This window comes from Clupea harengus, chromosome 20 (genome assembly GCF_900700415.2).
Source record: "Clupea harengus chromosome 20, Ch_v2.0.2, whole genome shotgun sequence".
Taxonomy (NCBI): Eukaryota; Metazoa; Chordata; class Actinopteri; order Clupeiformes; family Clupeidae; genus Clupea; species Clupea harengus.
Window position 1 is genome coordinate 24,449,856 of NC_045171.1, and position 70,606 is coordinate 24,520,461.

The 70,606-nt window shown below is 41.6% G+C and overlaps 5 protein-coding genes and 4 long non-coding RNA genes across 9 annotated transcripts; 3 read left to right on the top strand and 6 right to left on the bottom strand.

The window, feature by feature from the left end:
- Positions 1-3,806: 3,806 nt before the first annotated feature.
- Positions 3,807-14,275, bottom strand: LOC116217956. The gene is made up of 5 exons (XM_042702762.1): positions 13,309-14,275; positions 12,911-12,982; positions 4,516-4,587; positions 4,275-4,382; positions 3,807-4,044 (listed from the first exon to the last, which is right to left on the bottom strand). Exons 1-5 carry the CDS (start codon positions 13,538-13,540, stop codon positions 3,896-3,898), a joined length of 633 nt encoding a protein of 210 aa, XP_042558696.1. The 5' UTR covers positions 13,541-14,275; the 3' UTR covers positions 3,807-3,895.
- LOC122128555 lies at positions 10,511-12,674 on the bottom strand. Its single transcript, XR_006151436.1, has 3 exons — positions 12,162-12,674; positions 11,941-12,048; positions 10,511-11,658 (listed from the first exon to the last, which is right to left on the bottom strand). It is a non-coding gene; the product is annotated as an uncharacterized LOC122128555 (long non-coding RNA).
- A 4,193-nt stretch (positions 14,276-18,468) lies between the features above and the next one.
- LOC116225248 lies at positions 18,469-20,996 on the bottom strand. Its single transcript, XM_031587454.2, has 5 exons — positions 20,643-20,996; positions 19,895-20,254; positions 19,548-19,619; positions 19,339-19,434; positions 18,469-19,077 (listed from the first exon to the last, which is right to left on the bottom strand). The coding sequence occupies exons 1-5, from the start codon at positions 20,707-20,709 to the stop codon at positions 18,956-18,958; spliced, it is 717 nt and encodes a 238-aa protein (XP_031443314.1). The 5' UTR covers positions 20,710-20,996; the 3' UTR covers positions 18,469-18,955.
- A 4,885-nt stretch (positions 20,997-25,881) lies between these two features.
- LOC122128573 lies at positions 25,882-26,205 on the bottom strand. Its single transcript, XR_006151447.1, has 2 exons — positions 26,104-26,205; positions 25,882-25,959 (listed from the first exon to the last, which is right to left on the bottom strand). It is a non-coding gene; the product is annotated as an uncharacterized LOC122128573 (long non-coding RNA).
- A 5,904-nt stretch (positions 26,206-32,109) lies between these two features.
- Positions 32,110-36,152, top strand: LOC122128552. The gene is made up of 3 exons (XM_042702750.1): positions 32,110-32,192; positions 33,005-34,209; positions 34,566-36,152. The coding sequence occupies exons 1-3, from the start codon at positions 32,111-32,113 to the stop codon at positions 35,499-35,501; spliced, it is 2,223 nt and encodes a 740-aa protein (XP_042558684.1). The 5' UTR covers position 32,110; the 3' UTR covers positions 35,502-36,152.
- A 482-nt stretch (positions 36,153-36,634) lies between these two features.
- cryba1l1 (crystallin, beta A1, like 1) lies at positions 36,635-40,295 on the bottom strand. The gene is made up of 6 exons (XM_012817666.3): positions 40,175-40,295; positions 39,490-39,572; positions 39,272-39,390; positions 38,328-38,469; positions 37,792-37,934; positions 36,635-37,476 (listed from the first exon to the last, which is right to left on the bottom strand). Exons 2-6 carry the CDS (start codon positions 39,562-39,564, stop codon positions 37,329-37,331), a joined length of 627 nt encoding a protein of 208 aa, XP_012673120.1. The 5' UTR covers positions 39,565-39,572; positions 40,175-40,295; the 3' UTR covers positions 36,635-37,328.
- On the top strand, positions 39,865-43,361 carry crybb1l1 (crystallin, beta B1, like 1). Its single transcript, XM_012817665.3, has 7 exons — positions 39,865-40,413; positions 40,804-40,949; positions 41,290-41,384; positions 41,602-41,720; positions 41,838-41,970; positions 42,213-42,355; positions 42,614-43,361. The coding sequence occupies exons 3-7, from the start codon at positions 41,295-41,297 to the stop codon at positions 42,786-42,788; spliced, it is 660 nt and encodes a 219-aa protein (XP_012673119.1). The 5' UTR covers positions 39,865-40,413; positions 40,804-40,949; positions 41,290-41,294; the 3' UTR covers positions 42,789-43,361.
- Positions 43,362-47,250: 3,889 nt separating this feature from the next.
- Positions 47,251-50,178, bottom strand: LOC116225243. The gene is made up of 2 exons (XR_004165997.1): positions 49,810-50,178; positions 47,251-47,614 (listed from the first exon to the last, which is right to left on the bottom strand). It is a non-coding gene; the product is annotated as an uncharacterized LOC116225243 (long non-coding RNA).
- A 14,424-nt stretch (positions 50,179-64,602) lies between these two features.
- LOC116217916 lies at positions 64,603-68,552 on the top strand. Its single transcript, XR_004165996.2, has 3 exons — positions 64,603-64,934; positions 65,417-65,692; positions 65,976-68,552. It is a non-coding gene; the product is annotated as an uncharacterized LOC116217916 (long non-coding RNA).
- The last annotated feature ends 2,054 nt before the right edge of the window (positions 68,553-70,606 follow it).

Here is a 70,606-nt window from a genome sequence, read left to right on the forward strand (position 1 = left end):
CGAAGGAGTTACAAACTTCAGCAGCTGAGATGGGAGAGAGAACAACTTTTGCTTGGGTTCTTCACCAATCAAAGCTTTACGGAAGAGAGCTACTGTTGAAAAAAAGCTCCACTTTGGTCTCATCAGATCACAGAACCTTCTTCCACTTGACCATGGAGTCTCCCATATGCCTTTTGGCGAACTCTAGTCGATATTTGGTCCATATTTTGATTGTTGAAGAACCCGGGCAAAAGTTGTTGTATGCAGAGTCTCTCCCATCCAAGATGCATTCAAACTGAGGCTTCACTACTTAAAGTAACACGATGTAACAATTCTACCTTAAAAAAAGCTTGAGAATTGTGCCGCTACAATTACTTTTAATATGGAGAATGGCCTCTCCGCCATTGCCATCGGGGGTCTGTAGGGAAATTACTGCGCTCTGTAGGATTTCTGGAGCCGCCCAGTCCTTTGTGTTTGAGCATGCGCGACTAGGATCGGGTAGCGACTAGGATCGGGTAGTGACAGTCACTATCGGAACAGCTTTTACTCGTTGGCGAGAGCTGATAGACACATGTGGATACAAGTTCGATTCAGAGCTAGCCATCTTTCTGCTGGATTAGTAAGTAGTTTATTTGCTGTCCTGATTTTTCTTGTTTTGTACTTGCTTGATGTTTGACTTTGTTAGCAAAGTTGTCGACTCGCTAGTTTGTCTTAAACGAGGAAAGCAAATTTCAACAGGTTTTGCCGCTAGGGGGAGCTCCAAGCCAAAAACTCTGTTGCGCTGCTTTAAACATCACTGGCCAATGATAGGCCCAAATAGTGACATTAATGTGTAAACGTTATGTCAATCAATCCCAAAAATGCTTATGCTACCATAATACAAAATAGGACTTAAGTATAAGGTTGAATTTAGTGTTACCAAACAACAGGCTAACTAAATATTAACTTAAAATCCTGCCTGCAAACCATGTCACAACTCACAGTGGTTATTCAAACACATTTCACTCAAGTGCATTGCACAACGCTAGGTGTCAAGTCAATACACCACGATTAAACAGTCCAATAAGTTCGATTAGCTCATTTTCAATTTCCAAAGTCAGTCAACAGTGTCCATTTCACTCATCGTAAACCCAATAGGGAAGATGCTTAACTGTACGGTGGAAGTAGCTAACTTGCAGTTCGTGGGGGATTCCTTAAGCCCAGTGCTATCGTGGATGAAGTCAAGTGGCAGGGAATACTCATGGGAGGAGACACGAGGGGAGGGAGAGGGAGAGAGTGGAGGGAAGGGGGGAACAAAACACTCAAACTTAACAAACTGATTCAACGTCCACCATCGACTCCGACGCGTCTTCTCACTAAGCCGTCCTCCAGTTCGTACTGACTTGCAGCTTTACCGTTCGTTCGGGAAACTTGAACTTTCCAAACAAACTCACAGGCTCCCTGTTACATACACTGTTCTGTATGTCTTGTATGTGTACATGTTTTAGGCCTACATGTATTGTGTTCTGTTTTGTGTTGTTGGTTGGTGTTGTTGTTTTGTCTCCCCCTCCTGTTTTCATTCTCCTACTTCACAGATGTGCACACCTGGTTCCAATCATCCAATCACCACACCTGTTCCAGATCTCCCATCAACCATTTCCCTTCAAATAGTCCTGTGTTTGTTAATAGTTTGTTGTTGCTTTTGGGTTGAGCTGTGGCAGAGCTCTGGTTGAGCTCGCTTGGCTTGTGTTTGCTATTGCTTTGTTTGTTGCTGGTTTATTGATGCTTTTGGATTTGTCTTTAGTTATTACACCTTTGTTAAACTTTATTACTTTAGTTATTAGTAGTGATGGCGAAATGAAGCTTCATGAACCTTTGAAGCTTTTCAGCCAGATGTGTTGAAAAAAGGTTCACTACTCGAAGCGTCGTTCGCTCTCTAGTGACACCTGCTGTTCATTAAAAATACGTTGTAAGAAAGATTTTCTCGGGACAGTGAATTTGTTAAATTTGTTGTGGTGCGCACGGCCTGCTAAAATAACATGCACACAAACGTATGGTGAAGAAAACGTACCTCCATTAATTCAAATTTCATTGTAGGCGAAAACAACGACAATAAAGGCTTTCCTTTGCTATTCTTTGTTCTAATAATAGTCTGACCGATGGAATGCAGGGTTGTATGGTGGCACAACGGTTAGCGACGTCACCTACAGGAGTTTACTACACAGTTTCGAAGCCTTGTCAAAGCGATTTTAACCCGATGTTTTGGATAAAAACGCCTGCTAATTATCTTTACTCTATTCTGTAGCCTATGTTGTTGGAACAGAGTTAAAGTGCTTTTTGGAATACAGGTCAGTACTTTTGTAAAACCAAGGGTAGTGAGAGTGCTTTTGGCCAACTGGTCAGTGAAAGTGCAGGGCACTGAAAAGGGGGCGAAAGTGCTTTGTGCAACTGGATCAAGGAGCTTTCTCTTCCTAACTGGCTCCATAACTCTATCTCAAATAATCTATACTACTAACAACACCAAACAATCTAAATCTCCAACTCCCGCTAAATCTCCAACTATCGCTAAATCTCCAACCACTGACAACAACAACCACGAATACGAGATGGGAATTTGGACATCGTATAGTCGAAGCGTCCCGCCAAAAGGCAACGAACGAACCACTTGGTGAAGCACTTGATTCAAATGAGGCTTTAGACGTCACAAGTGACGTCATTTCGGCAAAACGATACAAGCCTCGATACGCGCTCCATCTGGAAGTGCTTCATTTTCGCGACACAAGCTCCGAAGCCTCGGGTTCATTTGTAACATCACTAGTTATTAGCTGTCTACTTTTGTTTTGTCTCTGTCTTTGTTACTTCTTTTTGTTGTGCGCACAGGGTCAATAAGGATAGGTAAGATACTCCGGGGTTTACAAATTACATGCACGTAGGTTTACTTGTTGTTAATACCCTAGGTTAGAGTGAGCACCACCCACTGTATTTTTTTGGGTGCAAAGCACCTGTCCATGGGGGGTGGGTTTTGTTATGTTCTTTTCTTTGGTGCCACTGACAGTCCTTGTTGATCCCTGTGTTGCTTTTTTTGTAAATAAATACTTTCTTGTCACTTTCGTGTCCTGGCTTTGTGTGACTGCACCCTCACTTGCCCAAACCTGTTGCCCTTATGTTGCGTCCCACTCCGAGCCACCAGGGGGCGTAACACTCCCACAAATTTTATTGGCACACACGACACACGTGCATATATGGAGGCGACACAGAACACACAAACAGGCCTGAGGTCGCTGTGAATTTATTCTCTGTGTTTTCCCATCCTGGACCGTCCTTCCTCCAGGACCCCCAAGTGAAGTGAACCGTCCATCTTGGTCAGGGACGGACAGGAAAGTGTTCTGTTCTTTTGCATGTTTTTCTGTTTGGGTTCTTAGTGGAAGAAACCCCTTGTGAACACAGGGAGAACATGCAAACTCCACACAGAAAGGCCCGGGACCTGCCCCCAAGAGCCAACAGCACCCCAATGCGGGAATCGAACCCATGACCTTCTGGCTGTGAGGCAGCAGTGCAAGCACCTGAGCAAAATAATTATAAACGTGATTGGAGAGATGTAGCCTATGCTGTGTCCTGAGCATTTAGAAATCTACTGAAAGATGGAAGCGACCTTCAGAGAGTAAATAATGTGTCTAGAGTCATCTGAAGTTTATTGAGCTACGTAAAGACATGTTCCAACCTCCGTACACACTTTATTTTATTCAGTTTATTTTTTTGATTACTTGTGGAATTTTTTTTTAATTTAAAACAATAAGCAGAGTGCAAAGTGCAACCTACATAAACAAACAGAGACAATGCAGACAATAACCGTGTTAAATAAATGTTAATTTAAGTTCGGCAACAAACAACATGATATCGGTATTATATATATAGCGGCCATCGGCCACCCTGTTCTCTAATCGGCTTCGGCATCGGCCTTGGCCACTGAAAAACTCATATGGGTCGAATATACACTGCCCTCCTCCTCCTTCATTCTCTGTTCCGGCTGCTTGTTCTCTCTTTTCAGCACGGTGATCTCAGCATACACCACTTCAACAGACTCAGCTAAAGAGGAAGAGAGAGATAGAGGAAGGAAAGTAACACAGAAAAATAAAGAAAATTCATCAAAATCAATTCATCAAAATGTATCACTACCAAAGACAAATGTTTGACTTTTACATCTGACAGTTAAGAAATTGTATTACTGGAATTGTGTTTCTTTGTACTTTCAGTTCTATCCCCGTGTTCACACCTTCCCAGGTCAAATCATGTCTCTTTGTAATCTATTGTCTGACCTGGTTTGGGTGTGTGTGTCCTCCTCTGGCAGACATAGTATACTCCCCCATACACAGTCACACACAGCAGGACCACGCCAAGTGAAGCTGCTATTAAACTGACCATGTCTACATCATTTTAAAGAAAATATCAAGTATCACTAGACTGTACAGACTATCACTTTACAGACATAATGAAATTAAATACATGAATGAATGGATACATTAAGCACTTAACCAATTGAGCACAAGACATACTCACAAACACGTGTTCCCATCTTGCTGGGGTTGTTGGTCCTGTCAGTCAAAATGGATCTCACAGTACTGTGGGTACCTGAGAAAAATGCATTATTAGTGGATAAATATTGACATTTTGACAACGTGTAAAAACTGTGGTGCAAGTGTAAACATTTGCCTAAATTAACAGTATAGATTATGGGTTCATTTGTGCTGTATACATATGATGTTGTATTGTCATTTTTTTCTCAGTTGAAAGGAATATTCTCTTGAAAAAATGCAATCAAACTGACTTGATTTATAATTCAAGAAGTCATCAACTGTGCTTCTTTTTTGCCTTTGTGTAAGTTTTTAATAAAAAGTGTTATAAATATTGGACCTGGACAGAAATGCTATTAGTTTATGTTATGCCAGTTATCGTGACTCAGTTGCCTAAAAAAAAACATTACTTTTTTTTACTACAAAATTTGAGCAGTGAAAAAATAAATAATTATTTCCCCAAAACAATCAGCTGTATTGTGGTATTTGCCACAGTTTCCCCTGTTTCATCATTGTTGATCTCTAGTCTGTATGTTCCTGAGTCTCTTTTTGTTGCTGGGTTGATAATTATAGTCCCGTTTGTAGCAACAAAGTGCCATCAGTACTGTATGTGAGGTGAAGGACTCATTGAAGAATACAATCTGGTTCGTTTTAAATCTAAAAACCCTGTATAACCATTCACAGTAATGTTCTAGAAAATGAATACACATCAGGACCACTCCAAGTGAAGGTGCTACTAAACAGACTACATAATGTCTAAATAATTATTAAGAAAATATAAAGTATCATTATACTGACATAATGAAATTAAATACATGAATGAATGGTTACATTAAGCACTTAACCAATTGAGCACAAGACATACTCACAAACACGTGTTTCCATCTTGTTGGGGTTGTCGGTCCTGTCAGTCAAAATGGATCTCACAGTACTGTGTGTACCTGAGAAAAATGCATTATGAGTGTGTGATGCCGCGATTCTTAAGCGCGTCCTCACTGTGTCCTAATGGCGGACACAACAGACTTTCAGTATTCTTTTAAACGTCAACGGACATATCTACCATGCTTAATGTACATCCCTTTCATCTTTGCGGGCGTGTGTGAAAGCATAAGGGTGCACACCTACCACTGTCACCACGCCAAACATTTCACTACACACACAAGTTACCGATGTTTAAAATCTCCGTGATATTGTCTAAATATAGCTCCGTCAAATCACTGTCATTCCGTTGTCATTGCATATATACTAAATGATGTAAAACAGTGTACCTACGTTACATGTTCACCAAACGAGCTGGGGTGAGTTCTGGTCGCCATTACATTTGTTTCCTGTATTAGGAAGTGCGCTCCCGTCCTGGGACGCATTTATGGTTTGGGCAGGTTCGCGAGGAACATAGTTTCTCCCTCGCGAAATCAATGACTTACGTTATAAGTTTTACAGTTGTGAATGTGATGTATAACTGCCATCATCATTATTGTGAAGGACTGATTGAGTTCAAATGATTATTGGTAGCATTTTAACTCTGTTTAAAGGGTATTGCATTTCACATGAATTTACCCCTGTGGTTTGAGCCTATGGTAGTATGGGCCAATTATGGGTAGTTCAGCTAAACGTTAAAAGGGTTGGCAAAGTAGTAGAGTGGGGCTTCTGTGGTGAGAACGTCGTTGTATAAGAGTTTGTTAGTGAGCTAGTTGATGCTCTTCTGTATGGATTTCAGAAGCGTGAGGCTGATGTTTGCGCACAGCCTCAGTATAGAGAATGGGTATACCACTTTGTACTAGTGATTGTAGATATACCATTTGTAAATATCTTTTTCTTTTCCTTTATACCAGTATTTTTGTTTACATATTTTTCATTGTGGATTATGCACATGGAGGAGGTAAAATAAATTTACCAACTACAGAGCCTGGTCTCCCTGCTGTCTTTGTGCCTTCACTAAAGACCCTCGACATGGATACCCTTTGACAGAGTGGATAAATATTGACATTTTGACAACGTGTAAAAGCTGTTCATAATACACTGCTGTGGTGCCAGACTGTAAATATTGGCCTAAATGAACACTGTAGATTCAGAGTTAATTTGTGCTGTAAGCATATGCTATTGTATTTTCATTCTATTCTCAGTTGAAAGGAAAAAATGCAATTAAACCTATTTGACTTATACTTCAAGTCAACAACTGTACTTCTTTTTTGTGTAAGTTTTTAACATAAAGTGTTATTACTAATGCACCTGGACAGCAATGTTCTCAGTTTATGTTGTGTCAAGTGAAAAATAAATAATGTACCCAAAACAATCAGCTGTATTGTGGTATTTGCCACAAATGTCCCTGTTTCTTCATTGTGGATCTCTACTCTGTATGTTCCTGAGTCTCTCTTTGTTGCTGGGTTGATAATTATAGTCCCGTTTCTAGGAACAAAGTGCCATCGGTCCTGTATAGACGAGGTGAAGGACTCATTGAAGAACACAATCTGGTTCTTTTTTAATCTAAAAACCCCTGTATAACCATTCTGCGTTCTTTTCTTGCAATGTAATTGATGTCCAATGGCATTTGGCTGCAACTGTAAATATATAGGTTCTCCCAGGGTCCCATGACATGGAACAAACGGCCTCACATTACAGACAGTCTTGGCTTCTGTAGAAAAAAACAGGTCAATTTTAGACTAGAGCCTCAGGATATTCTTTAAACTATCATAAGCTATCTATTTAGCCATTAACTCAATATATCCCTCAAATACAAAATGCTGATGACATGACTATTTAGCAAATTGAACAGTAATGCCACCACATTTTTTGTTGCTCCCAAAATTATTTGCTTTTACCTAATATAATTTACATCAGCAGCTGCATAAACGTTCCCCTTTTTAAAATAGGTTTACTTTGGTACAGCAATATGTATTGGACTATGAAGCATATGTATAAATCGGCATATATGAACACACATATCTTTGTTGATTTTGTTTGAGTGTATTACTCATACAGTGCCTCAGACAATTTTCTTAAAACATATAATACCAAATAAATTGTATTGTATAAGATTAATGACATCTTACCATGAGAAACTCCTGCAAACACCAGCACGAGAGGAATAAGCAGCATTTCTGTTTGCAACACGACCATTAATGGCCATCAGAAGTGTGAGGTGTCCTTAAAGTAAGTACCTCTAGAAGCCTTATCTGTACATTGTGGTCAAATGCTCTCATCGTGCAACTGCACATCTCCTTTCTACAGTTTGAAGATAGGTCGCATATTTTTTTCTGACCGAGTGATTCTGGTGGAAAGTTCTTGTGTTGCTATATTGAGTTAGATAGTCAACATTTCATGTGATGCGCTGTGGTCACCGAACAGTGGATAGAACTGTTGAGCTATCTAAAGGAATACCTCAAGGTGTTATTTTAGACCCCTTGTTTTTTTTACCTGTTTGACAAACTCAGATAAAAGGTGAAATCATTGTGCCTGTAGCAGCTCCCATCAACGAAAAGACACAGTGAAATATCTTCATCTTTGCTTCTGTTTGCAGCCTGAAAAGTGTTTGTAAAAAGTGCTGTGACGCTAATGACACCTATTTGACCCATTCAAAGGAGGGAAGCATTTAGGTATCCACTACTTTGTCGTCTCGGCACAGTCTGGGTTTGACCCCTACCCTGGTTCCTGTCTGACTACGGAGGTGACCAATCACCAGTGCCTCTTCCTGTACACCTGCCATCACTTGTCAGATAAGCCAGGAATGTGGGATTCTATTGATTTATGTCCACTATACTGGAGCCCTGGAGACAGAAGATAAAGCCATTATATGTCAATGATACTTTAATGCCAATAAATCGCTACTATGATGATCTACAATGTTCATGAGTACCTTCTGATCTAAAAGACGAGACTACAAGGAAGTATATTTTGAACACTTTTATTTATTTGTACCACACACATTTGGGGAAATGCATGAAGGGGAATTGTATTTGTGTACCTTTCCCCATTTCATTGTGAAGAATAGTTTGCAGCATTACATAGTGATGTCTAACAACATACAAAGTCCACATTTTGGAAGTGTACTGAATAAGAACAGAAATAGTGATGTGAAATAAGATCTTTTCTGTGCTGCCACTGGCTCATCATAACCAAGCCTGCAGAAAGTGTAGCCTCCTGTTTGGTGTCTTTATTCTCACCTCAGAACTCGTCATCGCCCACAACCACACAATCATACATTAAATCAGTAGGACTTTAAAGTAGAAAGTATTTTAAATAAGAAGTAGAAACACACACCGTGCTGAACAAGACACATTTCACATCAAGATGGTTAGCAAAAAAGTTGGAAACATGGTAATGGTAATAAAGCTAAAACTTTTAAAGCGCAATTTGAGCAGTTGAGGCTTTGATAGCATATATCTTCACACAACACAATTTTGGAGTAACATTTTGAATCACTTGCATCACTTTTGTTAGTCTCACACTCAGACCCAGACTCAGAAACAACAGGAAATAGAAGAAGAAATGCAGACTTTGTGTTTGTGCCTCTTTCACACATCTGGTGTAATCTTAGATTCTTATACGGTTGCACTTCCCCCTGTGTTAATACAGTCTCACATTCACCAGTGTCCAACAGAGAGCGATATACATGGCCCCACTGCCTACAAGGCGTATCAGACTATCACAGTTGAATATCAATTATTCATGGTGATCCTACTATAATGAGTATGATGATGGTTGGGGAAAGGAAATGTATTTGTGAGTGATGAAGCTTCTTGAGATTACTGACACACTTGCAGTAGGCAACCAAACACAGACTGATGGTAGATAAACTAATAAGGCTCCATGATTTTAAGACAGAGAAAGTACATTCTGACATAAATCATTTACATCGGAAATTTAAATCTGCATTCATTATTATGTTTCTCAGAAGATGAATACATTTATTTAATAATGTATTGAGCTATTTACAATAACATGTAGCTTTCCTGTCGTGTCCTATGCAACATAAACACTAGCAGTGAGACAAAGTTCGAGCTAAGCAGAACTTGCATGTGAAAAAAGTTTCTCTCATTTTCTTCATCTGACAGACATTGTGCTGTACTTCCAACAGATGGCAAAGAGCACCAGATTGATCACATACAGTGAATTACAGACTGACCCCTCTGGTTTCCAGACTGTATCTCAGCATACACTGTCAAGGAAAACCCTCCTCCTGTTCCACAGGTGGGGGACATTTCGATAGGTTGACCTCCCCGTACTCCAGCGTCTCCTTCAGCTCTGACCACTTCTTCTGTCTTTTTAGTATGGACACACATTTTTGTTCAGGGGTTTCATTACTTGAAATCACCAAATATTCTTTTCAGATATACTGTATCTGTATGTGTTTTTAAATACACTTCCAAATATATTGGTATTTCTATGTAATCATATAAAGCACCAACTTCACAACCGCGTGTGGAGTATTTTCAATGCTTAAAAATTTGCCATAAGGCAAACACCAATTTGTTCTGAGATGTATTTAAATGTTAAAATGTAGATGTACAATATTCCTACTGACACAGTCAAATAAAGAAGGCTGCAGAAGATCCTGATACTGCCATGGGTTAGAAAAAAACTAAAGAAAACAGAAAAGAAAAACAGGATTGTGCAAATGCACCAACGGTGTGCCTATAGATAATGGTTAACAGTTACAGACCAGCGGTCGATTTAATATTTTCTTTATGTTACACTGCCCCCTAGTAGATGAAATATGAATGTGCCGACATCTTTGATGTGTAGACTATTAATCAGAACTCAGACATACATTTATACTTGTGTTTGTATTATCATTAGACATTGCAGTTAGTAAAAATCCTTAAGTCAATCTAATGAAAACTCAATCAAAAGTGGATTTCCTGTATTTGAGAAGGATATAATTAGCCATAGGGCTAAACTTGTAAATGATTAATAATGTGGCAAGTCGAGAGTGGTGTCCTACAATGACTTGACATGTCTATGTATTTCTGAAGAAGCAATGCTATTGTGCCATCCCTCTTAAGGTATGTCAGTGTTGTTAACTCCATTTGCCTTTTATCATTCACCTGCCTTATGAAAAACTTTGCTCTGTTTGGAAAAAAATAAAAGGAAGTTACAGCTATTGTTGTTATTGTTATTATTATGTTTTTGCATTGTATTATTCTTCAAGATGAGGCATCAAAATATTCAACCACTCATTCATTTCATAAGCATTATGACCACAGTTTAATCGGGCTGATATCCAGCATTTTGAGTTAATCGACACCAGCCGATGCCTGCGCTCACAAGACGATTATCAAAAAAATGTCTGCAGACACATCTGCAAGTGTAACTGTGAAACCTTGTATTGTTGGTGAGCATGTGGTCTGGCGCTGTTAAGCATGTTACATAACATAAACATATTTTCTGCATAGATGGAGCTCATATACATGCGCACGCCATTGCAAAGCTTGCCACCAGTAGAGTAACATTAATAGCCAGCTAGCAGAACTATTCTCAAGGGGGAAAAGCCAGCAGCACCTGCAGTCAGCTGAGGCAGAGAATGAAGACTGGTTGATGAACCCCTCCTCTCATCTCGAGTCAACAATCTGCTATCGTAAGCGATTCATTTGATAGTTATAAGAAACCCAACGTTAGTTACAAACGGTTGTGTAACCAGTGAGAAAGCACCCGTTAAGAATATTAAAGGACTAGTCTAGTAATCTTATATTGTATCTAGAGGGCAACTGAGATATGGGTCAGGTTTTTTTCTACAGAGTTTAGTTTTTTGATTACTTGTGGACATTTTTTTTTAATTTAAAATAATAAGCAGAGTGCAAAGTGCAGACCTACATAAGCAAACAGAGACAATGCAGACAATAACAGTATTAAATACATTTAAGTTCAGCAATTTTGTAATTTTTTGATTAAATTGTCAGTATGTTCTCAGATGCAATCCCCCCCACACACACACAAATGTTGCGTACATGATATATATCGGCCATCGGCCACCCTTCTCTCTAAATATCGGCATCAGCATGGGCCTCGGCCACTGAAAAACTCGTATGGGTCGAATATTCTCCGCCCTCCTCCTCCCTCATTCTCTGTTCTGGCTGCTTGTTCTTTTTTTTCAGCACGTTGATCTCAGCATACACCACTTCAACACACTCAGCTAAAGAGGAAGAGAGAGATAGAGATAGAGGAAGGAAAGTAACACAGAAAATTAAAGAAAGAAAGAAAGACATTATAGTGTAGCCAAATCAATTCATCAAACTGTATCACCACCAAAGACAAATGTTTGACTTTTACATCTGACAGTTAGGAAATTGTATTACTGGAATTGTGTTTCTTTGTACTTTCAGTTCTATCCCCTTATTTGTAACTCGATTTACTTGCCAAATTTCTTCACACCTTCCCAGGTCAAATCATGTCTCTTTGTAATCTATAGTCTGACCTGGTTTGGGTGTGTGTGTCCTCCTCTGGCAGACGTAGTATACTCCCCCATACACAGTCACACACAGCAGGACCACGCCAAGTGAAGCTGCTATTAAACTGACCATGTCTACATCATTTTAAAGAAAATATCAAGTATCACTAGACTGACTTAATGAAATTGAATACATGAATGAATGGATACTTTTAGCACTTAACCAATTCAGCATTAGACATACTCACAAACACGTGTTTCCGTCATGTTGGGGTTGTCGGTCCTGTCAGTCAAAATGGATCTCACAGTACTGTGTGTACCTGAGAAAAATGCATTATTAGTGGATAAATATTGACATTTTGACAACGTGTGAAAACCGTATAGATTATGGGTTGATTTGTGCTGTATTTATATGATGTTGTATTGTCATTGTTTTCTCAGTTGAAAGGAATATTCTCTTGAAAAAAAAAGTTTTTAATAAAAAGTGTTATAACTATTGGACCTGGACAGAAATGCTATTAGTTTATGTTATGCCAATTATCGTGACTCAGTTGAGTAGTGAAAAAATAAATAATTATTTCCCCAAAAACAATCAGCTGTATTGTGGTATTTGCCACAGTTTCCCCTGTTTCATCATTGTTGATCTCTAGTCTGTATGTTCCTGAGTCTCTCTTTGTTACTGGGTTGATAATTATAGTCCCGTTTGTAGCAACCAAGTGCCATCTGTACTGTATATGTGAGATGAAGGACTCATTGAAGAAAACAATCTGGTTCGTTTTAAATCTAAAAACCCTGTATAACCATTCAGAGTAATTTTCTTGAAAATGAACACACATCAGGACCACTCCAAGTGAAGGTGATGCTAAACAGACTAAATAATGTCTAAATAATTATAAAGAAAATCTCAAATATCACTTAATATTGACATGATGAAATGAAATACATGAATGAATGGATACATTACGCACTTAACCAATTGAGCACAAGACATACTCACAAACACGTGTTTCCATCTTGCTGGGGTTGTCGGTCCTGTCAGTCAAAATGGATCTCACAGTACTGTGTGTACCTGAGAAAAATGCATTATCAGTGGATAAATATTGACATTTTTACCACGTGTAAAAACTGTTCATAATACACTGCTGTGGTGCCAGACTGTAAATATTGGCCTAAATGAACACTTTAGATTCAGAGTTAATTTGTGGTGTAATAACATATGATATTGTATTTTCACTCTTTTCTCAGTTGAAAGGAAAAAATGCAATTAAACCTATTTGACTTATACTTTAAGTCAACAACTGTACTTCTTTTTTGTGTAAGTTTTTGTGTAACTAATTCACCTGGACAGCAATGTTCTAAGTTTATGTTATGCCAAGTGAAAAATAAATAATTTACCCAAAATAATCAGCTGTATTGTGGTATTTGCCACAAGCGCCCCTGTTTCTTCATTGTGGATCTCTACTCTGTATGTTCCTGAGTCTCTCTTTGTTGCTGGGTTGATCATTATTGTACCGTTTGCAGCAACAAAGTGCCATCGGTCCTGTATAGGTGAGGTGAAGGACTCATTGAAGAACACAGTCTGGTTCTTTTTTAATCTAAAAACCCCTGTAAGACCATTCTGAGTCATTTTCTTGCAAAGTAATTGATGTCCAACGGCACTTGGCAGCAACTGTAAATATGTAGGTTCTCCCAGGGTCCCATGACATGTAGCAAACTGGGTCGCATCACAGACAGTCTTGGTTTCTGTAGATAAAACTGAATAAAACAGGTCAGTTTTAGACTAGAGCCTCAGGATATTCTTTCAACTACCATAAGCTATCTATTGAGCCATTAACTCAATATTACCCTAAAATACAAATGCTGATGACATGACTATTTAGGTAATTTAACAGTAATGCCAAAAAAAATAGTTTTTCCCAAAGTTATTTGCTTTTACCTGATATAATTTACATCAGCAGCTGCATAAATGTGACAAAATATTAATTATTTTGAGGTTCAGTAAAATTCTAACAGGAACACAATCTTTGATTAAGTACAGCCTCTCATATTTGGATTTCCAAAGAGATACCCATGTTATCCTTTTTTAAATAGGTTTACATTGGTATAGTAATATGTATTGGACTATGAAGCATATACTGTATATAAATCAGCATATATGAACACACTTACTTTTGTTTATATTAGTTGAGTGTATTACTCATACAGTGCCTCAGACTATTTTCTTAAAACATATAATACCAAATAAATTGTATTTACTCATAAGATTCATGGCATCTTACCATGAGAAACTCCTGCAAACACCAGCACGAGAGGAATAAGCAGCATTTCTGTTTGCAACAGGACCATTAATGGCCATCAGAAATGTGAGATGTCCTTGAGATGTGCTTTCTCATCATGCAACTGCACGTCTCCTCTCTACAGTTTGAAGACAGGTCGCATATTTTTTTCTGACCGAGTGATTCTGGTGGAAAGTTCTTGTGTTGCTATATTGAGTCAGATAGTCAACGACATTTCATGTGATGCACTGTGGTCACCGAGCAGTGGATAGAACTGTGGAGCTATCTAAAGGCATACCACGAGGAGCTATTTTAGAGCCCTTGGTTTGTTTTACCTGTTTGTCAAACTCAGATGAAAGGTGAAATAATTGTGCTTGTAGCTAGCCTGGATACCAGACCGAACTTAGCCCCGCCCACACATTTTTTGGTTGGGAAGTTCGGCCTGGCATTACTCCATTGAGGAGAAATTATCTGCGGCTCGATATCGGCCGTACCAATCAAATTGTTAAGGCGGGCTTTATACGATGATGGACAGATGATCAACAGTAACGTAACCAACCACGTCACCAACACACGAGTTGAATTCGTTTTCAACAAACATGGCTGCCGCTGGAGAGCTGAAATGTATAGATTCGAGTCCATTTAGACATTGACGGTGCATTCATTTTGAAAGAGGAACAGAGAAACGCGATTAAGGCATTTGTCAATCGAAAAGATGTTTTTGCCTTCCTTCCTACGGGATCCGGTAAAAGTGTAATGTATCAGCTGCCCCTGGTCACATACTACGTTGTTCTGATTGGTTGTAGGTAACCAATTGAGCGAAGAGGCATTTTTTCTCCTGGTTCGGTTGAAACACGCCCTATAATCACAGCCCAAAGGAGTGATATCAGACTCATATTCTGACTAGAATTATGAGTATGACATCGTCAGGCTAGCTTGTAGCAGCTCCCATCAACAAATGAAAAGATACAGTGAAGTTATACTAATTGTAATAATCCATCACACTTACATCACACTTACATCGCACTTTTCAAAGTTCTCAAAGACGCTTTACATCAGGGGCCTCAAACTCAAATTACCTGGGGGCCCGATGAGTGTCCAGTCTGGTCAGTGGGGGGATTTTTGATCTGTTGGCTTGCCTATCACAATACTGTAGATACCACTTTTGAGTGTGGCAAATTTACCATGTGTGAACAGTGGTACAATGGTTAGTGTTGTTGAATAACAAGTAGTGAGTGAGTGAGTGAGTTTCAGTTCCTGGGCAAGGCAAGGCACTTCCATGACAGACCTGCATGCTCAATTGCGTCACACAGTTGCTCAAATACATCCTTAGCTGTGCTATGGCCTTGCATTGTTCTTACACAAAGTAATTCCTCTGTCACTTCGAACTAGTTGTTAACACGGCGGAAAAAAATACACAGAATACACACTGAAACTCTTGCCTTTGACACACAGCTAGATTTATTTTCCGATAATGACCCCAGACTTTACATTAACCCGCGTACTATTCAGTTACTTGTCAAAGCGATAGAAGACATTCATCCAAAATAACTATTTTAAATGATTTTGTTGCCATTTCGTGACTTCCGCTAAGAAAAAATAGTTCTTCACGCAAATAGAACTTTAAAGTTTCAGGTGTTGCGTAGCAACCCATTACTTGCTCACTTTAATTAAGTTTCCATCACGTTAAATGACTGGACTACTTGAGGAATGATATGAAAGATGTGAATTATAAGCACACAACCCGTTGCCAATGGCAGCGGTAAACGTTGGGGTGGCCCATCCAAATCAATGGAACTTTTTGCAACATTCTGGGGAGCCTACGGGCCAGATTGAATCGCTTGGCGGGCCTGGCGTTTGAGACCACTGCTTTACATACTGTGGGATAAAAGAAAACAAACAATAAACTCTGTAATAAAGATATAACATGAAAAAAGAAAAGAATAAAAACATGGGGTGTGTGTGTGTGTGTGTGGGGGGGGGGGGGTAGTTGGGAAAGGCAAGGCTGAAGAGGTGGGTTTTGAGGGCCTTTAAAAATTATGACTGTGCGGGGGCATTTCTTATGTGGTGGCGACCGAAAACGCCCTGTCAGCCCAGGTTCGGCACTTGGTCCTCTGCATTTGGAGGAGGTTGGCATCAGCAGACCTAAGGCATCAGGAGGGGGCATGTTGGGGGAGGTCGGAGAGGTAGGGGGGAACCAGGTTGTTGAGGGCCTTGGTGGTGAGGAGAATCTTCAAATGTATCCTGTGGTTAACCGAGAGCCAGTTTAGGTCATGGAGGACAGGGGTGATGTGGTCACTTGAGAGGGTACTGGTAAGTAGGTGGCCGGCAGAGTTCTGTATGTACTGGAGTTTATTAAAGACTTTGTTTGTGGTACCATAGAGGATACTGTTGCAGTAGTAGCAGGATGTTATAAATGCATGAATGAGTGTTTCTGCAGCAGTGGGTGACAGTGAGGGTCGGAGGAGGGCAATGTTACGGAGGTGGAAGAAGGCTGATTTGATGATGTGGTTGACATGGAGCAGGAATGAGTGGGTGGGGTCAAAGGTGACGCCCAGGTTTCAGATTTGGGTGGAGGGATTGATAATGGAGCCATCAATATTGAGTGTGAAATCCTGAGTGGGGCAGGTAAGGGAGTCGGGGCCAATGATTAAGATTTCAGATTTATCGCAGTAGAGTTTAGAAAGTTTCTTTGCATCCATGTTTTAATGTCCATTAGGTAAGTGGTGAGGGTAGAGTGGGTGGCAGCAGTGATGGTCTTGGAGGAGAGGTAGAGCTGAGTATCGTCGGCATAACAGTGAATCTGGAGGCCATGGCGGCGGAAGATGTATCCAAATTGGAACATGTAGAGGATGAAGAGAAGGGGACCAAGCACCGAACCCTGGGGGATGCCATGGGTGACAGGAACTATGGTCGATTTGCAGTTGTTGATTGAAATGAATTGATGTCTGTCAGTGAGGTAGGACTGGAACCAGAAAAGGGCAGTATCAATATCTTCATCTTCACTTCTGTTTGCAGCCTGATAGTGTTTGTGAAAAGTGCTTTGACACTGAAATCACCGATTTGACCCAGTCAAAGGAGGAAAGCATTTAGGTAGCCACTACTTTGTCGTCTTGGCACAGTCTGGGTTTGACCCCTACCCTGGTTCCTGTCTGACTACGGAGGTGACCAATCACCAGTGCCTCTTCCTGCACACCTGCTACCTTTCACCTCATCAGCAAAAGGCTTTTAAGCCATGCCAGGACCATAACTTTTCGCCGTATCATTGCTAAGTCAGTCTGTTAGTATTTCTGCTGTTTTGACCTAAGCCCGTATCCTGGATCTGTGATTTCTGTCTCGCCCTTTGTAACCATGCCGGGATATCTTGCCTTTTGATAACGACACAAGCCCATTTTTGCCACGAGAGTTTTCAGTCAAGCCCCTGGTTACCTTTGCCTGTTATCTGTGCCTCGCTGTGCCTCGCCTCTCTGCCTGCTTTTTGACAGCTGGATATTGCCTGAGCCTTGCCTGGATCTTTGCTGAGACTTTTGCTGTTTAAGATTCCTGCTGACTGGTTTTTTTGCCTTTTGTTTTTGGCTGTCTAATTTCCATGACTACTTCAACATCTATTTTTATTAAAAACCCACAGTCACACTTTTTGTAAATCGAGTCTGCTCTTGCATTCTTAATCCCTAACTAGGCCTTACAGGCCCGGACACTTCTGTGCTGTTCTATGATATTTAGGCAGCAACTTCTTTCTCTTGTGTGGGGTTTTAGGATATTCGGCCAATTCCTTTGTGTATATCCAAAGTAAAAATTGCAGATTTGATTAGCCCCATTCAGTTCATGTAACTCCACCCGTGATGTCTCCTTTAAATACATGGTCAACATAAATGCATAAATCTACTTGGCAGACCAATTTAAATGGTCAGTCAGATAAGCCAGGAATTTGGGATTGTATTGATTAATTTCCACTATACTGGAGCCCTGGAGACAGAAGATAAAGCCATAATATGTCAATAATACTTTAATGCCAATAAATCTCTACTGATGATGATCTACAATGTTCATGAGCACCTTCTCATCTAAAAGACAAGACTACAAGGAAGGATATTTTGAACACTTTTATTTAATTCAACTTTTTTTTTTTAACCACAGACAGTTTGGGAAATGCATGAGAGGGAATTGTATTTGTTTACCTTTCCCCATTGCATTGTGAAGAATAGTTTGCAGCATTACATAGTGATGTCTAACAACATACCAAGTATTTACACATGGTAGCTTCTTTTTCATCCAAAAGTAGGAAGAGTATAACAGATTTATACAGATCTATACAAAGATAAGATTCTTATTTGACACATTTTGGAATGTTATTGTGCTTTTGCTATTGTGCCATCCCTCTTAAGGTATGACGGTGTTGTTAACTCTATTTGCCTTTCATCATTCACTTGCCTTATGAAGAACTTTGTTTCCTCATCTTGGAAAGTCAGAAAAGGAACTTTCTATAACAGCTATTGTTACTATTGTTGTTATTGTATTGTTGCACTGTATTACACTTTAAGATGAGGCATCAAAATATGCAACCACTCATTCATTTAATTAGCATTATGACCACAGTTTAACATAACAGTGAGGAAAAATGAATATCCGGAATATAGCATCAAACAAAAGAGACTGGGGTAGGCTAATGGAGTGGAAATGAAGCTATGCAGTTTTCACATTGAGAACATCTAAGACAAATCTGAGCCATGACATTGAATGATGTAAGGAGAATACCCAGTCTCCTCTCACTGTCCACGTTGAACATTAGCATACACACAGCACTCCACCTCCCTCATTCTCTCCTCCGGCTGGTTGTTCTCTCTTTCCAGCACGGTGATCTCAGCATACTGCAGTCCAACAGACTCAGCTAAAGAGGACAGGAGAGATAGAGGAAAAAGTAACACAAAAGAAAATCTCAAAAAAAGGAAGTGTAATCAAGTCATCAAGATGTATCACTTCTAAACACAAATGTTTGACTTTCACATCTGACAGTTAAGAAATTGTATTACTGGAATTGTGTTTCTTTGTACTTTCAGTTCTATCCCCGTATTTGTCACTCGATTTCCTTGCCAAATGTGTTCACACCTTCCCAGGTCAATTCATGTCTCTTTGTACTCTATTGTCTGACCTGGTTTGTGTGTCCTCCTCTGGCAGACGTAGTATACTCCCCCAGCCACACACAGCAGGACCACGCCAAGTGAAGCTGATAATAAACTGACCATGTCTACATCATTTTAAAGAAAATATCAAATATCACTTTACAGACATAATGAAATTAAATACATGAATGAATGGATAAATTAAGCACTTAACCAATTGAGCATTAGACACACTCACAAACATGTGTTTCCATCTTGCTGGGGTTGTCGGTCCTGTCAGTCAAAATGGATCTCACAGTACTGTGTGTACCTGAGAAAAATGCATTATTAGTGGATAAATACTGACATTTTGACGTGTAAAAAACTGTTCATAATAAACTGCTGTGTTGCAAATATTTGCCTGAATTATCAATATAGATTCAGGGTTAATTTGTGCTGTATGCATATGATCATTGTTTTGTCAGTTGAAAGGAAAAAATGCAATGAAACTGATTTGACTTTTTAACAAAAAGTGTTATAACTAATGGACCTGGACAGCACTGCTCTTAGTTTATTTTATGCCAAATGAAAAAATAGATTATTTACCCGAAATAATCAGCTGTATTGTGGTATTTGCCACAATCGCCCCTGTTTCACCGTTGTTGATCTCTACTTTGTATGTTCCTGAGTCTCTCTTTGTTGCTTGGTTGATAATTATAGTCCCGTTTGTAGCAACAAAGTGCCATCGGTCCTGCATAGATGAGGTGAAGGACTCATTGAAGAACACAATCTGGTTATTTCTAAATCTAAAAATCCCTGCATGACCATTCTGAGTCATTTTCTTGCAAGTTAATTCAAGTCCAACGGCATTTGGCAGCAACTGTAAATATGTAGGTTCTCCCAGGTTCCCATGACATGTAGCAAACTGGGTCGCATTACAGACAGTCTTGGTTCCTGTAGATAAAACTAAATAAAACAGGTCAGTTTTAGACTAGAGCCTCAGGATATTCTTTCAACTATCATAAGCTATCTATTTAGCCATTAACTCAATATTACCCTCAAATACAAATGCTGATGACATGACTATTTAGCAAATGGAACAGTAATGCCAACATTTTTTTTGTTATTTCCAAATGTCTTTGCTTTTACCTGATATAATTTACATCAGCAGCTGCATAAATGTGACAAAATATGAAATATTTTGATTAATAATAATAAACACACATATATTTATGTTGAATATGTTTTAGTGTATTACTCAAACAGTGCCTCAGACTATTTTCTTAAAACATATAATACCAAATAAATTGTATTTACTCATGAGATAATTATGTCAAGATTCATGGCATCTTACCATGAGAAACTCCTGCAAACACCAGCACGAGAGGAATAAGCAGCATTTCTGTTTGCAACACGACCATTAATGGCCATCAGAAGTGTGAGGTGTCCTTAAAAATGGAGTACTTCTAGAAGCCTTATCTGTACATTCTGGTCAAATGCTCTCATCATGCAACTGCACGTCTCCTCTCTACAGTTTGCAGACAGGCCGCATGCTTTTTTCTGACCGAGCACCTCTGTTGGAAAGTTCTTGTGTAGCTATATTGAGTCAGATAGTTAACCAATTTTCATGTGATGCACTGTGGTCACCGACCAGTGGATATAACCACAAGGAACTATTTTAGACCCCTTGTTTTTTTTTTACCTGTTTGACAAACTCAGATGATAGGTCAAATCATTTTACTTGAAGCAGCTCCCAAAAAAACATAATTGTGCAAGGAGCTTTTTACAGTTGGCATTAAAATGCGTTTTGGGTGATCAGATCGTAGTTGGATAGTGCTTGACCACATGAAAGTACAGGTGTAAATGCACTCAAGATGCATTGAAGACAGATTTTGATTCAACAGGCCAAACAAGGACATATTGTGATCTTAATTGAACACAAGTGTAAATGCAATTGCTTTGTCAATCCACATGCAACAACCATGTGGGCGGTAAGAACGTAATCGTGGGAAACTGTTCCAAACCAGCGAGGTTTTGAAAAGCAAGCAAACACAATAATGCAGCTTCACGGATGGTTACCTTCTTCTATCTTTTTGTTTGTTTGTTGTTTTTTTGGACCCGTGCAAACGAGAGGAGGATGTTGACATGAGCTGGACACAGCAATCGGATCTTAATGTGGACACTGGAGACACTTATTAAAACCAGGTCTAAATTGAATCTGGTTAAAATCATATTATATCATATCTAGATATAATCTGGATGCGAGATGCATTGTGCAGGTGCCAGGTGTAAAGCCCCTAAGTGGCACTGGATATAGAATATAGAATATAGACAAGTTCCTTGCAGGTTGACATGTTGTGAAACCTGGACAGGATTGGTCAAATGCACCAACAGTGTGCCTATAGTTAATGGTAACTTGTCCACCCATATCACCTCAGTTTATTTCCATAGTATGTAGTGGTAGTCAGCACAGGCCTGGCTGTGTATAGAGCGGGGTGAACCGACAAGAGCAACTGCAGCCATGGTTACTCTACTTTTACATTCTAAAAAAAGAAAACTGTGGTATTCACAAGACTCTCTAGCATCTTGCAGTATGCAAACCAACTGCTCCAGTTTGGCACACTTATTGTCAATAAGATACATGTATTAATTGTAAACTACATTTGAGCACAAACACAAAGTATTCTGTGGTCTATTTCACCAGGTTACAAAGATGACCTGGTATCTTTGCTGATAAGATAATTAGCTATCAATACTCAAAGATAAAACTCATGTCATTATTTGTGACATGCAAACTTGATATAATGATTATTATCATGTATTATCAATCATTATCATTATTATTTAGTGAATATTTAGTAAATATTGTCATGTGCATTATGTTGTATGGTGCATGTTTTGCATTTTGCCTTTTTTCAAATTTCTAAAGCCGCTTTAGACAAAAGCTTCTGCCAAATACCAAAACCATAACTATAGAACTTTAATTTAAGACATCGTGACAGTACCGGACCATGAGATTAGGTTATGATCCCAGTATGGTGTCGCTGATGAGTTGAGGCTGTGGAATTATAGTTAAAGGCCTTTTTATTGTCAACAGAACGTGCAAAAGGTTTTACAAAAAGTTTTGAAATATATAAAGATCATTTGTAATTGACAATGAATGATGATCGTAGGCTACTTACCATGAGTAGTCCCTGTGAACACCACAACCAACGCAAGAACAGTCTGCATCTCCATGTCTCAATGGGCTGTCTGATGATGTCTCTGCTCTGAGATGTGTCTAAATGGGCCTCATCTACAAATCTGAAGGATAGAGCTGGAGGTAGGACGAGTATCTCTTAAGGATCTGTCAGCAGAGAGACAAGGACTGGTGAAGGGGTCTGCTACAGCTCTGTGGTAGAGCCTGTGAAAGCAACAGCCACCTGTTTTGCTCAAGGTGTTCTTGCACCTGGCGCATTAAAGGAATGGGTTAATGTTTCAAGTTTCATGTGTGTTTCTCACACTTATATGAGGTGTAAGAGGTGTTGTGTCTATGTTCCCTCAGCAGTAGAGTTGTATAACTCTACCTTCCCTCAGAGAAGCTACTGGATCTCTATTGTATTTTGTCTGTTTTTTCCTATTATTATTAGTGTTCTTTGATGTGCCTGCTTTCTCCATAGATTCCATTGTGTAGCCATTATGCAGTTGCCAGTTTTAGCATTCTAGCTCAATGCTGGACCAAATTCAATCGTTTTTTGTCCCTCATTAAAATTTGGACACAAAAAGATTTTTAAAAAAGGGCCCAGGTTGAAAGTTTTTCTTTAAGATAAAATTTGTTCCCATTTGGTGAAGTGCCTCTTTCAGCTGAAGCTGTCAAATCCTTCAATCTTTTGCCACTTAGGGCGCTTCACACATTTATCTTAGACCCCAATGATTGTTGCTTGCAGCTATTTTTTATTTTTGTTCACCAAATAAATTGAATCACCACATTTTCAAATTCACATGGATATGAAGACAAGATGCTGTGAGAGGGACAAGAGTCTCAAAGAATACCTTGTATGACACCTTTTGGCAAGATACGGTAGTTCTGAAAGAATGATCTACCCTCCCCTACAGTGTCAGCGAGCTTGAAGTGGGGCCTCTGAAAGTCAAGTTTGGAGTACTCAGATTGACTCAATCCTATCCTGTGCACCATGCCATTTCTCTAAATGAGACATTGTGCTGTGTCTCCTGGATGTCTGATAGTCAAACTGAAAAGCAGCTTACCAAGTGGTAGGACCTACACTGCAACTTATCTACTACCATGACTTGCTAGCAACATTTTGCAGGATGCCCATAATGTCACTGAGTCATGTGATAATAACACTTAGTCTAAAGTCCCTTCCTTTGTGTATATCCAAAGTCAAAGTTGCATATTTAATTAGACCCATTCACTCCATGTAACTCCACCCGTGATGTCTCCTTTAAATACATGGTCAACATAAATGCATAAATCTACTTGGCAGACCAATTTAAATGGTCAGTCAGATAAGCCAGGAATTTGGGATTCTATTGATTAATTTTCACTACCGGAGCCCTGGACACAGAAGATAAAGCCATGATATGTCAATAATACTTTAATGCCAATAAATCACTACTATGATGATCTACAATGTTCATGAGCACCTTCTGATCTAAAAGACAAGACTACGAGGAAGGATATTTTGAACACTTTTATTTTATTAATTTAAATTTACCACACACAGTTTGGGAAATGCCTGAGAGGGAATTGTATTTGTTTACCTTTCCCCATTTCATTGTGAAGAATAGCTTGCAGCATTACATAGTGATGTCTAACAACATACAAAGTCTTCATGTTGTACATCAAGAGAGAAAAGAATGTTAATTATATTTACACATGGTAGATTATTTTTCATCCAAAGTAAGGAAGAATGTAACAGAATAATACAAACACAAAGCTAACATTCTTATTTGACACATTTTGGAAGCGTACTGAATAGCAACAGAAATAGTTATGTGAAATAAGATCTTTTCTGTGCTGCCACTGGCTCATCATATCCAAGCCTGCAGAAAGTGTAGCCTCGTGTTTGGTGTCTTTATTCTCACCTCAGAACTCTTCATCACTCACAACCACACAATCATAAATTATTATCATGGTGGTTAGTGCATGCAAAAGCAAAAACGTTGGAAACAGGGTCATGAAAAGCTCATGACCTTAGTAAACCTTTAAAGCGCTATTTGAGCAGTTGAGTCTTTGACAGCATATCTTCACACAACACAATTTTGGAGTTGCATTTTGAATCACTTGCATCACTTTTGTTAGTCTCAGACACAGAAACAACAGGAAATAGAACAGGAAATGCAGACTTTGTGAGTGTGCCTTGTTCACACATCTGGTGTGATTTTAGGTGCTTATGTGGTTCCCCCTGTGTAACAGTCTCACACACAGCAGAAGTACTAGTGTCCAACTGAAACCCAGAACAGAGAGTGATATACATGGCCCCACTGCCTACCAGGCGTATCAGACTATCACAACTAAATATATTTTATTCATGGTGATCCTACTATAATGAGTATGGTGATGATTGGGGAAAGGAAATCTATTTGTGAGTGATGAAGCTTCTTGAGATTACTGACACACTTGCAGTAGGCAAACAAACACAGACTGATGGTAGATAAACCAATAACGTTCCATGATTTTAAGACAGAGAAAGTCAATTCTGACATAGATAATTTACATCGGAAAATCCAATCTGCATTAATTATTATGTTTCTCAGAAGATTAACAAAGGAATTAAATAATTTATTGAGCTATTTACAATAACATGTAGCTTTCCTATCGTGTCCTATGCAACATAAACACTAGCAGTGAGACAAAGTTCAAGCTAAGCAGAGGAAAGAACGCATGTGAAAAAAGTTTCTCTCATTTTCTTCATCTGACAGACATTGTGCTGTACTTCCAACAGATGGCAAAGAGCACCAGATTGATCACAAAGAGTGCATTACAGACTGACCCCTCTGGTTTCCAGACTGTACCTCAGCATACACTATCAAGGAAAAAAGGTGTGGGACATGTCTGTAGGTTCACCTCCCCGTACTCCACCTTCTCCTCCCCCGTGTCCTTCAGCTCTGACCGCTTCTTCTGTCTTTTTAGTATGGACACGTCAGCATACACTAACTCTTCAGGCTCTGCTATAAAGGTCGGTATTAACCGAAGAAGGAGAGGCAGAGAGGAGTTGAAGTAATCCGTTATGACAAGTCCATCAAGTATTACAATAGCAATGACCCAACTCTGACATCACACAATTAGTTGTTTTCTTCTCTAGTTTAATTTTTTTTCCAGTGGTTTCATTACTTGTTATCAACAAAGTTTTTTTTCAGATATACTGTATCTGAATGTGTTTTTAAATGCACTTCCAAATATATTGGTATTTATATGTAATCATATAAAACACCAACTTCACTGGCCTGAGAGCCAAGCCAGGTGTGAAATATTTGTAATGCATAAAAAATCTTTCAAGGCCTACAAATGAGCCATAAGGCAAAGACCAATTTCTTCTGAGATGTATTTAAATGTTAAAATGTCTTACCCGCCCTGTAGGTGTTCTTTCTTCTTTTGCAGATGTAGAATATTCCTCCTGACACAGTCAAACACAGAAAGAAGGCTGCAGAAGATCCTGATACTACCATGACTAAGAATAAAAATAAAGAAACAGAAAAGAAAAACATAAACACCCAGACTGTTGTATATGTCCATGTGTACACAGGAATAGTCACTGTGAGGTGAACAACAACAGTACAACCAATATACCACAATAATATCACAAATGTCTCACTGTTGGGAATTTTCCAAGTTCCATTCGACACTAGCCGTGTGTCATTATGTTGAGGGGGGTGTTTGGTGTTGGAGATGGGGATGGAGATGGTGGGAGTCATGTGGGTCTCTAAAAACATATACAGACACAGCAGCACTGATATTAAAGACTTTCACATATGAACAGCAACAAATAAACAAACGTATTTATATGTATAACAAATAAGTATTAGTATTCCACTCAAAAAGTAATTATTTACCGTTTATTATCAGCTGCAGTATGTTTTCTGCCACCTTGATGCCCGTTGTCCTATTGTTGATCTGTACTCTATACATTCCTGAATCATTTCTCTCCACAGGGTTTATAATCAAGGTCCCATTGTCTGAAATAGAATACACTCTCTGGCGGATTGATGAGGAGTAGGGGTTACTGTAAAATGATATCTTGCCTGCTTTTACTCGAAGCATCTCCACCCCTTTACCATCACTGGTTTCTCTTAACAAATTCATATCATATTCTGTGGTGTTTGTCATCAGCGGTAGGTACAAAGGCTGTCCCAGAGTCCCATAATAGGACACATTTTGTGTAGCGTTACAGGTGGTCTCCACTCCTGTGAAAGAAATGTGATTTTACTATTGTGCTTTAGTGATTATATCTGAGGCTGTGATCATACCAGGCTTTACAGCATTACTGATTCATTGAATAACAGGATAGTAACGTATTTTTAGGATGCAGGCTAAACATGAAGCTGGTAAGAGAAGGCACTCTAGCCTCTAAATCACCCAGAGCTAAACACAGTTTCTTTTCCACAGTTCATCGCTGACACAGACACAGACGCCTACAGCCTGACACAGTGAGCTGTGCAGGGAAAGTTCAGTGGAAAAGATTCATCAGACTGTAACGATGAACAACACTACCTACGGCAGAAAAAAGTGTGCAAGGAGCTTTTTAGTTGGCATTAAAATGCATTTTGGGTGATCAGATCGCAATCGGATAGTGCTTGTCCACATGATAGTACAAGTGTAAATGCACTCTAGACGCACTGAGGACAGATTATGATCCAATTGGCCAAACAAGGACATATTGTGATCTTCGTTGAACACAAGTGTAAATGCAATCGCTTTGTCAATCCACATACAAGAACCACGTGGGCGGTAAGAACGTGATCGTGTGCAACTGTTCCAAACCTGCAAGGTTTTGGAAAGCAAGCAAACACAATAATGCAGCTTCACTGATGGTGACCATCTTCTATTCTTCTATCTAAAATAATAATAAAAATAATTATAGTGCAAATAAACTCCTTTCTTAAAGAAATCAATATCCTGGAGAAATTTCAATCAGGAAATGTAGAACATGCCACAGCACTGAAACTGCTCTTACTAAAGTAATCAGCGACCTCAGACTAAATTTGGATTCAAATAAGTTCTCAATCCTTGTCCTGTTAGACCTAAGCGCAGCGTTTGATACGATTGATCATGACATCCTAATCAATCGTCTGGAAAAGTTAGTTGGGCTTTCTGAATCTGTGTTAAACTGGTTCAGAACATACATCAAAGGGAGAAAGTCAGGCTTGGAGATCATGTGTCTAAGAAACATGACATCTGCTTTGGGGTTGCACAAGGGAGCTGCCTTGGTCCATTCTAATTCTCACTATACATGCTGCCACTTGGGGACATCATTATATCACATGTGGATCACTGTGCATGTAATTTCTCTGCGCACGTAATTTATTTGCTGTTAAGCACTTTGAGCTGTGGCACAGGATACCATGTGTGAATATAGACAAGTTCCTTATAGGTTGACACATTATGAAACCTGAACAGGATTGTGCAATATAGTTAATGGTAACTTGTCCCCCCATATCCCCTCAGATAATCTCCATAGTATTAAGTGGTAGTCAGCACAGGCCTGGCTGTGTGTAGAGCGGTGGGAACCAACAACAGCAATTGCATTCATGGTTACTTAACTTTGACATTCCATTCACAAGACCAACTGCTCCAGTTTGGCACACTTATTGTCAATAAAATAAATGTATAATTTTTAAACTACATTTGAGCACAAACACAAAGTATTCTGTGCTCTATTTCACCAGGTTACAAAGATGCCCTGGTAACACCGTAAGATAAAACTCATGTATCATGCCAAAGTTTTTGTTTTCCATACCAATTTCTTATATAATAATAATAATATCATGATTATTAACTGAGTGTTGATATTGTCACCTGCATTATGTTGTATGGTGCATGTTTTGCATTTTGCAAAGTCGCTTCAGACCAAATTGTCTGGCAAATACCATAACCATAACTATAGAACTTTAATTAAAGACATGATAACAGTATTGGATCATGCCATTTGGTTATGATCTCAGTATGTTGTGGCTGATGAGTTACGGCTGTGGAATTATAGTTAAAGACCTTTGCATCGTCACCAAAATGTGCAAAACGTTTTACAAAAGGTAAAAAAAAGATAATTTGTAATCGACTATGAATGATGATCGTAGGCTACTTACCATGAGTAGTCCCTGTGAACACCACAACCAACGCAAGAACAGTTTGCATCCCCATGTCTCAATGGGCTGTCTGATGATGTCTCTGCTCTGAGATGTGTCTAAATGGGCCTCATCTAAAAATCTGAAGGATAGAGCTGGAGGTAGGATGAGTATCTCTTAAAGATCTGTCAGCAGAGAGACAAGGACTGGTGAAGGGGTCTGCTACAGCTCTGTGGTAGAGCCTGTGAAAGCAACAGCCACCTGTTTTGCTCAAGTTGTTTCTGCGTCTAGCGCATAAAGAAATGTGTGATGGTAAAGGTTAATGTTTCAAGTCTCATGTTTGTTTCTCACACTTAAATGAGGTGTGAGAGGTGTTGTGCCTATGTGTCCTCAGCCCTACAGTCATAACTCCACCTTCCCCCAGAGAAGCTGCTGGATCCTTATTGTTTTTTCCAATTATTACTATTTTTCTCCAGCGAAACCCAGCGAAAGAAAATATGTCGCACAGGCACCAAATCTTGGCCAGAGATTCCAGATGGACAAAATGACTAGCATAAGTTGAATAAATACAATCAATGTAGGGGGTGCTATAATGGGCAAATTTACATTTTTGCTCATGTCTCAGAACTGCATGGGCTAGAACAAAAATTCCTTGAAAGCTCCAGAATCTAATGCACCCATTCCTGCCGGACCAATTTTCCCGCCATTAAAAAAATAAATAAAAATGACCTCAGCGGTCAAATCCTTATAATGATATGTCCATGACGAAAACAAGTGGTTTACTTTGAAGTGCACGCTTTCGCCATACGTTTCCATTGTATAGCCTTTTTGCAGTTGTCGGTCTTAACATTCTTAATCAATACTGAACCAATTTCTATCATTTTGTCCCCTGTTAAAATTTGTACGCAAAAAGATAAAAAAAATACGGGCCCATATTGAAAAATCCCAAAGTTTTTCTTAAAGTCAAGTTCCTATCCTGTGCACCATGCCATTGCTCTAAATGAGACATTGTGCTGTGTCTCCTGGATGTCTGATAGTCAAACTGAATAGCACTTAGTGTTTTACTTATAGGCCAGGCAAATTAACCCTTTTTGGAGCCAATAATAGAATTAATTGTAAAATAATTTTTTTCAGCATAGATCATTTCTATGAGGTGTCCAGAACAACATACTAAAAGTCCTAAGAAATCCTAGTTGAGGAAATATGTTTAATTCTCATCAATCTGAGATGTGTGCTAATAATGCATGGCAAAAATACACCTCAAAAATGTAATTTTTTTCCTTTACTCCTATCAAAATGAAACTTTACACAATGAAAGTACCCATGAAAAGTAACATTTTTTGTATTACAAGTTTCTTTGAAAATGAATTTTAATATGCAAATGAGCTATACACTAATCGAATATGCCCAAAATACATCCAAATAGGCTTATTTTTTTCCTTTACTCCTACCACAATAAAACTTTACATAGTAAAAGTATACATGAAAAGTAACTTTTTTTGTATTACAAGTTTCTTTTTAAATGAATTTAAATATGCACATGAGCAGCACACTTATTGAATATGTCCTAATTGCATAGGCAGAAACACCATACCCCTGGCAGGTACTACCAAGCCAGGCAGTTTTCAGGTTAGAGGCCAGTCTAAAAGCAGCATTGCCATCTCCCATTGGCAGTAGGATGATTGGATGAAGATTGGGCCGATGTATTTGTCATACATATGAAGGTGTTTCTGCCTACGGACATATTCAATAAGTGTGGAGCTCATGTGCATATTCAAATTAATTTCAAAAGAAACTTGTAATACAAAAAAAGTTACTTTTCATGTATACTTTTACTATGTAAAGTTTTATTGTGGTAGGAGTAAAGGAAAAAAATAAGCCTATTTGGATGTATTTTGGGCATATTCGATTAGTGTATAGCTCATTTGCATATACAAATTAATTTCAAAAGAAACTTGTAATACAAATTGTTTTACTTTTCATGGGTACTTTCATTGTGTAAAGTTTCATTTTGATAGGAGTAAAGGAAAAAAATTACATTTTTGAGGTGTATTTTTGCCATGCATTATTAGCACACATCTCAGATTGATGAGAATTAAACATATTTCCTCAACTAGGATTTCTTAGGACTTTTAGTATGTTGTTCTGGACACCTCATAGAAATGATCTATGCTGAAAAAAATTCTTTTACAATTAGTCTGTCGTAAAACGCTATTTTGCCTGGACTATTAGTGCATTTAACTAGGTCAGACTGACGACGTAGGTTAATAAAGATGATGGTGCTTGACAAATGAAAAAAGCCAATACATTTTTTTTTCATGATTATTATATAATTTTTTATTATAATCTAAGGCTACATATGGAGCTGTTGTTTCATGTTATTTTGTGTGTTTCATGCATTTTGTTTATAAAGTGTAAAGTGGGCTGAATTCATGTTGTCTGGGATAAGCAGATGCCTAACTGACAGGACAGCAAAGCAACGCCATGAGAAAGTGAATAGCTGGTGAACTTTTATGATACAGCACATTATGGAAAGGCTGAACAAAGTTCACTCAAGGTTAAACTTAAGTTAAAATGTAATGTAAGCTAACAGACCGTACTAAAGTCTGGAGGAGATCGTACTTGCTGAATAATAGATCGGTAAGGAAATATACAAGGGAAGTCCATTTTTGCACATCTAGCTAGGTAGCTAACCGGCTACATTCCAAGAGAAATAGTCTGCTTGTTGCCGCTACGTAAGTATGTTCATGTTAATTATGCTAGCTTGCAAACTCAGGCGGCGTGCTAGCGTAGGACTTTCCTCAAACCCATGCTAGTGCTAGCTAGAACGTCTCTTACACACTGGCTAGCGTAGCTCTGTACCCGCTGGCTAACGTTACAGTCACCCACCTAACCTCAGTCCCATTCGGATCTACGGCACCCGTATACCCTGCGTTAACAAGACAAGCTCATTGCCGCACCAGGCTCTGACTTGCAACCTTGGGCATGAGACGCGGTCGTGCTGGCAAGGAGGCTAAAAGCAATACCCAAGAGTCTGTCGTTAGCATAGATACACTAGCTCGTCATTTTAATGTCACACTGGGATCCTGTGCAGTCCTAGAGGGAAATTGTTACTCAATTATTACTGTTATTATTATTTTTGAAAGATTTTGTTGAAGTGCTAGTATGGTATGATTAAGAATTGTGAATGGTTACTTACTTTTATGTGAAGTGGTATTAGTAAAACTGAGAAATAAGGACTTTGTGTATACACTATACTCACCAATAAAAAGTCTAAATCTTGCTGTCATATGTCCTGTTGGGCAAATATTCGATGCCCTCTGTCAGAATGGCATAAAGAGGGATGTCCAGCAAAAATAAATCTTGCTATTTCTAGCACATATTCCTGCTCACCATCTCAGGTCTCTGTCATTGCCTCTCTCACATTCTCCCTCTTTCCTGTGCTGTGCCAATCCCATGAGGATACCCCCAAACACACACCTATATGCCTACAAACACACTCTCACTCTGGATCTCTCTGTCTATCTTCACCAGATGGGGATGTTTGAACAACTGCTGATCAAGGAGCTGCAGAGGCAACAGCACAGAACCCAGTTCTGCGATACTGTCCTACAGGCGCAGGGTAGGCCACTTAATGAACACTGATACACAAACATTCACACATTGAAAATGACAAGTGTGCACACACACACACACGCGCACACACACACACACACACACACACACACAATAATACAGGGATGGTTAGGATGAATTCTCACTCATATTTGATGTACAACAAAGTAGATGTAATTGCAATGTCATAAACAGTGAAAGAGGGTGATGTATAGGTTCTCTCATTTATTATACATGGTGCTGAAATAACACTCGTAACCTTGTCTTCGAGGTTTTAAAGCAGTGGTCAGGTTTAGCTTTTAAATGAGTGTTACTGGCAGGCTGCCCCAGAAAGGTAAATAGGACAATGCTCACATTCCCAGCTGTTGGTCTTGCACTCGCATGTAATCATTGTCTTTTCTGCCCCTCTCTTTTTTCTTCTCTGTCAGTCTCTCATTTGCTGTGAGCACACTTGTACTTGAACATCAGTGGTACACACTCTCTCAATCACGTTCTACTCTCCTTCTCTCCGCATGCATCTATACACCCACTGCATTGAGGCTCAGTAGATGATTTGAAGACGATAGAAAGATGATTGAAAACTAAAAGCTATCAAAAGCTCTTAACTCTCAAGACCTGAAATGTACAAAGACACTTGTAGCTGGTCTTGTGTAGTTAAATTAATATTTGGCTGCATCTTTATGTGTTCTTCAGTTTGATGCTGGATACAATCAATAGTAGAAGACTAGCCCCATGTCCCAAGTGTCTGCATTGGTCATTCAGCAATTCTGTGGCAGCGATTGTGGCTGCTAACTGAATCCACTTCTTCTTCTCCTGCAGGTGTTTCTGTGCCTGTCCACAGCTGTGTGTTGTCAGCCTTCAGCCCTCGGCTCTGCGAGTTTCTGTCCACTCTCCCAGCCCTCCCTGGCGGGAAGAGCAGAGTAATCGAGCTCCAGGCTGTAGAGGCCTACACCCTACTCAGGCTGGTCAGTGCGCTGTACACAGGCACTGTGGAAGGAGAGAGGAGAGACCTGCAGAAGGCAGCTGACACACTGGGTATCACCCTCCCACAGGAGACAGGGGAGACAGGAGAGGGGGAGTGGGAAGGAGGAGGGGAACCACTTAAGGACACGACCTTAAGAAGGAAAGGGGGCTCTGAAGAGGGTGTGGGAGGAAAAGGAACCGATAGAAGAGTGTGTAATGATGCAGAGACCCAGACTGACGTGATACTGACAAACGAAGGGAGACACATGGCGGAGACAGACCTTGACACAGACACAGACACGCAAAGACACATGGCGGAGACAGACCTTGACACCACTTCCTCCCAGGATGCTCAGTTCATGTGTGTGAGGCCGAACACGGTGGAGTTTCAAACGGTCGTGCCACATGAGTCAGTTGGCCACATGAGTCAGTTTCCGTGGGTTACAGAAGGATGTCTTCAAACATCTTCCGACGAGAATCCTCTCATGGCCCCCTCTGATGATGATGTTTGCACTGCTGTGGTAATACCGTCCACACTCGATGATGCCACAGTGTGTCAGCTGATCAGTGAGGTGACTGTTGGGGCCCCCGGCGGCAGCTGCTCCTCCCTCCTCCCCCCTCCCCCAGAGGACCAGCCAAAAGAAAAGGAAAGGCTCCGCATGAGTACGACGGAAGACGGTGGAGAATTGGTCGATGGTTTTGAGCAGTTTGAAGGAAACATCCCAGAGTTCATCAGCTACTTCCTGGATTTGGCGGGGCCCAGGAGGGCGGGGCACCAGGTGCGGAGAAGCCCCAGAAGGATGAAAAGAGAAGAGAAGAGAGGGAGTGAAAGAGCGAGGCGGCTGAGGGGAGGAATGGGTAAAGATGGTGAAGAGAGGCAGGGGACTGGGAAAGTGGCGTGTCGTTTTCCCCTGAGAGAAGGCCGTCCTGTGGTCCTCACCTGGAGGGGCCTCGGAGGGGGGCGGATTGGAAGATTGATCCACCTGCCGCCCAGAAAGAAGGCCCGGTCCAGACCGTGTGTTAGACAAAGCAGTGCGCAAGGAAAAGCAGAGCCTAGCCAGGTATGCGGTGAATCTGTGTGTCAAAACAAAGGCCTACCTGGTGGTGTGTGTGTGTGTGTGTGTGTTTATGTGAGGACGTGATTATATGTGAGTGAATGTGTATTTTTTGAACAGCTGTTGTGTTATTGCCTGCATGTTTGGCAAGGCAGTGTTTACACTAAAACTGCATGCACTGCATGCTTATTGTTTGCACACTGAATTCCACACTATTTAGCCTCTTTGTTCAAATTGTGTGTATTTGTATGAGGGTCAGTGTGGATTATGAATGTGCATATTTATAATGTACGTGTCTATGTGTATTTGTGTGTATTGAGGTGTTATTTGTTGTAAGATGCCTCTCTCCCTCTCTATCATAGAACAAAATCCCTGCCATCAGAAAGCCAAGACGTCGCATACAGCTTCTTCCTCTACAGGCTCACCTCGAATGTGATACTCTGCCCCCCACACCCACCCCCACCCCCACCCCCTCCTACCTCTCTCTTTCTCCATCCATCCTGCACACTCTGCCCCTCCCCCCTGCCACTCAGCCCAGGTTCTTGTTGGAGCAACTCCTGACAGAGCTGAATCAGCCTAGCGGCGCCACAGAGGCACTGAACAGTCACAGCACTCTGCCCGCAAACACTACAAGTCCCAGAATGCTCTACTCGTCCGGAAATGCTGATGCCAGAAGTTCTCAGCAGCAGCAGCCAGAGGGGGAGGTGAATGATATGTTGGATCACCTGCTGCTGTCACTTGAGCAGCCAGTAGACATGAGGCCATACACCGTCATCAAAAAGTTACAGGAGGGCCACAGGAGGGAGGAGGTGAGATCTGCTGTGTACGACCTGCCGCGAGCACACACACCGCTTTTGCACGCACACCCCCTACTCTGGAAAGCACCAGAACCTTCACACACTCAACCACAACAACACTGGTCTGAGGCTTCACTCTCTGTCAGCAATGAGTGGCTGCGGATTCCAAAAGCTTCTCTGTCCGGGGCCACGCTACCGGGCCCATCGTACCATCCTCACTGTAAGCCATCCAAACACAAAACAAAATGTAGACGTGAGAACAGGAGGCTGGCAGAAATAAGCCTGAAGGAGGAGATGTTTGAGGAGAGAAGGATGACCAGAAACCAGGCAAATATTCTGAGGATATCCCATGAACACACTACTGCAGCAGGTGCTGCCAGCACAGGGCCAGGTGTCCCGGTTCCAAAGCACCCGCGACTGGGCAAAAACATGAAAATATTGCGACAAAAATTACTTGGGAAGAGAAAGAGAGAGGAGGATGAAGAGGTTCCGGAGAGTTAGTGCGCTGAGAAATGTCCAAGCTCCAGTAAAGCGCCTAAGCTCTCTGCATAACGGCCTCCAGTCCCCATGCCAAGGAGAGCACGATACAGGAACGCACCTCAACCCCTCCTCAGTCCCCGTCAACTCAACGGAAAGTTCCAGAAAGCTGAAAAAGACAACCCCGTCCCCTCTCCCCATGGCTGTGCAGGACCAACCCACAGGGGGGCCCATGTGACCCCATAGAAACACCATTGAGTTTGACAGAGACTGTGTGTGATCCCATAGAAACACCATTGAGCTTGGCAGAGACTGTGCAATGCACAGGATAAAGAAACATTCTGTGACTTAGGTCAAAGGTCATGACACTCCACCAGAGGTTGCTGGTGTGTCAGCAGGAAGTGTTTTGAGTTTGAGTTCAGAGAATTGGACTGTGATTAGGTTCAGATCGAGTTCACTTGTGTTGCTGTTGTTGTTAGTTTGACGTTAATGTTCGTTTTTCCTAAATAAAGTTGTTCTTTTAGTACACGGTATGTGTGTTTATGAGACTGTGCAGACATTGTGGGGTACATTGGGGAGTTGCACGATGAACAGCCAGGATTCTTTTTGATCCTTTCTGGTGGAATTTTAAAAGATCAATTGCAGAAGAAGATACAAGATTGATGCTGGAGTGCCTTTCATAAGACTTAACCTCAGCAGACTCCAGCAAAACACTTACTGTATTCTGAATTATTCGAGAACTTATTCAACAAGCTTCTCTGGACAACAGAATGGTAGTCAGAAATGAACAAAATTTACCCAGCTTATTGCATGTTAGGAGTAGCAGAAGAGCAATAGTGAAGGCTGATGTGTTACAGTCAAAATGACAGGAAAAGGTATCACCATGACTAATGCAAGATAATCTAAGGTCGTAACATAATGAAAACTAGGTTTTGTGGGGGTGTCTACGGCCTTCTGACGCACCATGCAAGAGCTACAGTGTTCTGTAGTATAGACTAATCAAGGCCTGTGCTGTTTATTTTAGAGAATGTTTATTTTAACTTCACATAACACATTTATCTAAATCAGATGTCGTTAGATTACCGTTTCAACATTAGTGAACACAGACTACCTGTAGCTTCTCATTGAGTAAAGTTTGCCTCCACCTAGTGGATATTGGTAGCTACTGCATGTAAGAAATGCGCCATTTTTGGATCACTATAATTGACAACACCGGCAGTCAATCTTATTTCATGCAAATCTATTTAATTGTTTACCAATTAATGAACTAGGCTCTGTATGGTTAATTATGCATTATTACTTACAGAATACGGTTATACACTCTAATTCGAGTCAGATGGCCTCTCATTTCACAAACATATACAACCACTCACACTCACACACACACACACACAAACACACACACACACACACACACACTCTTAATGATAGCACAGAGGGGAGGAACTGAAGTGCATAAAAGTTTATTTTTTCCATATGATTGTTAACTTTGTAATTCTCTCATCCCCCTACACACCTAAACTGGACCAGCAGAAGGATGGCTCTCCACTGCCTCGTCCCCCACCCCTTCACAAATCACACAAAGGGGTGTGTGGTCTAGGTCACACAGGGTCTGTGCTGATTCGATGAAACCCTCCAGAGGTGTGGCTCAGTTGTGTGTGTGTGTGTGTGTGTGTGTGGGGCAAAGTTAGTCAGTTCCAGACGTCATACAGTATAGAAATGCAGGTGTGAATGAAGGTGTGTTTCTTTGGTTGCTAGCAGTAAAACGACACTGGCTTGCAGTAGCTGAATGAGCCGTTGTGTGTATGTGGTCTTGGTGGTACTTTGGCGGTTGCAGGCGTGATGAGGTCCTCAGTGCTGGATTCGGCGGATAGACTGGATTTGAGGGGTCTGACTGTGGGAGCCCCAGTTCCTCCAGTGCTGGTAGTCTCCGCTGTGTCTCTCGCACTCCATCATATACTGTCTGCCTCTGTAGCCAGGGAACTCGTAACACACAAACCTGCAGGGGGCAGAGGGACGTGGCACACGTGCATGGGTGGGTGTGTGTGTGATATACAGAGAGGGAAGCAGGACACGAAGAAGGAAATAAAGTAGTAAGAAAATAAAGTAGTGCCCTTCTCAAAAGTGCTGTTCCAGTACAGCAACAACATGTCTAAGATGCCCTGCAATAGAATTAGTGTGTGTGTGTGTGTGTGAGTGTGTGTGTGTGTGTGTGTGTGTGTGTGTGTGGTGTGTGAGTGTGTGGTGTGTGAGTGTGTGGTCTGTCTGTGTGTGTGAGTGTGTGTGAGTGTGTGGTGTGTGTGTTCAGACTTACGCGCCACACTGCACGTGCATGGAGCCGACCTCAGTGCCACACCAGCCCATGGCCTGGAGAGAGGGGTAGTCGTCACAGATCTCTGTGGTGCGACCCAGGAAGTTCTCCTTCTCAAAGATCATCATACGACTGCTCTGGTGGGACTGGGACGCAGAGAGAGAGAAGTGAGCATTCCTACTACTCCGCTAGGCCTGTGAGACTAAGAAATCATGTGAAGAGTGTAGATATTCCTCAACAAAAAACGACAATACAAAACATAAAATGAGGCAGATAGACCCTCGCACACACTTCATCTTAAAGATCACAACAGAAAAGACAAGAGCACACACTTCGTCTGAAAGATCACAACAGAAAGACACTCGCACACACTTCGTCTTAAAGATCATAACAGAAAAGACAGGAGCACACTGCACTGTCTGAAGAACACATACACATAGACGCAGTGTTGGACAACATGATCTTATCCTTTCCAAAGGGATGCTTTCACATGCTGTGCACATTTCGACGCACAGACTCCAGTGCAAGCTCATACTCACAGCACAGTAGATGGGTCTGAGAGACATGAGCCTCTCTATGTGGTAGGACAGGTTTCCGCTGTAGGCGTCCCAGTGAGGGTACTCTCCCCTCTCCAGGATAAACTGCTGGCCCTCAAAGTCATGATGCTCATAGCCCACCCAGCTATACACACACACACACACACACACACACACGCATACGGATGCATACACACCCACACACACACACACACCCACACACACACACACACACACACACACACACACACACACATGTACACACACACACACACACACAGGCACACACACACACACACATATGTACACACACACACACACACACACACACGCATACGGATGCATACACACCCACACACACACACACACCCACACACACACACACACACACACACACACACACACACACACACATATGTACACACACACACACACACACACACACAGGCACACACACACACACACATATGTACACACACACACACACACCCACACACACACACACACACACACAGGCACACACACACACACACACACACACACGGATGCATACACAGAAAAGTGAAAAGAAAGTGTTGATTAGAACAAGTCTCTCGGTCTGTCAGGCAATTGAAGAATTGAAGAAACTCACAACCTCTGTAGCTGAAATACAGGCCAAATTTGATGCAGTACAACCACATTCACTCCACAAAGATGAAACTAGTTTGAGACTGAGAATAACTTAATAAGTATATCCTTACCACACCGTCATATTCATATCCACACACCCTGACTCATGCACAGCTGCAGACACTGCATCTAAACACACGAAAGCGCGCACACACACACATACACACACACACAGACACATACACATACACACAGACACACGCGCTTGCAAATATATCGTAGATACACACTGGAGCATTTGCATTTCACCGTCCCTCTCCCACACACACTGAACTCACGCTCCACACTCCACGCGGATGGAGCGGATGTTGTCAAAGCCACAGTCCTGAATGTTGCAGCATTCAGAGGTGAACTCCTGACACTTGCCCTGGAAGTGCTCCTGCTCGAACACTGTCACCTAGGAGACACCAATCAGACCAAACTGTTAGTGTGCCTGTTCATGTGTGCACGTCCCCCGTATTCAGATGAACAAATACCACGTACACTTATATGTTACCTTAAAAAAGGGGGCCATACCCATGCCAGAGTGGACCATGGGCTGCATCATCGAGGAACGAGTGAATCTGTACATCTTTTAACCTAAGAGAGAAAGTGAGGGATGAAGGGACAGGGAGAAAACAACCAAAGAATGGCGTGTAAGAAGACTGTTATTGTGGTCTCATTCCAATTCAAAATTGACAGTACATCACTGGACATGACTTTCAGTGAAGATTGTCTTTGCTGCTCTGTCATGTTCCCTGTCCATCAGGTCCTACCTGTTTGCACTCTATCCATCTGTCCTCCATTCCCTTCTCTATGCTGCCTTTACAACACTCGAAATAGTTACATTTTCAGACAAGATCCATAGTGGTCCGTCTTAATCGGTTCTGTCTTGTTTGGTAGCATATACGACTTTGTTAAATTTCGTTAAAACATTAGGCCTAAATTATTACTTTTGGTTGTTATGGTTATGTTGCTAATACTGATTAGGCGCAGTAAGGATATTCAGATATATTTCTTTACGGTTTACAAAAGTTTCCGATTTGTTGTGAATTGTTGCGACCATTGAGTGATTTAATTTGTGCAGTAATCCCTGTAATTGGTGTTTATCAGTAAATTGGTTGTCAGTCAGTGACTATTCGCGAACAGATCCAGTTAGGTGTTTTGGTGGAGAAGGTGAAATCGAGTGTTTAGCACCTTACCGTACTGGCTGTCACTGACTCTGTCTGAACTTGGGAGTGGCACGCGCCTGAACGCCTGTCTCGCGTGGAACTTTGAGAGGACCTGGCGCTTGGGTTTTATATCAACTGCCACGAGCACGCGCGGGTCCAGGGGAACCAAACCGGAAGCGTGTGCCAGGTCGGACCGGCGCGCGACACCCATTTCTCTCTTTTCTTGTCGACCTGTCACGCATTCCTGGGACAACGCACGGGGTAGCCAGGTCAGCACATACTAGTGTGGGCTTGTGGGGGGCTCGAAAGCGGGTTGTTGGTTCTGAATGGGACAGGGAAGGCACAAAGAGATGACTCTAGCTGGAGTGCTGACCCGTGCGGAATACAGTGTCAACGGGATTAACCCCACAAGGCTGGTCATGTGTGTGTGCGAGTGCATTCTAGAGTTGTGTAGGAGGACAATGACCGGCACATATACACCCCAACACAGAGTGTACGCCACACCCCCTCATGTGAATGTATCTCATTTCTCATTTGTATACCTGAGTGGTGAGGACCACCCACTCGTTCTCTCTCCCTCTCTGTGCCTCTCTCTCCCTCTCCCTCTGTGTTTCACACAGTCTCTGATGATGCTGTGGTTTGTATTCTCTGGCTGGCAGGCAGCTGTATGGTCAGCAGGTCCTATTGTGGCGTCGTAATCCGGCTGTTCTCTGCGCCAGACTATAAGAGCGTACCACGAGCCCCCAAGCACACACACACACTCACAGAGTGGACAGCGTCTCCGACACACTCGCTGAGCACACAGGTAAGGTTGCACATCCACATTACACTTATACACTTACAGAAAAACAGTTTAACAGCTCAAATGTATCAGTCCATCAAATATACTCCGGGGAATGGTTTCCCTGTTTCATAAATCCTCACTTACACACAAAAATACTTGTGACTCACACTACGGTCTATGTGACCCCCTCTCCATCAGTTGAGGCAGTAAACAGGATGTTCAGTACTTGTTTCTCTTTTCCCCTTATTTCTCGACACCTCCTGTATACTTAACAGTGTATTAAAAAACCTCATTCTCCCTCTCTCTGTGTCCCTCTCTATCCCTCCTTACCCCCCACTCTCTCTCTCTCTCTCTCTCTCAGGCAACATGTCTTCTGATAAATCTAAAACTGCCTCCCAGACCGACGGGAAGGCTGCCCAGAGCAAGACCTCCGAAATGGGAATGATGAACTACAGGGTAAAACACACACACACACACACACACACACACACACACACACACACACACACACACACACACACACACAAACTAACACCTAAAATCATTTTATCGAAGGGCTTGCATTGCCAGACAGTGGATATACATCCCCTATACTGGATATGGCGTAAATGTTGTCATACTCCTCTGGGTTACCTGAACCATGTGTGTAATCATTTTGCGGTCTTCCTCTCAGATGTATGTGTTCGACCAGGAGAACTTCCAGGGTCGCATGATCGAGATCAACGCCGAGTGCATGAACGTGTGTGACATGGGCATGGACAGAGTGCGCTCACTACGTGTGGAGTGTGGACCGTAAGTGGGACTCCCTTTTATCTGTTTTTGTGTATCTGTATTTGGTTTGAATTGAACTGAATTGGAGTGTTTAGGAGTCTCACCACCTCTCTCTCTCATTGCATTCTACCTCTGTAGTTTCGTGGGTTACGAGCAGATGAACCTCTGTGGTGAGATGTACATCCTGGAGAAGGGAGAGTACCCCCGTTGGGACTCTTGGAGCAACTGTCAGAAGAACGACTACCTGCTGTCCTTCAGACCCATCAGAATGGTATGGAAACCCCTCGGGGCATCCTGTTGTTTTTGGTCTCTTTCTTTCTCTCTTTCTCTCTTTCTCTCTTTCTCTCTTTCTCTCTTGCACCCTGTCCTCTTCCCCTCCCTTCTTGCTCCGCGTTCATCTTTCATCTTCCCAGATCAGGCTACTGGCTGAAAACAGATGTCATTTCTTACTGACATCGGAAAGTAGTGACCCTGACACCTGGTCTTCCCCTCTGTTTCTTGTGCCTTCAATAGGACCCCGAGAAGCACAAGATCTGCCTGTACGAGGTGGGAGAGTTCAAGGGCCGCAAGATGGAGATCATGGACGATGACGTCCCCAGTCTCTTCTCCTATGGCTTCACCGACAGAGTTGGCAGCGTCATGGTCAGCTGTGGAACGTAAGTTGCCCTGGATACCACATTCAGTTCCTATGGTGATGTGATTGCTCGCTTGAGCCACGAGGGTCATTCTGTATCTGTCTGAAAGTAGGAAATATATTCGAAATGATATACATTTGTGATATTGTGTGTATCTGACCACAGTCTATAAATGCAAATTAGTGTCCACATATAGTCTGCATATAGTTTGCATCAGTCATGTGTGATCATGCATCAGCCAGCTCTGACCTCCTAACCAATTGGCTTTGCTTTTTGCAGCTGGGTGGGCTACCAGTTCCCCGGATACCGTGGCAGCCAGTTCCTGCTGGAGAAGGGTGAATACAGACACTTTAACGAGTTCGGTGCCCGCTGCCCACAGTTCCAGAGCGTGCGTCGCATCCGTGACATGCAGTGGCACCCACACGGATGCTACACCATGACTAGCAGCAAGTGAGGGCCCAGCCAGGAGCGAAAGAGGAGGATCGGAAGGGAGGGAGAGGGGCGGAAGAGGAAGGAGAGAAGAAGAGACGTCTGAGGTCACGCCTCCACTCCCTCTGAGACGGGAGTGGAGCGGAACGTCCCACCCGGGGATTCCGTGGGGGGAGGGGAGGATTGGGGGAGGGAGGAATGGAGTCTCCTGTGTGTGGGTTTGATTTGAGCAGGACTGCCTGTCTCTGTGACCGCCTGCTCTCTTTGGACAGGCCACTAACACTCTGGCCCACGCCCCTGAACACCAAAGCCCATTCCCGGGTCTCCTCTCTCTCTCTCTGCTCTTCTCTTTCTCTCCTGCGCTCCGACTGTGGCTCTTTAATTTCCTTCCATTTTTTGTCATTTTTTGTTCATTATTTTTTTTTTCGCCTACCCTCTTCAAATCATTCCCCTTCCCCCAGGAGAATGGAGAGCAAGGGAGAGACGAGGCAGGTGTTATAGACTGACCTCCTAAGCCCAGCTTATCTCACTCCAACACTGCTGTACAGAATCCTGGCTACCTTTTAAATAAAGTCCCAAATGCTTGATTTGAAAAAAAGTGTCAGTGTGAGTGTCAGTGTTTTCTGTGAATGCACACATGTATGTAGAAGCCTTGGCTATTCTTGCCATTAGTTGCCAACTGTGACTCTTCCTAACTAAAACACTAGGGGTCAACCAAGTTCAATCTGAAAAATGTTTGTTTGTTTGTTTGTTTTGAAAAGCTCATTAGGTAGCGCAACAAAGTCAAAGCCACTGAACCACTTGCTATCCTATTGCATTTTGGAAACAAAAAGGAAAGCTGAGATTACTACCCATAATGTATTAGGACACTTGTGCAACCAACAGGACCCTTACAGGACATCTCACTCACAGAATGAAATGGAGCGTTTACATGATACCTCATTTTGGATGTGTATAACATTTCCAAATGGAACACACTAAAGTTAATTTGCTGTTGAAGAAAATAGAAGGGATTTATTAGACTATTACTACTACTACTACTACTACTACTAGGAGTATCATTATCTAAAATAGCACTTAATAGATTTAGTCTCAGACCAGCGAGTCATACCTCAGGACCAAGAAGGGTTCGCAGAAATCCATCAAGTGCCATTTACTGATGAATTCAAAGGAAATCTAAAGTGGATTCATCTGAGTCTCTGTACATTGTTCTAACCCCTTAAAGTGTAAATATTAAGGAATAGACAAAATGGTAACTCAAAATTAACAAATGGACAAAATGATCACTATGTCATTTCACTATCACAATAAGCATGCATGTCCATGTATCACCACAGCACCTGTTGGTGTGTAGTTATAATGAATGGAGGAGTGAACAGCCAATGAAAGCGTAACCTTGGGAATTAAACGCATGGCAAAGTTCCGGTGGCCCAGAAGGGAAAGGAGATTCCTCTTAGCAACTAGCATATTAGAGAGACAAGAATCAGTAATGGGTCTAAAAAAAGTACAAGACATTTTTATTCCCCTTCAATACTGCGGAGACTAGCACAGCTAAGGCGGACTGAAGGTTTCTTGCCATATAAGATTTAGTGGAAGGGGACAGAACGCCTACCGTAGTAATAATAATAATAATAATAATAATAATAATAATAATAATAATTTATTTTATTTGTAATGCACTCTTCATTCAAAAGAATCTCAGAGTGCCAACATATTAAAAACTAACTATAATAATACAATAAAATAAAAATGAATTAACATAAGCATAATAGAAAACTTTTTAACATTTTAACATGCGATTTAACACAAGGCCAGAAATGCCTTCCTGAATAAAAATGTTTTTAGTCCAGCTTTAAAGGAGTCCAGCGTCTGCGTTGCCCTTAGGTGGTCAGGGAGGCTGTTCCATAAGCGTACACCCTGATGTGAGACCAATGAGAAGATAGTCAACAAATTCAGGATCAGGATGAGAAGAGAGCTACGAAGACAGGACAGGAACATTAATAGGGGTAGAAGGGAAATTAAAATGTCTTTGAAGGAGCATCCTTTCGGTTCCGGTGACGTCAGCACAGCGAATGGCTGCTTGAGAACACAGCTCCTCCAAGAAGCAATAAATTTCACCCCAAATATACTCAAATAGTATTATTTTTTACTTATACACGGTCAAAATGTCGGGGCCGAAGTCAAGAACAAGGGAAACAACAGGAAAAAAAGGTACAGAACAGCAAAGTTAGTTGGCCAAGTAAATTCTAGCTCACCTCATGGAGATGCTAGCTCAAACCAAATCACAGCAGCTAGCCTGGCTAAAGTATTAGAGGAGATTCGGGATTTTCGTCAAGATATGAATAAACAACTGAACGACATCAAATCTGAACTCACTAAAGTTGACCAAAAAGTTGAGGAAGTGGAGAATCGCGTTGGTGAGGTAGAAGACCGCACCCAGAATATGGAACAAGTGGTACAAAACTGATAAAAGAAGTGACCCAGCTCGAGAATAAACTGCTAGACCTAGAAGGTAGGTCCAGGCGGAAAAATATCCGAATGTTCAATGTACCAGAAGACGCAGAGGGGACATCAATGGTGGAGTTTGTGGAAAAGCTCCTGCGTGATAAACTGGAAATACCTGAAGCAACAGAAATTGACATCGAGAGAGCACACAGGGCACTTGTTTCTAAACCTACTGGGGAAGACAAGCCACGCAATAGTGATTCGATTCCTGAGATACAAGACTAAAGACCAAATCCTACGGAAAGCATGGGGGAAGAAAAAAGTGCTTATGAACAATAAAAGGCAGATCTTTTTTGACCAGGATTATCCCCCAGCAGTTGTACAGAAGCGCAAGGAATACTCCGAGGCAAAACGAGTTTTGAAACACAACAGTATTCGCTTCCAGACTCCATTCCCAGCCAAACTGCGAGTGCACTACGAGAATGGGACACAGCTCTACCAATCAGCAGAGGAAGCGACGACAAAAAAGAAAATCACTATCTAAACACAAGTATATTCCCTTCCAGTGAACTCACCAGAGAAAAACAGCTATCACTATGGCTGGAAATGACTACTGTGTCAGATGTCAGTGAAATGTTGTCCGAATTTAACCATTTTCACACAGAAATAGTAATGGTTGATTACTTTTTCATTGTTGTGTATATAAATGTCTATGTTATATATAAAACACATATTTGTGGTATATTTTTTATTATGTATTCATCTTTAAATATAAAAAATCCTTTGTTGTGTGTTAAGATATTCATATGGTTTCAATTCAACTGTGGGGACCTACTCTTTGTGTTACGGGTACCAATACGGTTTTCTACAACACAATTCATTTGTACTAACTAAATAGCAAGATCTGAAATAAACTGAAATAATAAAGGCGCAAATGGGCCTTGCATTTTAACTCAATGTTGCCTCACAGTGGCGTAAGGTGGGGACGACGGGCCCCAGTGCACGCTATTATAACAAGCCGTAGTGCATGCTAGTTACTAGTTATGAGGCGCGCACACACACACACACACACAACAATGTGTTGGATTTTACGGTCGAATAAGTTACTTCGGCTATTCTATTGGGAAAGTAGACAGGTCAAAGTCAAAGCTATCAGAAACATGGAGTGCTTTGACTCGCGGTAACGTAAACAGACGGTCAAAGAGCTGAAACGTTCTTAAAACACTGATGGAGGCATGATTTGGTACGGTGCCACACACACAGCAACTTTACCGACATCTGAAAAACACATACACAATGAAACAGGCGCTCGGCAGATAACAACCTGTTAAATAGGGGCACGGCAGCTTGAATGAATTCCAAATTGAAACTCATTAAGACCTACCTGTGGAGCAGGAGAGGCTCAATGGGCTTGCCGTCCTGTCCATTGAAAAACGCAAATCATGCATCACCACCTTTATGTTTGAAAGGCATCGTTCGGCCTGCAGGTGTACTGTGCCTCTGGCTGTGTTCAGTCAGTTTGTCGGTCTTGACGTTCAGATTTTGAGCCTAAACTAGCTATATCTTATCGTCTCGTCACATGATCAAATAGACACTTGACATTGGACAACAACATACATATTACCCAGCAATCCTAATTGCATATCTGTATATGACGAAAATACCAAAGTAAATAAGAAATTATTCATTTAATTGAATAGTTTTTTTTGTAATAGTTTCTGTAATTTATGTAGGATAAGCATATCATTTTGTTAGAGATTGCTACTGACTATTTTCCCCAAAAAATAATGACAGCCATGACAGAGATAGGTCAAGAAGGGCCAGGCCTATACACTACAACCAGGAAACAAATCCTATTATCAGAGTAATACCTTGTAATATTTGCACATGTAACCTACTGGTTGTAAGATCTTGGCTCTGAAATGCTCGACTACGCCACCTGGTGCCTTTAAAACCAAGAAATACAGAATTGTTATAATTGTACCTTTAAGACAAAGATGCACCTTGCACAGATAAGCTTTAGTAATAAAAGAGACGTGGTATAAGAATAGAAAAATTTATATTTATTTAAACATGGCTAAATCACAATAAAATATGGAATACGGCAAGAGGGAGGATAATGGCTGCCACCAGAATGGTAGGGGACACTGATGGGGTTTATAGGGAGCAGTTGTTGCAGGGGGTTACCCGTCCTGGAAAAGGAGTGAGACCGACACGCCACCCGTGCTCTTGATTCTGGTGCCTACTCACACGTCCTGCACACAACACAGCACAGGCACTGCAAAAAGGGATCAATGCAAATGGTGAGGTGCACGTCACCACTCATAATACGGCATGCAGTGCGCGAAGAGGAGGAGTCAGATCCAGCGACCTGTCCCGTAGACAGTTGCAAGACTCTCCGTTGTTCTGGAGAGGAAAGGGGAAGAGGAGTTGGGGTTAAACCTAACTGGCTAAAACCAGGCAGAGTTCAAGCTTTTGAGAAGGCTTACTCTAACTAAGGAAGAACGCTGGGGCAGCCAGTACCGCACCTATCGGTCAAACAAACAAATACATCAGCAAACAAAACAAAAACTACAAAAGGCGAAAGCTGAAATTAAACTAAATGTATAGTAAAGCAAAGCAGCAGTGGACAAATCTTCCTGAAGGAAGAAACCAAAATGTAACATCTATTATGTACATGATACATAATAAGCATGTCTGGAATTTACCATGCAAGACAACATTGTATCATGTTACCTTTATGTATCACTGACCGAACAAACACTGAAAATAGGGCTTCCTGGCATCTCCCAACCAGTGGCGTATCTAGCTCTATTTTTGGGAGGGCTGGAGACCCCCCCAAAAACAAAAATATATATATTTTTATGATTTTGAGATCGTCAAATGCACAACAACCTATTTAGTGAACTTATTTTGTTTTATTTTATTTCTAACTCTAAAAATTGTCTCGAGTAGCACAGGAATCCGGCCTGTTTGAGACTGTGGTGTCAAGCGCACGGCTCTGTTTGGTCGTGAGTGAGTGAGCGAGCCTCGCAAGCGTGCAGACAGACGGTGATAACGTCTAGTAAACAGACTGGGAGCGACTGTCCGACCCAAGCTGGTGAAAGCTGCCATAATCAGCTGCTGGATATAAAGGTATAGCCAATGAAGTTTAAAATAGTAAAAGAAACGAAATGGTTAAATCATAGATGTCGTGGCTCCCTTTTATCATGCCAGTTCATTGATCCTGTGGGTATGCTACCCTACTCAGTAGCTCAGCCTGCTATAACTAGCTAGTGAACTCTAGTCTACAACGTTAACCTACTCTCTTGAGCTGCAAATCCCTACTATTGGAAATTATTGTGCTACAGTATAATTAGCACCTATCTCAGCAGATGTCTTCACTCCAAAACTGTACATGAGTTATTCTTATATGTTTTTTCCTCAAAGACGTGTATGAACTGCTGCTGGTTGATGACCATATACTTATAACTTAACAACCTGTAACTCTACTTTCATAAATAGGTTCCCTCATCTCCTCCCATACCATGGGCCAGAGGAGCATGACCACCTGGGTGAGGAGTTTCTGAATTATCAGACCATGCCAACAACCTCCCTTCAGGACGAAACTGAGATGGAAAGCTTCTGGGCTGGAATGGCGTGGTGTGGCTTGGCTACATCTAAAACTGTTAAACTATGCATGTTGTATCTGAACTTTGTTACAGTATACTTACAGTATTAATCAAAACAAAATGTATACCTAAATTTCCCCCGGGATTAATAAAGTATCCATCTATCTATCTATCTATCTATGTCCTCAATAATGGCCATAAAGATGGCCAACTTGGAGTCCTGTGTCAGATGGGAGCCCCCCTCAGAGGTCATCAAGGCCTCCAAGAAGGCCACAGGCCAGTACAACCTTGCCCACAGATCTTAGACAATGACTAAACAGCTTCTGATCTGCATCTGATACCTCATTTTTAGTTATTTTTGTGATGTGCCATTTGCCATTGTATTGCTTAAAAAGGCTACTGTTTAAGCACTTTAAGCACTTTATTTGTTGCACTTTTTTGTTGGATGGAACGTGTTGTGGGAGGCTTTGAATAATGAAAAATATTTCTCCCTAACTAATCTTGTCATTTTTTGCTGAACATAAATCATTAAGTGCTCTTAAGAATTAAATTATTAACAATATAGGTTAGGCTTCAGTTAAGAATTAGTTGAATACCATTGTAATAAAAATGTCAATCAACCTACCTTGGTCAAATCTTAAACACAGGTCTATTAATTAGGCTATATTGTGGTACATAGACAGTCATTGAGGCACAACAATAGTTTTCTGGTTGAATGTTCAGCTCAAGTCTAGAAGGCCCTACAAGTCATGATCAGATGAACATGAATCAGAATAAGTTCAGGTATTGCACATCTTTAGCATACCACCCAAAAATCCACTAGAATGCAGGAAATAACATCTACTCAAACCAAAATATCCTGGGGGTGGACCTTCAGCTATGTCTTTGCTTCACAGAATGTAACCAATGTTGTCCATCTCCAGTAGACCTTTCCGCATCAATAGAACGGGGAGCAAGAATGTGGAAACCCAGACACCTACATTATACTACCTGGTGAGCCTGTAGTAGTGGCACTTTGGCTAATGAATGAAGAGCCACTGAGTGCTACTTGGGGCCGTGGCACACCTGGACAGAAGCTACGGTGGCTGCTGGGAGACAGGACAGTAATTCTGCCGGTTACACACGGATTGCAAATTAAACCAAAATAACCAAATTTGGGGTGCGCTGTTACACATTCAGTTCAATTTTAAGGTTGAGAAGCTAACTGCACATTTGAGTAATAGCCAACATGAGAATGTAAAAGATTCATACCAGGAAGGTTCCCCAGTCCAGTGTGGCAGTGGGAGATTAAGGAGCCGGCTGCCGGAATGTAGGTTACTGGCTTAGATGGTGAATGCTACCGGCACGAACCGATGTCTGTAGCCTAGTGATGGCAGCCTGACACTGAAGCGCCGGAACGTGCTTCATACCTTAACTACACCAACCATAAAACCACTGCTTCGAAGGTTGCTTTGGTACGGAAAAATCACGTGACATATTACGTGCGAAACAGCAACTGCTTCTTACTCCGAATGAACCAGCTGAGTGGTTCACAGCGCCACGCACGAAACAGTCAGTTGCCTCGTTTTGAGTCTGAATTGTAGCGCCTTCAAAGCATAAAAACTTCCGCGCACAACATTGCGTTTGGTTCGTAGTAGCCTATCTCATTCTGTGACAGTCATTACGTTCGTATTGATTTATCATCATTATGAAAGCATCTAGGAAGAGAGGTCGTTCTGACATGTGTGAACACTTTATTCTGATCGCTCATGATAAGGTGCGCTGGCTGTTAAATATTTAGGCTATAGGAAAAGTAGACTATATCAACAGGCTCAGTCCAAAAAGTGTAGAACAAATAATGTTTTAAATCAAAATCTTTGACTGTTCCCTATCCAACATGGTTACACCCAACTTGTGCCATATTTGTCCAGCACATCCTTTCCCCAAGCACTCTCTCTTCAATAACACAATATACAAAAAAGAATTAATCTTTATTTGTAAAAAAAAAAAAATGAAATCACAATCTTTGTATACGGGTGCATGTGTGTGTGTGAGTGTGTGTGCGTGGGGGGGGGGGGGGGTTTTGGTGCGTGCACACTAGATTGTCATTGTTTTAAAGATTCGTGCCACTGTCTGGCTGGGCTAATTTAGTTGCAGCCTTGGCACATCACCAGGAGAGGTCACTGTTACTGAAGCTTCAAGTAATGAACCGATTTTTGAAACAATGTGCCTAATGGTTCAATGCTTCACCAAAGCTTCATTTGCCCATCACTACTGTAGCCTACTGTGAAGGAAGCGAAACTAGCTGATTGTGGAAGCTAATAATCAACAGGAGGAATACGAGCAGCAACGTGGACGCCAAACAATCCTTCCAGCGAGGCGATGCCGGTGAATTTCGCAGTTGCAATATTGAAAGGATCAACGTCAGGTACGCCACACAGCTGAGAGGGGCAGTTCAGAGGCAGCTGAGCTAGGAGATGTAGTTTGCTTTGGGCAGCAGACAGCGTCAGGTAAGGCACGCAGCTGAGAGGGGCTGTTCAGAGGCAGGTAAGCTGGGAGATGTAGTTTGCTTTGGGCAACACAACCACATTTATATTTTATCAATAAAAAATAACAGTAAGGTACTACATCTAAATAAAAAAAAGATTACACATTTGGTTATTTGACATAAATAAACCATTTTTGTACTTAAAAAGTCTGCTGTTCCTGGCGAATCGCTATAGTTGTTTCCTTGGTTCAAGTTGCTGATAGTTAGCGAAATAATCCATTTAGCCTGGTACACTGACAAGTCACGAGAGTACTCTTCGTGGTTATCTTCTGACGTCTTCTCTCGTTGGTAACACAAATCTGTAGCTCTTACAGGGCTAACAATATATCTAGCAATCCTCCACTGCTAATTGAAGTTGTACTGTTTCATTGGTGCCAGCAAAATGAGAGGGCACAAGCTTTTGCCATTCTGTAAAGATCAGTTTAACATACAAAGGCTTATTATTACAAAGCCACAAGCATGTTTTGCTCATTTCTGTTGATTTCGACGCAATCAATGAACGCAATACTTTCCCCAAAGGGGATTACATAAGTGGACGAGTTACTGCAGTGGTTTCAAGTCCAACGAGGATCCAGTCACTCACCGTCAGGGCAAAGGGTAAAGCGAATGTGAGGAGTGAACAATACTATTAGACCACAGTAGGCTAGTATCCTGATAAAGACAAATATTTTCCCACTTACTGAAGGAGAGCCTACATCCTGATGGTAATGTATTAGTATGCAGTCTTTCTTATTGAAATAAGAATGAATGTACCTTGTACAATTATCTTATTATTATCTAGTTAATCGGTTAGGATTTATGGTAGCTTGCTGTAACTTGGGTATGCTGTAGTGGTAAATAAGAAAGCTAATCAACTGAGTTTTGTAGAGTCATGACATTAATTTATGTTATCAATAGAGTTTGTTCTTCGTGGTTCTTGATAATGTATCTCACTTTAACAGAGGCTGTCGATCATGGACATGGAAGGCATGTGTACCCTTTCACATTCCAGCTTCCCAACAAGTAAGTTGCTGGCTTAACCTGACTGAATCTGTGTTTGTGTGATTCAATCAATCAATCAATCAATTCAATCTTATATAGCGCTTCTCTATATACCCGAAGTCGCTTCACAGAGTCCAGAGTCCAGTAGTCATTCACACACAGTCATACCGGTGGTGGTAAGCTACCTCAGTAGCCACAGCAAACAAAATTTGCTCACTCTAAATTAGTGGTTGTCAACAGGGGGGTCAGGGCCCACAAGGGGGCCTCAGAGAGCAGCAAGGGGCTCTTGGGGTGATGGGAAACTATTTAAAACAAAAAGTCTAACTATCAAGTAAAACCCACATTTGTACAGAGAGCTTTTTTTTTTATATAAACACTCAAACTCATTTCTATTTAAAGTTCAAATTAAACCAAAATAACAAAACTTGGTAGGGGAAAACAGGAAAACAGTGATTGAACGTGCTGCACCAGAAAGAGCTGAAGCGCGGCCTAGGACCAACCAGCACAATATTTATTTTAAAAACAGTTATCCTGCCAGCTAACTAATTGCACACATAAGCAAATAAATATAATCTTCACTTGATGTAAGTAGCATAGCAGGTTTACCATAAATAACGATAACAAGAGTAATTTGCTATTAGCAATCAACTCTAACTATCAAGTAAAACCCACATTAATACAGAGAGCTTTTTTATATAAACTCAAACTAATTTCTATTTAAAGTTAGATTAGAATGAGTCATGAAACATTTGGCAATCATATTGTTTTTAAAGTGAATTTTTGGCACCTATAAACTTTCAAACTCTGACACACATGGACATATTGATACATTAGGATCATTAGAAAATGCTGTAATTACAAACCTTAAAACCAGTAATGATTCAACTAACATAAATAATGCAAACAAGTTAATATTATATAACACTTGCTATCTGTGGATGTATGGGAATAGGAAAGAAGAAATTAAGGATTCAGCTTGTGAGGTTTGTACAGCTTTGGAACACACCAGCTGAGAATTACTGGAATGACCAGTTGAGTTGATGATGCAAGGTTTTCCACAGTATCTTGCCAGTATAAATATATAAACAAAACATACCTCTGAGCACAGTGTTGAAAGGGTACCAGTGGTATGTGATCAGATGGCCGTTAATGCCCTCCAAAAACATAGTCCAGGTTTGGTAAAAAATCATATTTGTATTGAATGTCAATGTGTCTCGTATAAGCCATTGTTAAACTGAAAGTCTGAAAATGTTAATGGTTCAAAAAGCTGTTCAAAGTTGAAGGGCCCTGTATGAAAAATGTACCAATTGCTTAAGAAGCTTAAACCAGTCACTATGGTAAAAACGGATTCTGGGGTAATATAGCTAAATCGTTGGGGGTCTTGTGGGGCCTTTGTTCATGTCTGTGCCTTGAGAGCCCCCTTTAACAATGGGTTAACTGAGGAGAAGCGTCCGCATGGTTCTCTGCTTGACCACATTTTTGATTGATAAATGCCTCTGGTTGTTGATGGCACTGTTAGTATCCTCTCTAATGTTCAAGGGACTCTGGCTGTTACGTGTCTATTGTGTTTGTTTTGACATGTGCTCCTTGTGTTTTTGTTATGCCATGTGTTTTCTGTTTTGTTCTGACACTCCGCCCCACCTGCCTTGTCACTTCCTGCATTTCCCTGTGATCATCTACCACACCTGTCCTGTTAATCAGTCTACTTGTTGTCCTGATTAGTTTCCCCTGCCTCCTGTTTGCTTCCCACCAATTATCTGTTTCCCCTCCAGTATTTAAGTTCAGTCTGCCCTTTGTTCTATGTCTGGTCGTAACCTAAGATCTGTCTGAAGAACCTGGATTGTAAATCGTCTGTTTTCTGACTATCTGCTGGCTTGAGATAAGTTGTTGTTTTTGGGTTTCTTCGTCTGCTCTGACTGCTCTGAGTTTTTTGGATCTTTTGTGCGTTACCTTTTGGATCTTTTGTGCGTTACCCTTTTGAATTTTTTGGATCTTTTGCGTGTTGATTTTTTGAACTTTAATTGACCTTTGTTGTACAAATAAACCCTATTTTTTCCCCCCGCATTTTTGGTCTGCATTTGGGTCTCTTTTTCCCCGGAGCTTAACAGTACGACCAGACCAAGATGGACCCAGCAGACCCAAACCAGGTGAAGGCTGTCCTAGAGCAACAAGGCATTGTCCTGGGGCGGCACCAGTCTCAGCTGGAGGCTGTCGCTTCAAGCATCAGAGACCTGGCCGCCCAGATCCAGCCACTTCAACTCTCTCAGTTGTCTGCGGCTGCTCCAAACACCTCATCTTCACCGCCAGTTCATGAACCCAAACTGCCTCCTCCTGAAAAGTACTCTGGCGAACCTGGTACCTGCCGTTCCTTCCTGTCCCAATGTTCCCTCATCTTTGAGCTGCAACCGACCACCTTTCCCTCTGAGCGTGCCAAGGTGGCCTATGTCATCACCCAGCTGTCCGGACGGGCCAGAGAATGGGGAACCGCTCTCTGGGAGGCCAGGTCACCTTCCTGTGGTAATTTCGAGGTATTGGCAGCTGAGATGAGGAGAATCTTTGACCGCTCTAAGCACGGTCATGAGGCTGCACGAGAGTTGCTACACATGCACCAGGGACGCAGGTCAGTGTCTGATTTCGCCATTGACTTTCAAACCCTTGCAACATCTTCAGGTTGGAATCCTGAGGCTCTGTTCGACACCTTCCTGAACGGGCTGTCTGAAGAGATCAAGGACGAGCTCGTCGCCCATAACCTGCCCGACACCTGCGAGGGCCTAGTGGACCTTGCCATTCGCATCGACACACGGCTACAACAGCGCCGACGAGCAAGAGCCCTTAGGGGTCCCTCTCAGACCGTTTTTCCCACTCCTGCCACCCAGCCAACATTCCTGTCTGCCTCTGACTCCTCTGGGTCAGAACCCATGCAAATTGACCGCACCCGCCTGACCACGGCTGAGCGACAAAGAAGACTCAGCTCCCGCTCTTGCCTGTACTGCGGCCAGCCAGGGCACTTCATTTCCTCCTGCCCGGTAAAAGCCAACACTCACCAGTAAGAGGGGTACTGGTGAGTGTGACCCCCGTACAACCCTCATCACAGCAACGAACTCTCCTCCCTACCATCTTGAAGTGGAGGGACCAACAACAGGAGGTGGTGGCACTGATCGACTCTGGTGCAGAGGAGAACTTCATGGACTCCTGCTTTGTCGCTCAGTGGGGGTTACCGACCATTGAGCTCAGGACTCCAATGATGGCCAATGCATTGAATGGCCAGAAGTTGGCCAAAATTACACAAGCCAGCGTTCCTGTGGACCTTTGCCTTTCGGGCAACCATCATGAACAAGTGAGTTTTTTTATTATTGATTCCCCGCATGCTCCCATGGTCCTTGGCCACCCCTGGCTTGCCAAACACAACCCACATATTGACTGGGTGAGTAGGAGCATTGTGGGATGGAGCCCATTCTGTCATTCCCACTGTCTCCGTCGTGCCCAGACCCCACTGTCTATAGCGCCAGGGACTTCGGAGGAATTCCCAGACCTATCAGCTGTTCCCCCAGAGTATTTGGACCTAAAGGCGGTCTTCAGCAAGTCTAGGGCTTCTTCCTTGCCCCCTCATCGTCCCTACGACTGTGGCATCGACCTCCTACCTGGCACGTCTCCCCCTAGAGGTCGTCTTTATTCCTTGTCCCGACCTGAGACTCAAGCCATGGACAAGTATGTCCAGGAGTCCCTAGCAGCAGGCATAATCCGCCCGTCTTCCTCTCCTGCAGGGGCAGGATTCTTTTTTGTTGGCAAGAAAGACGGCTCCTTACGCCCATGTATTGACTATCGGGGCCTCAATGACATAACGGTCAAGAACCGTTATCCTCTACCACTCATGTCCTCTGCCTTTGAGTTGCTTCAAGGGGCTTCTGTTTTTACCAAGCTTGACCTACGGAATGCTTATCATCTCGTCCGCATCCGTGAGGGGGACGAATGGAAGACAGCATTCAATACCTCATCTGGCCACTATGAATACCTGGTGTTACCCTTTGGTCTTACTAATGCCCCAGCTGTGTTTCAAGCGTTGATAAATGACGTTCTCAGAGATATGCTTAATCAGTTTGTTTTTGTGTACCTTGATGATATTTTAATTTTTTCCAAGTCATTATCAGAACATGTCCTTCATGTCCGTAGGGTCCTTCAGCGGCTGCTCGAGAATCAGTTGTTTGTTAAAGCTGAGAAGTGTGAGTACCATCGGGACACTGTTGCTTTTCTGGGGTATGTCATCTCACCCGGTGCCATCCAGATGGACCAACAAAAGGTCAGAGCGGTACTGGAGTGGCCGGCGCCCTCTAGCCGCAAGGAGCTTCAGAGTTTCCTTGGCTTTGCAAACTTTTACCGCCGTTTTATTCGTAATTACGGTACATTGGCAGCCCCCCTCACGGCTCTGACTTCGCCGGCTGTCAAGTTCGTCTGGTCCTCCTCAGCAGAGGGAGCGTTCTGCGCCCTAAAGCAACGGTTCACCTCAGCCCCCATTCTGATCCAACCTGATCCCGACCGGCAGTTCATTGTGGAGGTGGATGCCTCGGACATTGGCATTGGAGCTGTGCTTTCCCAACGTTCGGCCAAGGATAACAAGGTCCACCCTTGTGCTTTCCTTTCCCACCGACTCACCCCCACTGAACATAATTATGATGTTGGCAATAGGGAACTGCTAGCAGTAAAGATGGCCTTGGAAGAGTGGAGACACTGGCTGGAAGGTTCCTCCGTGCCATTTCTGGTCTGGACGGACCATAAGAACCTAGAGTACATTCGCACCGCCAAAAGACTCAACCCCCGCCAAGCCCGCTGGTCCCTGTTCTTCTCCCGGTTCAACTTCACCTTATCCTTCCGCCCTGGCCACAAGAACGTGAAGCCCGATGCACTGTCCCGAAGGTTCAGTCCTTATGAAAAGACCCAAGAGCCTGACACCATCCTTCCCCCGCATTGTGTTTTAGGGGCAGCACAGTTTGATATTGAGTCCATTGTAACTGCAGCCCTGGTTAATGAAGCAGGGCCCAGTCAATGTCCTAATAACCGTCTGTATGTCCCTAGTGCTGTCCGCCCACAGGTCTTGCAGTGGGGCCATTCTACCCAGCTGTCCGGCCACCCGGGATCCAGACGGACTCAAGCCTTCATCGGCCGAAGGTTCTGGTGGCCTTCCATGAAGGAGGAGGTCCACCGATTTGTCCAAGCCTGCCCAGTCTGTGCCCGCAATAAGACTTCCACCCGACCACCTGCCGGCTTGCTGCAACCTCTGCCGGTTCCGAGAAGACCTTGGTCACACATCTCTCTTGACTTTGTCACTGGACTACCCCCATCGGAGGGTAACACGACGATCCTCACTGTTGTGGATCGTTTTTCTAAGTCTGTTCATTTTATTCCTCTGCCTAAGCTTCCTTCTGCCAAGGAGACGGCTACGGCAATGGTCCAACATGTTTTTAAGTTCCATGGGCTACCTATTGAGGTAGTATCAGACAGGGGACCACAATTTACCTCCAGTTTTTGGAAAGCATTCTGTAAATTGATTGGTGCCTCTGTTTGTTTAACATCTGGGTTTCATCCGCAGTCTAATGGCCAGGCCGAGAGGGCGAACCAACAGCTGGAGACGGTGCTGCGCTGCATGGCTTCCCAGAATCCCACCTCTTGGAGCCAGCAGTTACCGTGGGCCGAGTATGCCATTAACTCACACATTTCGTCCTCCACAGGGCTGTCCCCCTTCGAGTGTTCCCTGGGCTATCAACCACCACTTTTCCCAGACCAGGAGAGAGAGGTGGGGGTACCCTCTGCGGAGGCACACATCCGCCGCTGCCGCCGGACGTGGAGGCGCACACGCTCAGCTCTTCTCCGTTCCTCAGCTAGGATGAAGGTTCAGGCCGACAGACGTCGCTCTCAACCTCCCCCATATCGCCAGGGACAACGCGTGTGGCTCTCCACCAAAGACCTTCCTCTCAAAACTGAGTCCCGCAAACTCACTTCCCGCTTCATCGGACCCTTCCCCATCACCAAGGTCATCAGTCCCACCGCAGTCCGTCTCAACCTCCCTGGTCCCCTGCGCCGTATCCATCCCACCTTCCATGTTTCCAAAATCAAACCGTTCATCTGTAGCCCGTTGCATCCTGCCCCCAAACCCCCCCCACCCCCACGCCTCATTGACGGTTCAGAGGTGTACACGGTACGCCGACTACTTGATGTTCGCCGCCGGGGCCGGGGACTCCAGTACCTCGTTGACTGGGAGGGCTACGGCCCTGAAGAGAGGTGCTGGGTTCCGACCCGGTACATCATGGACCCCTCGCTCCGCAAGGACTTCCATCGCCAGCATCCCATTCCACCCAAGAAAGCGCCTAGAGGCGTTCATTAGGGGGGGGGTACTGTTAGTATCCTCTCTAATGTTCAAGGGACTCTGGCTGTTACGTGTCTATTGTGTTTGTTTTGACATGTGCTCCTTGTGTTTTTGTTATGCCATGTGTTTTCTGTTTTGTTCTGACACTCCGCCCCACCTGCCTTGTCACTTCCTGCATTTCCCTGTGATCATCTACCACACCTGTCCTGTTAATCAGTCTACTTGTTGTCCTGATTAGTTTCCCCTGCCTCCTGTTTGCTTCCCACCAATTATCTGTTTCCCCTCCAGTATTTAAGTTCAGTCTGCCCTTTGTTCTATGTCTGGTCGTAACCTAAGATCTGTCTGAAGAACCTGGATTGTAAATCGTCTGTTTTCTGACTATCTGCTGGCTTGAGATAAGTTGTTGTTTTTGGGTTTCTTCGTCTGCTCTGACTGCTCTGAGTTTTTTGGATCTTTTGTGCGTTACCTTTTGGATCTTTTGTGCGTTACCCTTTTGAATTTTTTGGATCTTTTGCGTGTTGATTTTTTGAACTTTAATTGACCTTTGTTGTACAAATAAACCCTATTTTTTCCCCCCGCATTTTTGGTCTGCATTTGGGTCTCTTTTTCCCCGGAGCTTAACAGGCACATAGCTTTCAAAAACCAAGATTCGTTTTTTGTTAAATATGGTTCTTGCAATGTAAATTGTTTTGTAGTTATTGTTTACAAATATGTGCTCCCTACTGAAAGAATATGCTGTTCTTCGGCGAATTCCCTGATGAAAACGCCAAGGTCTGTTTCTTGGTTCTAGTAAGCTTGTTCAGGTTAAGAGACTTGTGGAAGACGGTTTAGCGAAATAATATGTTTATTCTGATACACAGATACCTCAACACAGCACGGTTGTTTCATTACAGAAATGCACATTACATTTATAGCGTATAATTAACATATGAAACAAGACAAAGTTAGGGGAGGGGTGGGTGTGTCTGGAGGTCAATGGGGAGGTTTTGACCTACGGCTATAGCCAGGTAGGGCCATATAAATACTAATATGATTAGCTTCAACCATCTTGTCGTGGTTGTAGACAAAAGCCAACAATCAGAGTCTAATATCTCCAGCTTCTAGACACACAAAAGCCAGAAGTCATGTCTTTGATGTCTCTCAACATAGACAAAAGCCCAGGAGCCAAGCCTGATGGCCTTGACCTGGTGCTATTCAAACTAAGAATGGGGGCCTATTTAAGATCCGGTCTGGTATGTGGAGTTATGGCCTTCATATATGAAATCCACCTAAATCTAAAACTACTCACCATCTACAATTGACGTTTACTAGATTGCGTTTCATGTCCTGTAAATGATAACTATGCTGTAGACATTGGCAGACAAAAGTAGAGCTTTTTTGCTAGAGGTAGGAGGCGAGTTGTCACAAAAGAAATCCTGAAAGAGAAAGGGCAATTGCCTCTGGAGTCTTCCACAAGGAGGACAGTGACACAAAAGTTGGCCATTCCTCAATAAATCACCAACTCTATCCTCAACTGTCGTATTCTTAGGGTGGAGTACAGGATAAAGGTAAGTTAGCGTGCTGTATAACTCTTTCATGGTAGCAACATTTGTGGACGGTTAATTTAACTCCATTTTTGTTTAGTTTATCACGATAGAGCACTCCAAATCACCTAGGGGCATTGTAACCATAGTAACCATCTTGAGTTCCAGAAGGTCTTTGGTTGCTGACACTCTCAATCAGGGGCGGCCCTAGCACATTTGGCGCTCTAGGCGAGCTTCACTCCTGGCGCCCCCCCCCCCCAATAAAAAATATATTGGCGACTTTCAAACGCTATTTTGCCCTGTAGGACTGCATTTCTTTCACATAAACACAACAACGATCGCGACGATGAACAAACATTAATTCAAGAAGAAATCACTGAGAAAATGTCACGCCTGTGCTGGACTACGCTCCGGCCACGCCCCCTGTTCAACTGTTTATGGACACACACACACCTCCACGTCATCTTCCCAATCGCCTGCAAATAATGTTTTCTTAGTCTTCTAAAAGTGAATCTAAAATGATATAACACAAGTATGTATTATCATCATTTGTTAAATGTAGCTGTTATGTAGTTATTAAGCATTTAGGTGTATTTGGACAGCCTGACATTTTTTTATTCCAAGATGTATAGCTCTTGATTAGTTGAATCATGTCTAATTAAACTGGCTAGCTCGCTCCACCAAAACTAAAGCTGTCCAAATTTGATTACTCAAATTTTTATGATGCAAAATGACGCAAATTGCGGTACAGCTTAACTTGAACTGATGTTTCGACTGAATGGCAATAACAAGGAACGTCACAAGTCACTGGCTAGCTAGCGTTAGCTAACTAGCAAGATTACATACAATCCATTCACTTAAGTTGACAATACAACACTTGGATTTTTACCAGTATTCCTCAGACCCTCCAGGAAGTTGCGATGTTGCGATCGCACCAATTCACGCGAATTCAACGATTCCCCGCGAATTCAGCGCGACGTTGCAATTTTAACACATCACCGCAACTTTCCCGCAAATTTGACAAATCATTGTCATCTCCCACAACTGTCTCCCTTCCGCCTATGTACTGTTCCCGCTACGTGTTTTACACCACCAGTGCGTTAACGTAGGTAAACAGACAGCCAAACTCGAGTACACTACTTTATTGATTCAGGTGAAATTTATGAGTGAAACTGTAATACAGAAAATACTTTGAAGGTATACCAAACACAGCAAGTTACTATTATACTCGTTACATCAAGAATCATAGCAACAACAGATTACAGCACAGCTGGCTAACAAGTGCTAACGTTAGCCATTGCCGGAATTATGAATGAATAACGGTCATATCGCTATATTACTAATAATTAACACTAACACAGTTCATGGAAAGAATATTTAGGTCACTTAAACATGTTTATCACAGTATGAAACAGTCAAAACACATAGTCATTGTTTTCGAGGGTGTGAGGGAAAGCGTAACACAAGGTTTACTATGAGCATAAGTAACTAGCATATGTTTCTAGATAACTGTCTAACAGCTGTTGCCATTCTCACGAGACGAACATTTTAATGATGTCAAAGTAAAAGTCCAATACTATACTTCTGTTCGTTTCTATAACAACAATACAAGCATACATTTGCTGGCCTAAATAAGCAGAGGGCAGAACAGCCTATTTTGCTAAATTTTTGTAGTCCTGGTAATCTTTTGTTTGGCATGTTGGTAAGGTTATTTAGGGGGCCATTTATCAATGGTTTTGTTCTTTAAAGAATGTTTGTTTATTAATTACTTATTTTTCAACCAATAACTCAATTATAATTACAAAGAGGGAAATTCGCAACTTTTTTATCGCAACTTTCACTTGCTCCCGCAATTTTATCGCAACAAACACCTAAAAAACACAGCAACTTTCATCGCAACCTTTTGGAAAAGCTCCCGCGAAATCAGGAATTTTAGGCCGCAACTATCACAAAAAAGGCCCGCGAAATCCTGGGGGGACTGATTCCTCACTTGTTGACAAGTTGCCGTGTTTGGCTTCCTTAATGGGTGTGCTATGCAACGAGTAAGATATGTGTAGTGTTGTTGCACTGGCTATTGGCTTTATATGTGCGCCCCTATTTTAATCATGTCTTTTTTTGTATAATGTAGAATAAATGGACATATAATTTTTGATATACCCACGTCTGTAAAATCCTTAAAGAACTATGTGACAGGGAGTAGGAAAACTTTCAATGATAAGGTACATCTTTTCTTCTTAACTCCACTAAAGTGTCGGGGGCAATTCACGCATTGGTGAACGTTTTCTTATCTGGAATTCATTCTAGGCTAGAACAGGATTTAAGGATTTACCTTTCTCCTTGGCAGGTTTCTCTTCTTCTTCCTTTCTTTTCTTCTTAAATTGCGCCCCGGATGGCTTTTGCCTCTTCATTATTTTGTTCTTCAAAGTTTCTTGAACAAACACACACTCTAACCAAACGCCTCGCTGTGCTAGCATGTTCTGACAACACCAAGGACGTACCCCTTCCGTTTTCGATTTTGGGCTCATTTTACCCTAATGTTTTTTTTTATGTCAAAATATTGGTTGGAGATATAGAAGGGGGCGCAAAAAAACTCTGTCCAGCAGTTTTTTGCGCCCCCCTCTAAGTGGCGCCCTAGGCGACCGCCTATACCGCCTGTAGGAAAAACCGCCCCTGCTCTCAATCCAAGATGGTGGACAATGGTAGCCATGCACAAAATGTTTCAGTCAAAAGTATCTATAGAAAGAGGTCCGCTCAGGTAAAAGGTATTAGTATTCACAGAAAACTGTGATGAAGATTTGTGTGTATTTTAAAACTAATTGAGTGTACAATTTAGTCTTTATACTTCAGAAACCAACCGACTGTCCCTGTATGTGGACATCATGTAACAGTGGACTCAGACTGCATCAAGTCTTGTTTGTGTAATCTACTATTATATCTATTGTATTTTTTGAAAGGTGATTTAAATGATCTATAAATAAACAGACAATAAACTAAGAAATTAACAACAATGATTATACAGAATAACACAGTGTTCCATTGAACTCCAACTTTACACATGTATACACAGACATATAGTATTTTTATTCAACATAAACTTAAAAATACTTGATACTCCTTATTATCAGCTCTTTGTTGCATGGCGTCCACATTAAGCATGGTGTTAGATAAATTAATATCAAGACGTTAATATTAATGAGACAGAGACCAGCAATCAGAATTAAATCAGTACTTTATCTTTTGCAAAAGAGGAAGTGTGCTACAACCAAAGGTTGTGAACAGACTCCAAAGAAAAGCTGGGCGCAGCCAGCCTATATGTGAGTATAAAAAACAAGTTTCATGACAGACAAAGGGAGGTATTCTCCCGTCCCATCGCTACAGAAGTTACAGCAGTGATCTCAGAATATGTCCTTAAGAGAAGATCGGTATGCATGACTATCAGTACAAAAACAGGTGGTTTGCCTCAGCAAGAGAGTAGGCCTCCTGTAGGCCTCAGCACACAGGATAAGCAAGCAGATTAAAATAGAATAACAATGTCCTCATTACATTTCTCTGGTTGCAAAAAACAAGCTTCCGTAGACTTTTTAAGCACTGAAAAAAACATTGGTTCCACATGAACAAAATGTGTTGAATCTCAGTTTAGAAAATGTACTTAGGCCTACATGTAAACCTTTCCCAACTAATTATAATGAGAATTGTTTAAATCATTTTTTACATTAAACGGGTGGAATAGATGTATTTATTTAAGGGACACGATGCAACTTTTATCCACTTTCTAATACATGTTTTATAGGCAATTAGTTTTGGTATCATCTTCAGATTCATTCTGATGGTATATGGTCATGTGAAGGATAGATCATGTCACAGTTTGGGCTGGCTCCTCAAGGTCCTGAGCCGGGTTTTCCATTCTCAGCTTCTTAGTACGCTACACTGCATGTGGGGTTTGCCCTCTATCAGGTCGCTCTCTGTTTTTTGACTCTCTTCTTGGTTCCTGGGTTCTGCTACTAGCACACCTGACACTCAATGGACTCATTCACTATTGTATTTAAACTAGGGCTGGGCAACGATTACAATTTTGAATCGCGATTAATCAGGGAAATCATGCGATTAATCACGATTATCTGCCCATTCTTTTCTTTTCTGGTTCCGCAGCAGTCAGCAGCAGACTTTTACAAAATAAAAGCCTGTGAGCAACAGACTTTTACAATAATAAAATAAATAATAAAACCTGCGTTAACGCGCGATAAAATAATGGTCGGCGTTAATTAATTGATGCGTTAACGCAATAATAACGCGTTAACGTGCCCAGCCCTAATTTAAACCTTGCTCAGGGATTCAGTCATTGCTGAATGATCCTGCCATCAAGTGTTCTTATAGTTTTGGCTCTGCAAATGGGAAACAATAGGTGCCTTGGACCAAGCCATGAATAATTCTAGCCTTTCAACATATTGCTTCAGGATCATGAAAGGGAGGGGCGTGATATAATTGGCTGTTGAGCTCAACATATCATCAACCTCTTGCCAGAATCACAGACTACAACTTTTAACGCAGGCATTTAGCAAAAATAAATATGTGTACAAAATTGTATTTCACAAAAGTAAATTCATGGTCACATTCTCTCTTTCTCTTTTTACTTGCAATCTCCTCCCCCGGTGTGTTTCCTATTGTATGAACATAAAGATTAAAGGTGCCGTACAAGAACAAGTCAGCAAGCATCTCTGAGAGAATTGTGAGTAAATAAACTATTTCATGTCAGTCACAATTGATGTACATGCAAGGTTTAGTTGGAGGCCTGCCTTTTTTATTCATGTAAATTGTATTTGTTATGTGTTACATCCTTGAAGGAAGGTACATTATCTCCATCACCGTTCAGTTCACACATCTACCCCACCCCCCTACTACAGTCCTTTGTGTAGTCTCAGCAGGTTGAGCTATGGCTATGCCCACCTGAGGACCATCAGATGTGTTAACGGTGCTCAGAGACCTGCCCATAACCCTTTGTCATGCTAGTTTGCATTCCAACAGCTCCTACAGCTGATTGGCTAGGTTTGAATTCAGGAAGCTAATAGGTCAGACAGAAGAAGCATTATATAAACACCACAGTCAGATTAATGAACTCACATTTTTAAGGCTGGCACTGGGATGCTCTGGATCTATACCGTATTTGTAATTCACCAGCAATACAACTATATTGTAGTTCTTTCTTTGCAGATTTTCACCGTATCTAAATGTCTGGATTTACCGAACCATCACAACCGCTCATGACAGTGAAGAAGGAGATAAAAGAAGAAGAATTTGATGATTTCCTACAAGAGTATTTGTCTGCAATTCAGACAGTGGAAGAAAAGCCTGGAATGTAATGTGAAATCAAGACTGAAATGTACACGTCACCAACCATGAAAGAAGAAAATAATTCACCAATGGAAAATACAGATGAAGAAGAATTTGATTTAAGTGAATATGGTCACTATGTCGCTTCTCCTACAGGTAAGTGGCTTGTTCATCGTTATGTGTTATGTATAGTTACACTACTTGAATTTTAGAGAAACTTGGCTAACTTGTGCTTCACAATGAATGTGAGACCTATTCAGAGAACAGAGATACTGTGGGAATACCTTACTTATGGGATAATATCTGCAGTCTGTTACATTCAAAAGAGAGAAAGTGTCTGATAAAACAAAAATAAAAAACATGTATCTGTATTGTAGAATCATCCCAGATAGAGGAGAAGAGAGAAAATATTGCTGAACTTTTTTTTATAATCTTACAGGAGACATTCAAAGGATCCAATCTAATATGAAAGGGAACACTGAGGAAAAAAGAAACAAAGACAGATGTCACAATCAGTCAAATCAATCACACCTAACCGTACATATGATGAAACATACTGGAGAAAAGCCAGTTCAGTGTTCTCAGTGTGGAAAGACCATTAATTACATATATAGCCTCAAGGAACACCAGAGGATCCATACTGGGGAAAGGCCTTATCAGTGTTCTCAGTGTGGAAAAACCTTTAGCGAAATGGCTGATCTTAAGACACACCAGAAGGTCCATACTGGGGAAAGGCCTTATCAGTGTTCTCAGTGTGGAAAGACTTTTAGCAAAATGTCTTATCTCAAAAGTCACCAAAAAATCCATGCAGGGGCAAAGCCACATCAATGTTCTCAGTGTGGAAAGGCCTTTGGAGAAATGTCTCATCTCAAGAGACACCAGAGGATCCATACTGGAGAAAAGCCACATCAGTGTTCTCAGTGTGGAAAGGCCTTTAACCAAATGTCTCATCTCAAGGGACACCAGAAGATCCATACTGGGGTAAGGCCTTATCAGTGTTCTCATTGTGGAAAGACCTTTAGCCAAATGTCTCAACTAAGGACACATCAGAGGATCCATACTGGAGAAAAGCCACATCAGTGTTCTCAGTGTGGAAAGGCCTTTAGTCCAACTGTGTGATCTCAAGAGGCACCAGAAGATCCATACTGGAGAAAAGCCACATCAGTGTTCTCAGTGTGGAAAGGCCTTTAGTCGAATGTCAGATCTCAAGATACACCAGGGGATCAATACTGGGGCAAAGCCACATCAGTGTTCTCAGTGTGGAAAGGCCTTTAGTCAAATGTCTAGTCTCAAGAGACACCAGAGGATCCATTCAAAGGATGTGCTGCCTTGCTAGTACGTGGTGGAGTATCACTTACTGAAATATATTTGATTTGAAAAAAATTGAAGTGAGTGTTTTTCTCAAGTACATGATGAAGTATTATTTCTTCATATTTGAAGTGAGTGTTTTTTTTCTCCAAGTATGTGTATGTGAGGGTTGGGGTGGGGGTTGTGTGTGTATCTGGGTGTAAAGTATACAATCGCACGCAGTTAGTGCTCGGACAAGGAAAAGTAGTGTTTGTAAGCTTCCTAGATATATGCCCTGAACAGCGCCTCATATGAAGATTGTCTACAGCTCAAAGATGTGTTGAGTGTCAGAGATGGGGGAAGAAAGAAATAAGACAGGGGGAGGGGGGAGGGAACATAGCATTGTCATTGAAAAGGGTAGACACAGACAAACATGGCTACCTCAATAAAACAGATTCTGCACTCACTGTAGTAACAGGGTAATGGAGTTTTAGTTACTTTTCCTGACAGAATGTAATAAACAAAGCAGGGGATACTACTTCTCAAGAATAAAATAATTTTTTTACAAAAATAAAAAGAGAAGAAAAATAATCATTCCTCCTGGGTGAAACGATGCGTACATCTAACCTCCCAGCATCTACACTCCAGCCACATATTGAGACAGAATACCACATGACTGTCAATGATAAATAAAATATTAACATAATAATATTAAAAACACTATTTTACACACTAAAAATATCTTTCCTTCACATTTAGAAGACTGATAGATCAGAATTGAATAGATGAAGAGCTGTAGGTGTAGCTAAAATCTCAAAACACATCAGGAAATACACACTGTAGACAAACCATCCTTTGTTCTGACCATACACAGCAAATATCAGGTCTTTGGTTCATTAATGTTGATGCTTTTGTTAGCCATGGAAGCAGAACATTTTAAGGTTGATGTTGACCCTGAGGGTAAAAGTAGTTGAAAGTAGGTTTTTGTAAGGGGTATGTTTACATTTGATTTAAATAAAAAAATATTTTACTACATTACCTCATGTTATTATTGCTACTGTCTTCTAGAACATGATCATATATGCCACTTTTGATTCCATGTTTTTAGTGAGGTGAAATATTCAAAGCATTGAAGCATGTCAAACTACCTAAAAGAGTCTAACAGGCCTTGGTCTCCCAAGTGTTAAAGGTACAGGTTTGTATTCCAACCTTGTGTGATAACCTTAGGGCTACTCCTCATAAGGATTGTAGTTCTTTAGCTTGCAGCCATGTTATGTGTGGGTTGTAGCTGGCATGAAAAGAACTACTAAAGTTAGTCTGTCATTTTTCCTTTTTCTAATTTAGCCTCCTAAAAACAACACTTTCATACATCTTATTGTCAGAATTCTGATGCCAAAAAATAATAATAGGCTAATGACAATTATGATATTTAAGTTAAGTACTAGTAGACGTGCAAGTTAGGAAGGGAAGTGCTCTATGAAGAGTTGGGTTTTCAAGAGCTTCTTGAAGGTAGAGAGGGACGCCCCACTACAAATGAGAATAGTCTAGATTGCCGCACTAAGTGTGAATGGGGGCACTGGTGTTGGTGATGGGTGGGGACCCAGTCTGCCCTGCTGAGTTGATTGGGGTTGGGAGGTCAAACCTGTTAAAATTGGTTCAGCTTGTTCGCACATTCCAGAATCCCCTTAACGGCAGTGCTTGACTGTTTGTAGCCAGTTATCTTTCTAACCCCCCCCCCCCCCCCCACCCACCCACCCACCCACACACACACACACACACACACACACACACACACACACACACACACACACAGACACACTTCCCTGGAGCGGTTGGCCTGTAGCCAAAATAGGCAGAATCTCTTAACAGTGAGTAGGTGAAGAGATTTGTTGCCATACTAGATTCTAGAGTAATGGTAGAGTAGAGAAGTAGAGTAGAAGATCAGTGAAGGAGTGAACAATGTCTCAGGTCTGTGTCCCTCCATTTCAACATATCTTGCAAGACACATCAACACAGCTGAAGAAATGCCCAAACTGGAGTTGCTGGGTCACAGAAGTTTGTAAAACTGTTGAGATTGACTTGCTGTCTGTTTGACTTTTCGCTAGTATGAAGGCACATGCGGCATGTTGTACTATGAAGTAGAGCCTTTACGGTTCCTGGGTACAACATGCGGCTGTTGTGGCTGTCTCCAACGAGTTTTGCGTACTTGTATCTATGGTTGGGCAGTTGTTATATTGGTTAGGTTGTTGGCTATGAGTACTTGCATCTGATAGTGAGAGGATTAGCCACTGTGGGAATTCCCCAACCAATAGCACAAGGAATTGAACATATTTTCCTTTGTATAACCAAAATGACATAAAGTTATGTGTGACAAAGCTGACAAACAGTACAGTACAGTCACTAGTTTTCTATTGGCTAGTTTCATGATGAATGGCTATCTTCTAAAAGAGAAAGCGCGTTCAATTAAGAACACATTTCCAGGCGTTCATGAATCCAGCGGAGATCTTTTCTGAGGTTGGTCTTTTGAGGTTGGTAAGAAGATATTTAATAAGACAAGTAAGAAAATGTTTCGAGAATGAGGTCCATTGTTTCCTCACAACTCAGTGTTTTCAATTATTGAACTGCATCGAATCGAATCGCATCGTACTGAATCGTTTTTTTATCAACATGCATCTTTTTGTGTATCGTATCGTACCCATGTATCGAGATACGAATCGGATCGTCTTTGTCATGAGAGATTTACACCCCTAGTTACTATGGGATTGTTTTTGTTTCTTTATTTGTATATGTGTTTGTTTGTTTGTTTTTCTTTTACTTCTCTTTATACATAGAATCTGACAAATTGAAATATGTGTATGTGAGATTCTGAACACTAATAAAATATAAATATAAAAAAAAAAAAGAAGGAGCATCCTTTCTTCTCCATTGAGGTCTCAAGCGACTAAGGTACAGTCGGCAGGGCAAATGCTGTGCAATGAACAGTTTGTTACAAAGGAAATTACTGAAAGTTCAGATCCATTCCTACAATAAATAATGCACTGCTATATGGCTAACATGAGAAAGACAATATACACAATTACAGATATTTGATAAGACAATAATTGTCATTATTCAGACATATTGTTATATGTTCGTGATCTTATTTTTTTTTTAATGTTTAGATTTTTTTGTTTCTACAATTTTGCAGTGAGGAAAACTTTCTCTTACATGTTTTAAGAAAAAAATTGATAAAATGATGTCTTTCTATGTACACCTTTCTATTTACAGAAGATTCATTTTTGATGCTGTCTACAAACTGATCAGCCTCTTACCTAGGATTGAGCCCAGTGGAATCCAAATACTGATTGTGACAACTGAACTAAAACTTTCATTCTTGCATTCCTGTTGTTCTCCACTTTAGTCTTGCTACATTCAAACTGAAATAGTTTTAATGACTAATGATCCATTTTCAAGAATTATTTCACAAATTACAAAATTATTCAGAGGGTATAAGTTTTTTTTCATCACTGTGGATGACAATCAACATCAAAGGAAGATTTTCTGTAATACAAAAATGATTAATCAGAATGATTCAGTAAATTAAATTTCTATTTGAACGATTTTAAAATAACACATTATTGTGTCATCAGTAATGGGCCTCATCTGATCATGAATGAAAACTTTAATGAGATACATTCAGCTCCAGACAGGGGGAATCATGGGAGCACTGTCTGTGATGATGGGGCAGTCACCTCAGGCATACTGAGGACGGACAACGAATAGGTAGGTAAGGTCATCTGGACA

What these genes read in the sequence shown, in the direction of transcription:
- LOC122128552 (XM_042702750.1), top strand. Translation starts at nt 32,111, where the DNA reads ATGTTTGAACAACTGCTGATCAAGGAGCTGCAGAGGCAACAGCACAGA. An exon ending in TACTGTCCTACAGGCGCAGG is followed by an intron (nt 32,193 to 33,004) that starts GTAGGCCACTTA and finishes CTTCTCCTGCAG; the next exon opens with GTGTTTCTGTGCCTGTCCAC. An exon ending in GAAAAGCAGAGCCTAGCCAG is followed by an intron (nt 34,210 to 34,565) that starts GTATGCGGTGAA and finishes TCTCTATCATAG; the next exon opens with AACAAAATCCCTGCCATCAG.
- crybb1l1 (XM_012817665.3), top strand. Translation starts at nt 41,295, where the DNA reads ATGTCTTCTGATAAATCTAAAACTGCCTCCCAGACCGACGGGAAGGCT. An exon ending in CTACGTGTGGAGTGTGGACC is followed by an intron (nt 41,721 to 41,837) that starts GTAAGTGGGACT and finishes CTACCTCTGTAG; the next exon opens with TTTCGTGGGTTACGAGCAGA. An exon ending in CCTTCAGACCCATCAGAATG is followed by an intron (nt 41,971 to 42,212) that starts GTATGGAAACCC and finishes TGCCTTCAATAG; the next exon opens with GACCCCGAGAAGCACAAGAT.
- LOC116217956 (XM_042702762.1), bottom strand. Translation starts at nt 13,540, where the DNA reads ATGACTCAGAATGGTCTTACAGGGGTTTTTAGATTAAAAAAGAACCAG. An exon ending in CAAGATGGAAACACGTGTTT is followed by an intron (nt 4,588 to 12,910) that starts GTGAGTATGTCT and finishes CATTTTTCTCAG; the next exon opens with GTACCCACAGTACTGTGAGA. An exon ending in GACACACACACCCAAACCAG is followed by an intron (nt 4,045 to 4,274) that starts GTCAGACAATAG and finishes CTTCCTCTTTAG; the next exon opens with CTGAGTCTGTTGAAGTGGTG.
- cryba1l1 (XM_012817666.3), bottom strand. Translation starts at nt 39,564, where the DNA reads ATGTACAGATTCACTCGTTCCTCGATGATGCAGCCCATGGTCCACTCT. An exon ending in TCAGACCCATCTACTGTGCT is followed by an intron (nt 37,935 to 38,327) that starts GTGAGTATGAGC and finishes TCTGCGTCCCAG; the next exon opens with TCCCACCAGAGCAGTCGTAT. An exon ending in ATGCACGTGCAGTGTGGCGC is followed by an intron (nt 37,477 to 37,791) that starts GTAAGTCTGAAC and finishes TGCCCCCTGCAG; the next exon opens with GTTTGTGTGTTACGAGTTCC.
- LOC116225248 (XM_031587454.2), bottom strand. Translation starts at nt 20,709, where the DNA reads ATGGTCGTGTTGCAAACAGAAATGCTGCTTATTCCTCTCGTGCTGGTG. An exon ending in GTTTGCAGGAGTTTCTCATG is followed by an intron (nt 20,255 to 20,642) that starts GTAAGATGCCAT and finishes TGTTTTATTTAG; the next exon opens with TTTTATCTACAGGAACCAAG. An exon ending in GAGGAGGACACACAAACCAG is followed by an intron (nt 19,078 to 19,338) that starts GTCAGACAATAG and finishes TGTCCTCTTTAG; the next exon opens with CTGAGTCTGTTGGACTGCAG.